Source organism: Neoarius graeffei, chromosome 1 (genome assembly GCF_027579695.1).
Source record: "Neoarius graeffei isolate fNeoGra1 chromosome 1, fNeoGra1.pri, whole genome shotgun sequence".
NCBI lineage: Eukaryota > Metazoa > Chordata > Actinopteri > Siluriformes > Ariidae > Neoarius > Neoarius graeffei.
Window position 1 is genome coordinate 97,373,767 of NC_083569.1, and position 60,948 is coordinate 97,434,714.

General features: G+C 42.2%; 2 protein-coding genes across 3 annotated transcripts; both read left to right on the forward strand.

Annotated features, from left to right (window-relative positions):
• The first annotated feature begins 11,101 nt into the window (after positions 1–11,101).
• On the forward strand, positions 11,102–20,525 carry LOC132874075 (SLAM family member 8-like). Its single transcript, XM_060910001.1, has 5 exons — positions 11,102–11,301; positions 18,533–18,847; positions 19,082–19,339; positions 19,488–19,589; positions 19,698–20,525. The coding sequence occupies exons 1-5, from the start codon at positions 11,238–11,240 to the stop codon at positions 19,739–19,741; spliced, it is 783 nt and encodes a 260-aa protein (XP_060765984.1). The 5' UTR covers positions 11,102–11,237; the 3' UTR covers positions 19,742–20,525.
• Positions 20,526–31,229: 10,704 nt separating this feature from the next.
• LOC132874136 (SLAM family member 7-like) lies at positions 31,230–59,556 on the forward strand. Of its 2 annotated transcripts, none has more exons than XM_060910126.1 (5): positions 31,230–31,373; positions 56,536–56,850; positions 58,290–58,547; positions 58,683–58,784; positions 58,881–59,556. In XM_060910126.1, exons 1-5 carry the CDS (start codon positions 31,310–31,312, stop codon positions 58,922–58,924), a joined length of 783 nt encoding a protein of 260 aa, XP_060766109.1. In that variant the 5' UTR covers positions 31,230–31,309; the 3' UTR covers positions 58,925–59,556. The 2 variants fall into 2 exon arrangements, with proteins under 2 accessions (XP_060766109.1, XP_060766175.1); XM_060910192.1 differs by lacking the exon at positions 31,230–31,373 and adding an exon at positions 51,386–51,776.
• Positions 59,557–60,948: the final 1,392 nt, after the last annotated feature.

Consider the following 60,948-nt stretch of genomic DNA (forward strand, 5'->3'; position numbering starts at 1 on the left):
CCACCTATGTGGCTGCATACCTCAACGATATCATTATTTATAGTAATGACTGGCAGCAGCACTTACAACACCTGAGGGCCGTCCTTAAGTCGCTGAGGCGAGCGGGTCTCACAGCCAACCCAAAGAAGTGTGCGATTGGGCTGGTGGAAGTACGGTATCTGGGCTTCCACTTGGGCAACGGGCAGGTGTGTCCCCAAATTAACAAGACAGCAGCAATTGCGGCCTGCCCGAGGTCCAAGACCAAAAAGGGGTGAGACAGTTCCTGGGGCTGGCTGGCTACTATCATAGGTTTATACCTAATTATTCGGACGTCACCAGCCCGCTGACTGATCTCACTAAAAAGGGGGCACCAGATCCGGTCCAGTGGATGGAGCAATGCCAGCGGGCTTTCTCTGAGGTAAAGGCTGCACTGTGCGGGGGGCCACTATTACACTCCCTTGACTTTTCTCTCCCTTTTATGTTACAGACAGATGTGTCGGACAGAGGGCTGGGGGCCGTGTTGTCCCAGGAGGTGGAGGGGGAGGATCGTCCCATGCTGTACATCAGCAGAAAGCTGTCGGTACGCGAGGGGCGCTACAGCACGATAGAAAAGGAGGGCCTCGCGATCAAGTGGGCGGTCCTCACCCTCCTCTACTACCTGCTGGGACGCCCTTTCACCCTCTGTTCGGACCACGCGCCCCTCCAGTGGCTCCACTGCATGAAGGATGCCAACGCGCGGATCACCCGTTGGTATCTGGCACTCCAACCCTTTAATTTCAAGGTGATCCACAGGCCGGGGGCGCAGATGGTTGTGGCGGACTTTCTCTCCCGTCAAGGGGGGGGGGGGGAGTTGGCTGCAGGCCGGACGGCTGCCCGGCCTGAGTCGGGCAGTGGGGGTATGTGGCAGCGGGGGCATGCTTTGGGGCTGTTTTTCTGCAAAGGGACCAGGACAACTGATCCGTATAAAGGAAAGAATGAATGGGGCCATGTATCGTGAGATTTTGAATGAAAACCTCCTTCCATCAGCAAGGGCATTGAAGATGAAACGTGGCTGGGTCTTTCAGCATGACAATGATCCCAAACACACCGCCCGGGCAACGAAGGAGTGGCTTCGTAAGAAGCATTTCAAGGTCCTGGAGTGGCCTAGCCAGTCTCCAGATCTCAACCCCATAGAAAATCTTTGGAGAGAGTTGAAAGTCCGTGTTGCCCAGCGACAGCCCCAAAACATCACTGCTCTAGAGGAGATCTGCATGGAGGAACGGGCCAAAATACCAGCAACAGTGTGTGAAAACCTTGTGAAGACTTACAGAAAACATTTGACCTCTGTCATTGCCAACAAAGGGTATATAACAAAGTATTGAGATAAACTTTTGTTATTGACCAAATACTTATTTTCCACCATAATTTGCAAATAACTTCTTTAAAAATCAGACAATGTGATTTTCTGGATTTTTTTTTCTCATTTTGTCTCTCATAGTTGAGGTATACCTATGATGAAAATTACAGGCCTCTCTCATCTTTTTAAGTGGGAGAACTTGCACAATTGGTGACTGACTAAATAATTTTTTTTGCCCCACTGTAAGTCAAGGAGCAATCTGGCAAATGTTCTGAAATGCACAAGATACAGAGCTTGAATTTATTTATTTTTTTTTTTCTCTGTGCTATGATGAGGTCTCAATCCTGACTGATATATTTCATGGATGTTATTCCTATGTAAATATGAGCATAACTGCTGTGCCACAGCTTTTTCAAGGATCTTGGAGATAAAGGGCCTTCTTTGATATTGGCCGATAATTGGACAGCTGAAAGGATCAAGGTCAGATTTTTTAATCAGGGGTTTGATAACTGCTAGTTTAAAGGATTTGGGTACATAGCCAATCCTAAGAGAAGAATTTATTATTTTTAGAAGTGGTTCAATTACTTCAGGTATTATCTGTTTGAATAGACATGGAGGTGAGGGATCTAGGACACAAGTTGAGGATTTTGATGCGGAGATTCATGAAAGTAATTCAATTTCTCTAAGGGGACTAAAGCATTCAAATTGCTGATCTGATACACTTATATTGTTAACTACAGGGTCACTTACATTGTCTGACCTTAAATTAGTAGTTTGAATTTTTTGTCAGATATTTTCAATTTTGTCATTCAAAAAATTCATAAAGTCATTGCTACTACAGTGGTGCTTGAAAGTTTATGAACCCTTTTGAATTTTCTAAATTTCTGCATAAATATGACCTAAAACATCATCAGATTTTCACACAAGTCCTAAAAGTAGATAAAGGGAACCCAGTTAAACAAATGAGATAAAAAATATTATACTTGGTCATTTATTTATTGATGAAAATGATCCAATATTACATATCCACGAGTAGCAAAAGTAGTTGAACCTTTGCTTTCAGTATCTGGTGTGTCCCCCTTGTGCAACTAAATAACTGCAACTAAACATTTCCGGTAACTGTTGATCAGTCCTGCACACCAGCTTGGAGGAATTTTAGCCGATTCCTCCAAAAAGAACAGCTTCAATTCAGGGATGTTGGTGGGTTTCCTCACATGAACTGCTTGCCTCAGGTCCTTCCACAACATTTCGATTGGATTAAGGTCAGGACTTTGCCTTGACCCGCCTTCTCTTGAGATTCAGTTCATGGACAGATGTCTTGATATTTTCCTTTAGAATTTGCTGGTATAATTCAGAATTCATTGTTCCATCAATGATGACAAGCCATCCTGGCCCAGATGCAGCAAAACAGGCCCAAACCATGATACTACCACCACCATGTTTCACAGATGGGATTCTTATGCTGGAATGCAGTGTTTTCCTTTCTCCAAACATAACACTTCTCAGTTAAACCAAAAAGTTCTGTTTTGGTCTCATCCAGCCTCAAAGCATTTTTTCAATAGCCTTCTGTCTTGTCCACGTGATCTTTAGCAAACTGCAGATGAGCAGCAATGTTCTTTTTGGAGAGCAGTGGCTTTCTCCTTGCAACCCTGCCATGCACACCATTGTTGTTCAGTGTTCTCCTGATGGTGGACTCATGAACATTAACACTAGCCAATGGTAGAGAGGCTTTCAGTTGCTTAGAAGTTAGCCTGTGGTCTTTTGTGACCTGGCCGAATATTACACTCCTTGCTCTTTGAGTGATCTTTGTTGGTTGACCACTCCTGGGGAGGGTAACAATGGTCTTGAATTTCCTCCATTTGTACACAATCTGTCTGACTGTGGATTGGTGGAGTCCAAACTCTTTAGAGATGGTTTTGTAACCTTTTCCAGCCTGATGAGCATCAACAACGCTTTTTCTGAGGTCCTCAGAAATCTCCTTTGTTCGTGCTATGATACACCTCCACAAGCATGTGTTGTGAAGATCATACTTTGATAAATCCCTGTTCTTTCAATAAAATATGGTGCCCACTCACACCTGATTGCCATCCAATTGATTGAAAACACCTGACTCTAGTTTCACCTTCAAATTAAATGCTAATCCTAGAGGTTCACATACTTTTGTCACTCAAAGATACATAATATTGGATCATTTTCCTGAATAAATAAATGAGCAATAAAAATATTTTTGTCTCGTTTGTTTAACTGGGTTCTCTTTATCTACTTTTAGGACTTGTTTGAAAATCTGATTATGTTTTAGGTCATATTTATGCAGAAATATAGAAAATTCTAAAGGGTTCACAAACTTTCAAGCACCACTGTACATACTGCAGGTGTGCATGTGTCTATAGTGGACTTATTCCTGGTTAACTTTGCTACAGTATTAAATAGGAATCTTGGATTATTTTTGTTATCTTCTATTAGGGAGGAGAGATATGTTGATCTAGCAGCACTAAGAGCTTTTCTATACTTCAGGAAGCTCTCCTTCCAAGCTAATTTGAACGCTACCAATTTTGTTTGACGCCATTTATGTTCCAATTTTCGAGTGGTCTGTTTTAAAGTGCGAGTGTCATCATTATGCCAGGGTGCTATTTTTTTTTTTCTCTCTGATCATTTTCCTTTTAAGAGGAGCTACATTATCTAAAGTATAGCGGACTGTTGACTCTAAGCATTCAGTTGCCTCATCAAGTTCTTTGGAGGCTGACAGTGACCCAGTCAAAGTTGATAACTCTGGGAGATCATTTATAAAGCTCTGTGTAGTAGTTGATGTGAATGTACATTTAATACAGTAGCGTGGTGTGGTGCATATATTATTACTCAGACATATTTTGAATGAGATGAGATAATGATCTGAGATAACTTCAGACTGTGGAAGTATGACTATATATTCTACGCTTCACCTGAATATTAGTATTAGATCAAGAGTGTGACCACCATTATGGGTTGGTCCTGTGACACTCTGATTAACCCCTACTGAATCTAAAATGGGCACAAATGCTGTTTTCAAAGGGTCTTCTGGTTTAGTGAAGTGAATATTAAAAGCTCCGACAACTAAAGCTTTGTCTCAGGAAATAACCAGGTCTGAGAGAAAATCTGCAAATACAGAAAGAAACTCAGAATATGGCCCCGGGGGCCTGTAAATAATAAGTTATGGAATTAACCGGGTAGACTTGTTTTTAAAGGCTACATACATTATATTAGTATGACGAACTTCACATGTATTAAATTTATAACCAGGTTTGTGTGTTACACCTAGATAATCATTATAAATAACCGCGACGCCTCCTCCTCTGCCAGTTAGACGAGGCTGGTGTATATAGCTGTATCCAGGAGGACTAGCTTCATTTAATGCTATATATTCATTTGGCTTCATCCATGTTTCAGTTAAACAAAGCACATTAAACTCCCAATCAGTAATAAGTTCATTAACCATTCGCACTTTAGACGTAAGAGATCTAATATTTAATAGCCCCACCTTTAGATCAAAGGTGCTGGCAGCGGTTGTACAGTTAGTATGACCTAATTTTATATTGATTAGATTACTGGAACAAACTCTCTGAGTATTTCTCCTTTTTTGTTTAGCTCGGGGAACAGCAGACAGTCGGTTTAGCCTGTTCGTCTGCTCCCTGGCCTTGGCTCTGGATTGTCAGAAGTTAACTAGACCTGTTCTGAGACTATGACCTATGCTGCAAGAAATGAGAGCAACACCTTCCCAAGTGGGATGGATACTGTCCTGCCGTAACAGTCCAGCAGTGCCCTCAAAATTAGCCCAATTATCTATAAAGCCCACACTGTTTTCAGAGCACCACCTGGACAACCAGCAATTCAGCGACCATAACCTGCTGTAAGCTATATTGCCACACCGCATTGGGATGGGGCCAGACCATACTACAGCATCGGACATCGCCATCGCTAATTTAAACACCTCTACAAAGTTACTCTTAGTAGCCTCAGACTGATGAAGGCATATAACATTCGCTCCAACATGGATAACTATCTTTGAGAACCTGTGCTTGCCTAGCACCCTGCTATGTCCGGTGCCCTGGCTCCCGGTATACACCTGACTAAAGCTGCTGGTGCCCCTAACGGCCTAGCTAATTTCATGTGCCATATGATAGCGTACCCTATAACGAGAGCTCTTTCAGGTTTCTCAGCAGGTACATCACTAAGGAGAGCAAACCTGTTTGACACATGAAGCGGAGAGGAGTGGTGCTCCCATGGGCAAGCCTCAGCGGTAGCTTTGGCTCTACGCTTATGCTGCCAAGTTGTCACCCATTTGCCCCACTGTAAGAGCTCTAATGCCAGAGTTGGGGGATTACTAACTCCACCTAGGGCATCCAGACTTTCCCCTACAGAAACTACATTGTTCTCATTCTCACTGGCCCTCTCTAAAGCCTGGATACGCACTTCTAAAACTGCAATCTTCTCCATCAGAGAGCTAACTAATCTGCACTTATCACAAATAAAGCTGTCGCTAGCGACAGAGGAAGAATGACTAAACATCCTGCACTCAGCACACTGAACAAGCTGAAGGTGTGCCATGATGAAAAGATTCACGTACCTTAATCGAAGATCTGTTGATATTAAAGCAGATCCAATGTGGATGGCCTCTGCTTGTGGTCTTTACACAGGAGGAGAAAAAAAGAAAGCTTCAGGTCTTGATGTTCTTTTGGAAAAAAAAAACAGAAAAAGGAAAGTGAAAGTGAAAGTACAATAAAAAATGAAGAGGATACTGGAAAATTATTTGTAGAAAAAATAAAAAAGATTCGTGATTAATGCCAACACTCGCAGAAAAAAAAAAGACTCGTTGCAAACAACTCGGAAACCAGGAAGTGCGTAGCACAGAATGTGCATGCGCCAACTCAACTCAACTGTGGATTGTCATCCAGGGCTTTTGGTTGGCCCGGGTGGTGATGCTCTTTATGTCGCTGATGTCCTCCATGCATTTGTTGATGTAGGCTGACACAGACATGGCATACTTATCTATGTTGGTATGATCATTATAAGTGGCAGCCTCCTTGAACATGTCCCAGTCCGTGCACTCAAAACAGTCCTACAGTGCCTCAATAGAGATCTTGCAGTCACGTGACCGGAAAGTACACAACCGCCATCTTGTCGGTCAAAAACACAGCTGAATACTGCTGCACTCATGTACAGAATGGATCATTTTCAACCGACGGACTACACGGCTCATTTTTCTAATGAACAGATAACTAGATATATGTCTAAAATAAACGATCTACAGATTTGTGACCCTTATGGCTTACCGGACGTAGTTTTCACGACTGGATTTTGAACTGCCAGCGGAATACCCGGACGTGTATAATTACCTCATTAACTTTCCTTCGTTGTTCAGTGGTGAAGCACTGTGTGCTTATAAATCTCTGGACAGTTATCTTTACAGAAATTCAGGATTTGTCAGCGACTCAGATGTGGCATCTTGTAAACAAGAATCCTCATTGGATGGGTAGGTCACTTAAGTATTGAGTATAGCACTGACCAGCCGATTATAGAATAGAATAAGGTAATTCCAAATCGTCCGTCTTGTTTACATGGATCTGGCGTTGGAGAGGTAGAGGCTTGGCAGTGGAGGTTTGAGTGGCTGTTTTCTGAGCTTAGTCAACAGGCCAGCTCTGCCTGCAGCCTCGCTTTTGCTTCCGCTCCCGGCACCGCCTCCTTCGCTTTGCTTCCGATAACAATCCACGGAGACCCCACTGGTCTCGCTATCTCGTCCGGAATGTTTTTTTTTTTTTTTTCCCTCGTCCGGAATGTTGTGCATGCGATGGAAATCGCTACAAACCGTCATTTTCTGCTGGAAACCAATGTCCAGTAAGTCCATACGGTTGTAGTGGATATTGAAGTCTGGTACAGACGAACAACACGCAAAAATACACACAAAAAACCATAAAAAACGTGCACAGGTAGAGAGAGCTTGTAGCCGCAGCCGTTGTAGTAGAATTGTATATAGTAGGGTTTTCCAGAAGAAAAGGTAGAAGTAAACGCAGAAGTAGAACCAGAAGTAGAAGTAGAAGGCGGAATATGGCGTTTGACCGACAAGATGGCGTCTGTCACAATCTGGATCGGCTGTGACGTCACAAGAAAGTGCTCCATAGCCCTCTCAGACCACACCATCACCTGCCTCACTGTAGGTTTTCCTCTGATCAGCAGGGGCTTATATGCAGAGATTAGCATAACAGATAAATGGTCAGAAGAGCCAAGGTGGGGGTGAGGGGCTGCTTTAAATGCATCCTTCATGTTGGTGTAGGCCATGTCTAATGTGTTCGCTCCCCTGGTTGCACAATCCACATGCTGGTGAAAATGAGGGAGAACTGTCTTCATGTTGGCCTGCTTAAAACCCCCAGCCACAATGAAAAAGTCCTCAGTGTGAACGGATTGCAACTCACTGATAGTCCGGTAGAGAACACTCATAGCCTCCTTTGTGTTAGCGCTGGGGGGCACATACACAGTAGTGATGGAAATGAAAGTAAACTCCCTGGGCAGATAGAATGGTCTACAGTTTATAGTCAGAAGCTTAAAAGTAGAGGTGATGCAACACAGTGGTAAATATGCCCTTGTCCTAACTTTTTTGAATGTGTTGCTGACATCAAATTCAAAATAAGTATATATTTTTCATAAAACAATACAATTTCTCAGTTTCAACATTTGATATGTTTTCTTTGTACTATTTTGAATTAAATATTGAGTTTACACGGTTTGCAAATTCTCTCATTCTCTTTTATTTACAGTTTACATAGCATCCCAGCTCTTTTGGAATTGGGGTTGTATTATTTTCATATAATACCACAACACAAAGTGTTTTTGTTCTTTCTTTCTTACTTTACTTCATTCACAGGTCATCATAACAGCCAGCATATTGTAACAGTAGCTGAGGAATGAGCTCTTGGGTCTTTTTTGGTTCCTATTCCAGGCTTTTACATTTTTTAAAATCCAGATTAAAGTTTTTAAGTTTAAGCTTTTTTTATGATCATAATATTTTCATTTACACTCAGATCTCCATGGCACAGTATACTTTCACTGTTCTTTTGTTTGCACTCTTATGGACTCAACGTTGGAGCTTCTCATTCAGATTAGGGGTCACAACCTTGCATGCCCTTATGACTGCTGAGACAACCTCTTTTTTCATCTTTCCACAATCTCGCTGGTTCCTCTTCAGTTCCTTTGTATTTCACAAGATTGTTTTTTTCCTTTCTTTGTATGTTGATAACTGTTGAGAATGGATAAGTGTTTGAATGCATGTAACTGTATTTGTCCAGGAGGAGGTGCTGTTGTGCCAAATATTGCATGGAATTACGTGTGGCTAGTTTATAAAAAAGGGACGTTACCATCCTCTCTCTCTCAGTATTTGACTCTCACGGAGAGCAGCATGTCGTGCACAGTTCAATAAACTATGTCGAGTTTGATGGCTAAAGAGACAAACGTCTGAACGTCTGTTCATTCATTAGAATTATTATTCCGCATTGCAATGTCTCCCATCTCATCTCATTATCTCTAGCCGCTTTATCCTTCTACAGGGTCGCAGGCAAGCTGGAGCCTATCCCAGCTGACTACGGGCGAAAGGCGGGGTACACCCTGGACAAGTCGCCAGGTCATCACAGGGCTGACGTATAGACACAGACAACCATTCACACTCACATTCACACCTACGGTCAATTTAGAGTCACCAGTTAACCTAACCTGCATGTCTTTGGACTGTGGGGGAAACCGGAGCACCCGGAGGAAACCCACGCGGACATGGGGAGAACATGCAAACTCCGCACAGAAAGGCCCTCGCCAGCCCTGGGGCTCGAACCCAGGACCTTCTTGCTGTGAGGCGACAGTGCTAACCACTACACCACCGTGCCACCCATGCATTGCAATGTAGGCAGAAGAAATAAGCCTACCTGTTAACAGGTTATGGGCCCAGGTACCAAGAATGATTCTAAAGTTTGACGGACACATCCGTCAGCAGCTAGCAAGACTGTGCTAGCATAGAAGTAGAGTTAGCCTACCCAAAAAGAGCTAGTTTAGCATCGGGAGTACCGGGAAGCTAAAGATAGGCTGAAAAGGAGCAAAGCTGAGCTACAAACACAAAAAGCCATGGCGAACAGAAACAAGACCGAATGGCCGAAGTTCGATGGGAGAGCAGAGGAGTATGAGCTCTGGGAAGAAAGGATGCTGTGCTGCATGCATGGAGTGGGGCTGAAGCAGACAATCCTCACAGAGCCCGCTGGACCACTGACGGTGGAAGAAAAGGCTAACGACGACAAACTGAATGCGGACGCCTATTGTGCACTGGCGCCGCTACTTGCCAATACGAGCTTGGGACTGATATTCAGAGATACAAAGGACAATGGCCGAGAGAGTCTCAAAGTGTTAAGAGAACACTACATCGGGAAAGGTAGGCCCCGGATTGTATCCCTGTACATACGGTAACAGCCCTGGTAATTGGTGTGTCTTCAGCAGCGTGTGAGAGATCCTTCTCCACATTGTCACGGGTCCTAACCCCTTATCGTCGCACCATGTTACACAAGAGAAAGAGGAATTTGGTGATCTTGGCCTGTGAGAAGTCCATAACAAATAACTTGGACATGGATGAATTTGTGAGAGTTTTTGCAAAGGGAAACAGGAGACTGTTGTTGTAGAGTGGAGTGGAGAGAAAAGACAGTGGAGTGGAGAGGAGTGAGAGAAATAAGAGAGGAGTGGAGAGAAAGGAGATTTTTGAGCTGCTAAGTTGCTAACAAAAAAAAACAAGCCGGAAAAAAGAAAGAAAACAGTTATAAAATGTTCTGCTCTATATCTGTTGTGCTTTATAAATTAGTTTGAGAAGTGATTTTTTTTTTTATTATTTATAAGACTACCTTTCAGTTTTGTAAATACTGACTATAGTGTGTGAAGTCTTATTCTAGGTTCAAATTTATTTGAGAATTAGGCCATCCAGTAAAGATAACTGTTATGTTTGTTAAAATCTGGATGAAGGATATTTTATTTTATTTTTTATTTTTCAGTCCCCCCCCGAGGGATTGCCACCTTATTGTGGTCAGGGGGTTTGCGTGCCTCAGTGACCTTAAGAGCTATACCAGCAGGAGCTTAGTCTTCAGGTGGGACACCCAAGTTGGACAGGTCTGAAGGTAGAGGCCTGACAAAGTGCAATCCACTTCTCCAGGTTGGGGTTGGACACATAGCTAACAACCTAATTCCATGAAGAAAACACTGTTACTATAAGCACAGAAAAAAAAAGTGCTGGAGCCTGATGTGTATTCATGATGCCCCCTTCGCATTTCTGACTGCCCCCTCATATATGCCTGCCTAGAACCGGCCCTGTACTAGACTCTTGTAGAATTGCAGGAAATGTGGTTCTATCAAGTACTAGTCTGGAACGGTTGAATACCAGAATTTTTTTTATATATGCCGATAAATAATACATTTTGGCTTTGTGATTTTACTTGAAATTTCATGGTTTACAATAGAAGATACTGCCCAGAGCATTGTGTGTAAATGGGATGTGTAATACAGATGAATATGATGACTTATAATGGGCAGAATACTTTTGCAAGGCCCAGAATAAACACATTTTCTTGGGTTTGTGCACATTGATCTGTTTTATTAGCTGTCCATATATTAGCAGAACCACAGTGATGCAGTTCATGAGAAGTGAGAGAGGCTCTAAACTACTTTTGGAAAGTACACTACACATGATATCTTTGTGTGCAGCACTGTGTGGTACTTTTTTGCCTTTAGAGCTGCACACCACAAACATTTAAAGATTCAGTGAGCTCAGACACACAGTGAGTGCGGAAGTGTTTTTGCTGTCTTCAGTTAGTGTTGAGTTCACGGTCTCAGAAGAGCTGCAGCAGGAAAAAAACAATTGTAGGTTAACACAGAAATGCAGAATTTTAATGGATATTGTGTTTCCTTCTCTGGAGTGCTGCTGCTTGGTGTTCTCCAGGGTATGTATTGAGATAAATATGGGACCATTTTAATGAACATCGCAAATTAAGCTCTTTTAATCAATCATTCACAATCAATGAGTTATCTTCTTTGTAGCTTTCTAAGTCGAGAGGCAATCTGGAAAATGTTCTGAAATGCACAAGATACAGAGCTTGAATTAGTGGGGGGTTTCCATTACAAGTGCATATCAAATTAAGCACTTGTAATGTCACTACAATAACAGGACGCCACTGCCGTTCAACTTATTTCTCATGTAACTGTCTCTTATCATTCTCTATCTGCAGAAAAATATGTGGTTAACTTCAGTAAACCTGACATGAGACAATAGATAAAGAGCAGTAGAAAGTAACACCAGTGACCTCAGATAAACAAATAATAATATAAACAAGCTAGGAAATTGTCAATTATGACACTTGAGTGGGGCAGATATAAAACAAATGATTAGACTGATTGGTCAGCAAGTTTCACAACACCTAACAAATCAGCAAATTAAGAGAACAGCCACCAGTGTTTAAAGGCACAGAATTGGAAATAAATTCAGAAATGCTGCTGGCGTCTGAGGTTGAATTTTCAAACCATGATATACTGTACATATCTAACATCAGTCAAATATGTTTATGAGGGATGGCACTGAACTCATAGCTCTTTCAGTTTTCAGTCCAAAAGCAGAAAAAAGGGGTGAAGATTTTGGTCCATAAAGATTAAACAGGACCTTCTCAGAGCAAGAAGGTCCGGGTTCGAGCCCCGTGGCCGGCGAGGGCCTTTCTGTGTGGAGTTTGCATGTTCTCCCCATGTCCGCGTGGGTTTGCTCCGGTTCCCCCCATAGTCCAAAGACATGCAGGTTAGGCTAACTGGTGACTCTAAATTGACCGTAGGTGTGAATGTGAGTGTGAATGGTTGTCTGTGTCTATGTGTCAGCCCTGTGATGACCTGGCGACTTGTCCAGGGTGTACCCCACCTTTCGCCCATAGTCAGCTGGGATAGGCTCCAGCTTGCCTGCGACCCTGTAGAAGGATAAAGCGGCTAGAGATGATGAGATGATGAGATGAAGTTAGCACGGATCGTGGTGAATTTCTGTTCAGCTATTTTCGTGACCACTAGGCGCGTGACGTCATTTAAGTTAAACAAATCTCTTGAGTTGAGTCCACTTCCGTTTACTTACATTGCCGTTCTGCTTGAGTGCAGACGTGCATTCAGGAATTTCCAAAGAAAAACCATGCCTTATTGTTGTGCAGTGAATTGTAACAACAGGACCGGTTCAGGAAGAGGTTTTTCCTTTTTCCGAGAGAGGAGAAGAGGCGGAGAGAGTGGATTGTGCGTGTGAAGTGAGAGGATTGGCAGCTGGGTAAATACGCCGCTCTGTGCTCCGATCACTTCGAGGAGGATTCATTTTTGAAGAATCCCCATCTGTTGGAGAGTTTAGGTGTCAGTGTTGGACAGAGAAGGCTCAAACCTGACGCTGTTCCAACAAAATTCGAGCGCAAAAGCAAGCAGTCAAAGAAGAAATGGACCAGCAATGCTCAAGCAAAAAGGAGAAGATTGGACGTAAACATTTTTACCTTTGCTTGCAATTTTTCAAGTAAAGAATCCTGAGGGATCCTGTACAATCATTGTGTAAATGAGACAAAAGGGATAGTTTGTCATGGCTACCTGCTAGCATGCTAACATGCGATTGACTAACATGATAAATTTCTGTGTGTGTGTGCATGTATGTCCGAATGCAAGTGTTCCTAATGAAGTGGCCACTAAGCTGAAGTTAATTTGTCACCGCTAAAATGATACCTGCGGGCATGCTAACATGCTAATGGTTCACATGCCATTTGCATGCTAAATGTATGTGCGTGTTTATACAGACACACATGTTCCTAATAATGTGGCCATTAAGTTGAAGTTGATTATTCAAAGCTAACATGCTAACTGCTAGCCTGCTAACATGCTCAATGTATGTCTGTGCATGGTTTTACATGTGGTCCTAATAAAGTGGCCACCTGCTGGCATGCTATTGACTAACATGATTAATGTTTGTTTAGAGTAGGCTATAAATAGTATAATGCTTGTATTAATATTAGCAATAAATTATATTAGCAATATAAATGAATCCACGTTCTATTATAGGGATTATGTGTGTGCCCCTGTGCGCATCAGTGGGTAACCCCATTAAATGTCCTGGTATGGGAGAGTTTGCCAAACTAGAGCGTGACATAATATTGCGGATGCGCATACAATTGGTTGGCAAGAACTGTTCACAATGGCTGACAAAGTTGCATCATCGCCTCGTTTTCGTAGCGGTTTATCACAGTACGCAAGTTCGTTGCCAACTGATGCTAAGCAAAGATATGCAGCAAAGCTTCTGTACAACAGTGGCACCAAAGTTTTGCCTGATCCTTACGCAGTTACGGACAAATGGGACCCAAATCCAGGCACCTGGCCTGACCTGACCTTCAGCGATATCTACCTGTATGTGATTGACACGCCTTCAATATACACAAAAGAATCAATGAAAGCCTACAGGTCTCTTGATGCATACAAGTGTTAATTATTCAGTTGTTTTATTGAAATACTCATTTATATTTGCTTTTTGGGGCGGCACAGTGGTGTAGTGGTTAGTGCTGTCGCCTCCCAGCAAGAAGGTCCTGGGTTCGAGCCCCGGGGCCGGCGAGGGCCTTTCTGTGTGGAGTTTGCATGTTCTCCCCGTGTCTGCGTGGGTTTCCTCCGGGTGCTCCGGTTTCCCCCACAGTCCAAAGACATGCAGGTTAGGTTAACTGGTGACTCTAAATTGACCGTAGGTGTGAATGTGAGTGTGAATGGTTGTCTGTGTCTATGTGTCAGCCCTGTGATGACCTGGCAACTTGTCCAGGGTGTACCCCGCCTTTCGCCCGTAGTCAGCTGAGATAGGCTCCAGCTTGCCTGCGACCCTGTAGAAGGATAAAGCAGCTAGAGATAATGAGATGAGATATTTGCTTTTTGCGGGTGACACGGTGGTTTAGTGGTTAGCGCTGTGGTCTCACAGCAAGAAGGTCCGGGTTCAAGCCCCGTGGCCGGTGAGGGCCTTTGTGTGCGGAGTTTGCATGTTCTCCCCGTGTCTGCATGGGTTTCCTCCGGGTGCGCCAGTTTCCCCCCAAAGACATGCAGGTTAGGTTAACTGGTGACTCTAAATTGACCATAGGTGTGAATGTGAGTGTGAATGGATGTCTGTGTCTATGTGTCAGCCCTGTGATGACCTGGCGACTTGTCCAGGGTGTACCCCGCCTTTCGCCCGTAGTCAGCTGGGATAGGCTCCAGCTTGCCTGCGACCCTGTAGAACAGGATGAAGCGGCTAGAGGAGATGAGATTTGCTTTTTGCACCTAATAATAAAAAGACATAACGATAAAATAGGCACAATATAATCTTTGAAACATAAGTTAATGTTGCTTCACACGCACACACCAAAGATATACAGTACAGTACTAAACTTAAGCAAGTTCTACATCTAGAATGCACAAGCAGTGTTTTAAATCCAGGCTATGCTATTTATCTTCAAATACATATCATGAAAAGTTCGACCAATCTTCTAATGTCAAATATTTATACTGCAAAAAGTACATAAATTTGCCACGAGCGCGTTTGCAGAAATTGTACTCATGTGTACTGCATACAAATCAGTATCATGTTTTTACCCAAGTAATCATGTTAGTCAATAGCATGCTAGCAGGTAGCCATTACAAATCACCTTCAAGTTAGTGGCCACTTTATAAGGGACACTTGTGGAAAAACATGCACAGACATACATTGAGCATGTTAGCCATTGTCATGTTAGCAAGCTAGCAGTTGTAGGTGCATTTGGTAATTATTAAGTGATCTCATTCAATCAGTCTCATTAAATTTGAAGGTTAATAATTAAATTGAATCAGTCTCATTTGAATCGTTTAAAGTGAATCATTCAAGTGAATCATTCAAGTGAATCATTTAAAGTGAATCATTGAATCATTCAAAGTAGTGAATCATTCAAAGTAAATCATTCAAAGTGAATCATGCCGTTTATCCTGGTGCTTAATAGTAAAATTAACAGCCAATGGTATTATGGTATATTCCAAATTATGATCACTTATCATATTACATAAATGATATGCACCTTTCTGAATTCTTTGGGAGATTGGGGACTTCGGAAATATTGGAACACAAATAAAACACAGTTTGTTTAATAAATGAATTTATTATAACAAAGATAAAAATGGATAATAACAGTTGGAATCATTATATACAAATATGATATGGTGTGTGTGTGTGTGAGAGAGAGAGAGAGAGAGACCTTGGGTGTGGCTCTTGAGAGGGTTGGCTCTTGTGGCTAACTCCACGTGTTTGTGGGGGAGGAGTTAAGGCCCAAGGACGACCTCGTGGAGTTAAAACAAAGAAAGGTGTGTGAGAGTGTGGGGGAAGGAATACCTCATGATGAAGGCCTGGATTAGCCTTGTGTGGCTAAGCTAAGACAAAGGGGAAGCTAGCTAACGTGGGTTTGTGTGTGCCACGTGTCTGGGTAGGCCTGGATTAGCCTCGTGTAGCTAACTACACGTGGTGAAGGCCTTGTGATCCCTTGAGACAATACAATTAGCCCTAGAGGCTAATGGAACAAAATAATTAGCTTTGGACGCTAATGAGCCAAAAGAAATTAACCATAGGCTAATTTCACTAACTTATAACAGTACTGAATCCACTGAAACCTTGATAAGATCAAAATGTGTGATAAGGAGATTGAGGATATTGGTAGGGAATAAGAGACAGAGAGAAGCATGCACAGCCTATCTAATTGAGAAATTAAAAACAAAACAGATCAATTCAACACACTGCGTGTTTAACAGTGTAACAGATAAACCTGGGTTTAAATTCACACTATTTCAATAAAAGCAAATTCCTAAGACTAGCTTTAATTATGCCCAAAATATACCTAGTCTTACTTCCAAATCCCACTTCTATGCGAGATTGAGAAGATGTCCTGAGACTTGAGTTTTCCACCGTTGGGAAGATCTTCCATGAAGCACAGGGGATTACGTGGAGAGAATTCACAGGAGCTCGTAGACTTCTGTAGAAACAAAGAATTCTTGGTCCGACGCTTCGTAGTTCGGGGAAGAAAATCTTTGTAGAACAATGTGCACAGAACTTTGGTCAGAAGGAATCCGGTCGCTTCTAACTTTTAATTAAAACTGCGTTTGGGCGGCAGTCGTGATGTCACTTCTAATACGAATAAACCGGCTGTAACTCAGGTTGAGTTTAAAGATCACGCGACTCTGGAGTTTACCTTGGCCAAGGGTAAGAAAGAAATCGCGCAAAATCGTGGATCTTGCAAGAAAGAGGTGGTTTTAACTTTACTCGTCGAGCGAGCTTTCTCTTTATATCTGCAGACCGCTGGTCCCGACGGAAAGAGGAAGAGCGGAGCATTCCTCTTTCTCTTATGCCTTCAGAGAGGACGTGGTGGTGATCCCGCCCCGGCGTGACGCAGGTCAACACGGAAGTGGGCTGATGGGAAATGTAGTTTCTAAAAGGGACTGTACCTACACAGTTAGTATGTTAGCTGTGACTAATCAACTTCAACTTAATGGCCACATTATTAGGAACACCTGTGTCTGTATAAACACGCACATACATTTAGCATGCAAATGGCATGTGAACCATTAGCATGTTAGCATGCCCGCAGGTATCACCAAATCAGCTGTTCGTGCGTTTTTACTCATCTTTTGGTTGATATCTAAGCAATGTCATAGCACAACAAATTATTTCTGATAAGGAAATTTTATCTAATATAATATTAAACTGCAAAACAAAATAATAAAAAAATCATGTGTCTTACCAGATATAAAGTGTCGAAAGCAAACACGGTCGTTGTCAGTAGGTTCCCACTTGTCACGCTTAATTGCTGCGATCCAAAGCTTTCGGCGAGCTGCAGGTTTCTTTGGTCTGCGGTAAAAGCTCTTGGGATCATTCTTATCAAATCTGTATGTGCAGCCGATAACACAACACTACCATAATTAATTAATGACCCGATAACTCCGATTGGCCATTTATAAATAGCCTCTTGCCAACCAAAACAACATGTGACCATTTGGTGACGTCATGCCGAACTTTCCTATATGTTATTATTGAATTGTTGAAAATTAGCACTGTATGTTTCTCTCCAGGAAAAAAAAAGTATATTTAGAAAGTGATTAAATAAATGAACCTCCTAAACGTGTGCTCGGTTCGCAAGTAAACACAGAGCTGCTCCCAGTCTGTTTGGCTTAAATGACGTCACGACGACGGCCCCCTGGCAGTGAAAGTGCGCATAAGTGAGATGTAAACAATCCTTCAGAAATTGGGCAAAACAGTATATTTTAAGCATTTTATTCAATTTTCGTGTGCAAATTAGACACCAGGAAGATTTAATTCACTTTTTGGGTCATTCATCTAGACAATGAAGTTGATATTCTACATTTCTACATAGGGTGGCACGGTTGCCTCATAGCAAGAAGGTTCTGGGTTCGAACCCAGCGGCCGGCGAGGGCCTTTCTGTGTAGAGTTTGCATGTTCTCTGCGTGGGTTTCCTCCGGGTGCTCCGGTTTCCCCCACAGTTCAAAGACATGCGGTTAGGTTAATATGGGACGGCCTTGGGCTGAGGTGCCCTTGATCGAGGCGCCTAACTCCCAACTGCTCCCCGGGGGCTGTTAGCATGGCTGCCCACTGCTTTGGGTATGTGTGTGTGCTCATTGCTCACGTGTGTGCATGTGTGGTCGCTGCTTCAGATGGGTTAAATGCAGAGAGGAAATTTCACAAGTGTGTGATGAATAAGGTTGTGCTTTCTTTTTTTTCACCTATGACTGTTGCCTATGACCTTTAATGGAGATAATAAATAGAAAATTATGAAATCTACTGTTTTGTTTTGTGACTGCTGCTCTCTTTCACTCTCCTCTGAAGCATTAACAGTGAAAATATCAGCCATGTGAACATCAGACAACCAATGTATGGAAAGGTTAAATTAAAATGCACTGTTATGTTTAACTGTTTACTGCAGAATCACTTAAAAATCCACCATCCAGGTGAGTTTTAGTGATTGGCACAGTTCCTGACTGCACAGCTCGTAATATTACTCTGCCTCCTATTCTGCTTGAAGTGGAAATAGGAAATTATGATCAGGGAAAAATCAATATCAAATAAGCCTAACACCAGTAGATAGAAAGGTTTCTGATGTGTACTGCTGTTCATTATGTTTTCCTCTGCTGCAGGTGTGTGTGTTGTTTTGGCCGACACAGTGATGGTGCTCAAAGCTGGGAGCTCCCTGGATCTTCCATTAAAATATCCAGTAGAATCAGGGTTATTAGTTCAGTGGACCTTCAATAAGAGCACTTTTGCTGAATACAGTACAGACCAAAATTACACATTTCTGGAATCACAGTTCACTGGACGGTTAAAGGGGGATGATGATAAAGTTGGAGTAACTGTACAAGATCTTCAACCTCAAGACTCTGGAACCTTTGTAGTGGCTGCAAATAGCATTAATACACAGTATCCAACACAGACATTTAAAGTTTATATTCAGAGTGAGTATGATTTAATTTTATAAATGTAATGAGAATAATTTTAAACATGTAAAGATTAATTACATAAACATATTAATTGTTTCAACTCTCCTAGTCCATATATTTTAAATAAGTGGTTTTAGTCTGACCATCGCAAATTTATAGCTTTGTGAATGTGTTGTTACAGTAAAACATTGCAGTTGCAGTTTCATGGGTTCCTTATTTGTGTGTGTGTGTGTGTGTGTGTATGCATAGGTCCTATAACAGCTGTGCAGATTGAGGAGTCTCAAACATGGCTGACGTCCAACAACAGTTGTGATGTTGTTGTGAAGTGTGCAGCACCCGGAGCTGAGAGGGTCTCCTACTCATGGAGCGGCTATCAGACTGCAAGTGGAGCTCAGCTGCAGTTCAGTCTCTCACCAGCAGAAGGAGCTGTTACACTGAACTGTACTGCAGCTAACAGCATCAGCTACAGTTCTGCTTCAGAGACACTGAGCTGTAGCACCAACACAGGTACAATTACACTTTTCCTTCTGGGGAATGAACACCATCGTCTTCAACAAAACTTTAACCACACAAGTTTTCCAAAAATATCTTCTTACTGAATCTTGTGTGTGTGTGTGTGTGTGTGTGTGTGTGTTCAATTGTGCATGTACTGTAGGAGCTCCATTGTCAGTGCTCAAACTGATCAGTAGTCTTGTGGCGGCCTCTCCCTATCTGCTGGTGACGATCATTCTGGGTGTAAAATGTTACAGAGCACACGGTAAATAAAATAATAATACGAATAAACAGTCTGCAAATAAATTGTCAACAATAAAAACATGAGCTGAATCCTTATTTATTTATTTATTTATTTATTCATTCATTCCAGGTCATCATAACAGCCAGTATGCTGTAACTGTAATTGAGGAATAAGCGCTTGGTTCTTTGTGGTTCTTAATTCACAGCTTAACAGTTTAGAGAAGGTGCAAAAATAAAAATTAAAAATTAAAAAGACTTTGCTTAAAATATCTTGCATTGTTTTATTTTTGTAAATAATGTTTTCATTTACACTCAGATCTCAGTGACACAGTATATTTACCTGTTCTTATGTTTGCACATTTCTGGATTGACTGCTCTTATGATTGCTGGGGAAACTCAGTTTTCACTCTTTCTTCAAGCTCTCTGGTTCGTCTTCCAGTCCCTTGTATTTCAAAAGATCCTAGTCTTTCTTCCTTGGTCATTTGATTGCCACGCTTAGCACATCTATCACAACATTCTGCTCCATTTATATTCTCAGTGTCTGTTTGTTTTGCTGTACTGGTTATCTGTCTGTATCTGTCGATCACACAGGATTTTTGTTGACTTCTAATGCTTTGTGTGATTCCACTTGTGAGGAAATACGACTGTCCAAACCATATTCATGTTCATCTGTCCCTGTACACAAGCCTGGCCATGTTTACTGCAGCTAATATCATAAAGTGCTGTAAAAGACGACATGTTTGTGTCATCTGATCAAGGATCTGTGAACAAAGGAGGATTTTAACATCAGAGTCTCTTTACATTTAAATAAACTGCTCCATTTGCCCTTTATCTGTTTCTGGACTTTTGTGAATGGATAGTTTCTGACTGTATTTTTATATACTGGACTCTTGTATTTATTAATAAACCTCCTGGACATGGATCCTCACACATTTCCTGAGTCTTACAACTTATTACATTTAGCAGATACCAGTTTACATCAAGTTTTTGTTTATAATTATCAAAGAAAATCAGTATTAGCTTTTCTGGGAAAGAAAAAAAAAAACATGACATATAATGAAATAGTTAAACCTCTACTGAAATGAGTGTATATGATCTGGAATCTGTATATTGCACTTAAAATGAATTGCAGTGTCAGCTGTAATTCAAATCACAGTTTACTGTATATTAATGTGTTTGTTATTATACATTATTGTTTTGTCTTTAATAATCACTTGTACAGGAACCTTAAAGCCACACACCCCATACAAACTAATTAAAAAACACTTTGAACGCTTTGTTTTGAATGTGTTTTTTCTCCAGTGTCAGTATGGATATATACAGTGTATTGTCTGATCCTGAAAAGCTACACTACACATCGCAGAACCTGGTACAAACAGTCTCCTTATCCAAAAAAAGCCCAGTTGTGTTTCCATGTCGTGCAGAGACTATAATAAGAGCAAACCTCCAACAATCTTCTCTATATTCTACCAGGGATCCTATACTGAATGTCCTGTATCACCACACTCTGGTATTGCAGTAGCAACATCTTGTAACACAAGACCCAATAACAGATGTGAAAACAGCTGAGAATATAGAGTTATATGCTGCTTATTATGTCAATTTGCACTGCAGATCACACCAAGCCATTTTCTAGACTGCTTATCTGTCAGGATGACGTTAAGTGAAAGGCAGGGTACACTCTGGTCACGTCTTCAATCTGTCATGGAGCAAATACAGAAATGAACAACCATTCACACCTACAGGCAATTTCAAGTAAGCAGTTGACCTAATCAGTGGGAGGAAATTCATGCAGGCATGAAGAGAACATGCAAACTCCACAGAGAAAGGCCCTTTCAGCTGCAAAGTTCAAACCCGGACATTTCTTCCTGTGAGGGGACAGTGCTAACCAACATGGCCTGGAGGGTAGAGAAGCAGCCTTGGGCTCAAATGGTCACCAGTTTGATTCCTGGGGCTGGCAGGAAAAATGTGAGGGAAGTTTGGTAAATGAACAGCACTTTCCCCTCGCTCTGTATCATGGCTGAAGTGCCCTCGAGCAAGGCACCTGATCCCTGGGCACTGTAGCATAGCTGCCCACTGCACTGCTCATTGCTCACTTGTGTGTTCACTGCTGGGTTAAATGCAGAGAAGGAATTTCACTGTGCTTTAGTATATGTGACAAATGAAGGCTTCTTCTTCTTCTTCTTCTTCACCATGCCACCCATAAATTTACACACTTTGTATCTTTTGCATTGTCTTTACATCGTGCCACGTGCAAGGGGTGCAACACAGTACCTGTATATGTATTTGTATCTGTTTGGTGTTCCAAATAGCTATAACCTGTATCTGTATTCCAATATAAACTGAAAGTGAGCATGGTCACTTTATCAGTTCATAAGAAGTGAGAGAAGCTCTGAACCTCTTTCTGAAAATACATTTCCCATTATATCTTTGTGGGCGGAAAGGTGGTGTAGTGGTTAGCCCTGTCGCCTCACAGCAAGAAGGTCCGTGTTCGAGCCCCGTGGCCGGTGAGGGCCTTTCTGTGTGGAGTTTGCATGTTCTCCCCGTGTCCGTGTGGGTTTCCTCCGGGTGCTCTGGTTTCCCCCACAGTCCAAAGACATGCAGGTTAGGTTAACTGGTGACTCTAAAGTGAGTGAGAATGGTTGTCTGTGTCTCTGTGTCAGCCCTGTGATGACCTGGCAACTTGTCCAGGGTGTACCCCGCCTTTCGCCCGTAGTCAGCTGGGATAGGCTCCAGCTTGCCTGCGACCCTGTACAACAGGATAAAGCGGCTAGAGATAATGAGATGAGATTATATCTTTGTGTGCAGCACTGTGTGGTACTTTTTTGCTTTTAGTGCTGCACAATGCAAACATTTATAGATTCAGTGAGTTCAGACACAGTGTGGAAGTGTTTTTGCTCTCTTCAGTTAGTGTTTAGTTCCCAGTCTCAGGAGAGCTGCAGCAGGGAAAAAAAAAAACAGTTGTCGGTTAACACAGAAATGCATAATTTTAATGGATATTGTGTTTCCTTCTCTGGAGTACTGCTATTTGGTGTTCCCCATGGTATGTACTGAGATAAATATGGGATCTTTTTAATGAACATTGCAAATTAAGCTCTTTTAATCCTTCACAGTAAATGAGTTATCTTTTTGTAGCTTTGTATGTCAAGGAGCAATCTGGCCAATGTTCTGAAATGCACAAGATACAGAGCTTGAATTAGTAAATGACATTAGAAAATGTCATGTTGTGGAGTAGTGGTTAGCACTATTGCCTCACAGTAAGAAGGTTCTGGGTTCGAGCCCAGTGGCCATGGGAGGCCTTTCTAGGTATTGTGGAGTTTGCATGTTCTCCCTGTGTCTGTGTGTGGTGCTCTGGTTTCCCCAACAGTCCAAAGACATGCAGGTTAGGTTAATTGGCGGCTCTAAATTGACTGTAGGTGTGAATGGTTGTCTGTCTCTATGTGTCAGCCCTGTGATGATCTGGTGACTTGTCCAGGGTGTACCCTGCCTCTCGCCCATAGTCAGCTGGGATGGGTTCCAGCTTGCCTGTGACCTTGCACAGGATAAGTGGTTATGGATAATGGGTGGATGTCATGCTGTAAAGATATCTGGGTATATTTCAAAACTAATATCATAAAGTGCTGTACGACATGTTTGTGTCATCTGATCAAGGATCTGTGAACAGAGGAGGATTTTAACATCAGAGTCTCTTTACATTTAAATAAACTGCTCCATTTGCCCTTTATCTGTTTCTGGACTTTTGTGAATGATCTCTGGATAGTTTCTGACTGTATTTTTATGTACTGGACTCTTGTATTTATTAATAAACCTCCTGGACATGGATCCTCACACATTTCCTGAGTCTTACAACTTATTACATTTAGCACATCAAGTTTTTGTTTTTGTTTATAATTATCAAAGAAAATCAGTGTTAGCTTTTCTGGGAAAGAAAAAAAAAAAACATGACATATAATGAAATAGTTAAACCTCTACTGAAATGAGTGTATATGTTCTGGAATCTCCATATTGCACTTAAAATGAATTGAAGTGTCAGCTGTAATTCAAATCACAGTTTACTGTATATTAATGTGTTTGTTATAATACATTATTGTTTTGTCTTTAATAATCACTTGTACAGGAACCTTAAAGCCACACACCCCATACAAACTAATTAAAAAAGTGTTTCATTGTGGATGTGGCAAAATTTTCCAAGGAGATTTTCTAAGGAGTTTATGTTGCATTTTTGAACGCTTTGTTTTGAATGTGTTTTTTCTCCAGTGTCAGTATGGATATACAGTATACAGTGTATTGTCTGATCCTGAAAAGCTACCGTACACTACACATCGCAGAACCTGGTACAAAAAGTCTCCTTATCCAAAAAAAGCCCAGTTGTGTTTCCATGTCGTGCAGAGACTATAATAAGAGCAAACCTCCAACAATCTTCTCTATATTCTACCAGGGATCCTATACTGAATGTCCTGTATCACCACACTCTGGTATTGATTGCAGGAGCAACATCTTGTAACACAACACCCAATAACAGATGTGAAAACAGCTGAGAATATGGAGTTATATGCTGCTTATTATGTCAATTTGAACTGCAAATCACACCAAGCCATTTTCTATACTGCTTATCTGTCAGGGTGACGTTAAGTGAGAGGCAGAGTACACTCTGGTCAGGTCTTCAATCTGTCATTATAGAAATGAACAACCATTCACACCTACAGGCAATTTCAAGTAAGCAGTTGACCTAATCTGTGGGAGGAAATTCATGCAGGCATGAAGAGAACATGCAAACTCCACAGAGAAAGGCCCTTTCAGCTGCAAAGTTCAAACCCAGACATTTCTTCCTGTGAGGGGACAGTGCTAACCAACATGGCCTGGAGGGTAGAGAAGCAGCCTTGGGCTCAAATGCTCACCAGTTTGATTCCTGGGGCTGGCAGGAAAAATGTGAGGGAAGTTTGGTAAATGAACAGCACTTTCCCCTCGCTCTGTATCATGGCTGAAGTGCCCTTGAGCAAGGCACCTGATCCCTGGGCACTGTAGCATAGCTGCCCACTGCACTGCTCATTGCTCACTTGTGCGTTCACTGCTTCAGATGGGTTAAATGCAGAGAAGGAATTTCACTGTGCTTTAGTACAACCCTGATTCCAAAAAAGTTGGTATAAAGTACAAATTGTAAATAAAAATGGAATGCAATGATGTGGAAGTTTCAAAATTCCATATTTTATTCAGAATAGAACATAGATGACATATCAAATGTTTAAACTGAGAAAATGTATCATTTAAAGAGAAAAATTAGGTGATTTTAAATTTCATGACAACAACACATCTCAAAAAAGTTGGGACAAGGCCATGTTTACCACTGTGAGACATCCCCTTTTCTCTTTACAACAGTCTGTAAACGTCTGGGGACTGAGGAGACAAGTTGCTCAAGTTTAGGGATAGGAATGTTAACCCATTCTTGTCTCATGTAGGATTCTAGTTGCTCAACTGTCTTAGGTTTTTTTTGTTGTATCTTCCGTTTTATGATGTGCTAAATGTTTTCTATGGGTGAAAGATCTGGACTGCAGGCTGGCCAGTTCAGTACCCGGACCCTTCTTCTACGCAGCCATGATGCTGTAATTGATGCAGTATGTGGTTTGGCATTGTCATGTTGGAAAATGCAAGGTCTTCCCTGAAAGAGACGTCATCTGGATGGGAGCATATGTTGCTCTAGAACCTGGATATCAAGGGCACAGATAGAGGGTGGGATTCGTCCCACCCAGATTTAAATTCACCTCGTTCGGTCCCCCCCACTTATAGGGAGGAAAAAACGTCTATGCTGTCTTTCTTTGCATAAGGCAAACCTCACGGAAAAATCAAAAGACTAATTACCATTCGGTTTATTGAGGTGGACAGCAGTACATACATAGTTGCAACAACTCACATAAAACAAAACAAAGACTGATATTTGGTTGGTTGAGCTGTGCAGACTGCACAGGTTGCGAGCTCAAGCTTGGTTGCTATGGTTACCCACAACAAGTTTGACAGACATATCGGGGACAGCTCCTAGTTCAAGACGGCAACACGGCATGATGAAAGGTGCCAAACCGGAAAGGCAGAAAATGATTGCATCGTTTTTTCAAAAAACAATGACTGTAAGTAAACTGTGCCTTACTTTATCATATCACCTTGCAATTTTTTGATAGTCTGTTCAAAGTCATGTCGTAGTGAAAGTAAAATCGTACGGAGTAGAGATGCCTTTCTGGTAGCCTCCTTCTTTCGGTGGTAGCCTGTAGATACAGGGCTCAGAAGGCAGTTTTAATGTTTAATCTGGCGTTCCCTGCTATAATTTCAGCGAGCATATTGTTTCATAAGGAAACTTTGCGGAGAGTTGTTGACTGACTGCCACTCACACAACACACAGGCATAGTTAGAAAGTCAGGATGCACTGGTTTACACTTTACACACACACACGTAGACATCGCCCAACAATATATTCAGGGCAAGGATCGGAGGAGAGAGATTTTTGGATCCTTCACATAATCTGTTTCTGCATTTGAGGCCATTTATTGAAAACTCATGTAGACTACTTATTTACAATTTTATTCATGTATATATATAGGCTATGTTGTTTATGTGTTTGTAAGGCACATCAAGTAAGAAGTGACTTTTAATTATATTTTGTGTTTTTTTTTTTTACACCCTGCTCTTTCTGTTTTCTTAAAGAATCAGTGTGCTGAAAGTCAGTTAATGTTTAAATTAAACAGTTTTTGCATACGGCATATGGCATGCTTGGGGAGTGATTGGAATCAGTATCAGAATCAATAAGCTTTATTTCTTTCAATGATGGGTAATTAAGTTTGACAGTCCAAGTCTCAATACATAGGATACACAGAACTAGATGCTATAGATAAATACAAAGGGTAGACAAAACAGTCAGCAGTCATCCAGAAAACACACACACACACACACACACACACACACACACACACATATTCAACCCACATGACATCCTGTCGTGTCAGTGATAAATAGCACATGAGAGCACCAGACATCACAGGTGTGCTCTATTCCTACTCTTTATTTATTAGTAAGCCTAAGCTAATGGTTGCAGGGATGAAGGAGTGATGTTTTTTTTGTCTTAGCTGAATAATGTCGCCGCCCTGAGGGCATCAGAGTATATTCCTTGCACAACACATGTTGGGGGTGGGGGTGGGGTTGGGGTTGGTTTGCTGGCAGCTTTGTCCCCCCCAGTTCAAAAAATGTATCTGCGCCCCTGCTGGATATACCTTTCAGCATTGATGGTGTCTTTCCAGATGTGTAAGCTGCCCATGCCACACACACTAATGCAACCCCATAACATCAGAGATGCAGGCTTCTGAACTGAGCACTGATAACAACTTGGGTCGCCCTTCTCCTCTTTAGTCCGAATGACACGGCATCCCTGATTTCCATAAAGAACTTCACATTTTGATTCGTCTGACCACAGAACAGTTTTCCACTTTGCCACAGTCCATTTTAAATGAGCCTTGGCCCAGAGAAGACGTCTGCGCTTCTGGATCGTGTTTAGATACGGCTTCTTCTTTGAACTATAGAGTTTTAGATGGCAACGGCAGATGGCACGGTGAATTGTGTTCACAGATAATGTTCTCTGGAAATATTCCTGAGCCCATTTTGTGATTTCCAATGCAGAAGCATGCCTGTATGTGATGCAGTGCCGGAAGATCACGGGCCCGAAGGGCCCGAAGATCACGGGCACCCAGTATGGTTTTCCGGCCTTGACCCTTACGCACAGAGATTCTTCCAGATTCTCTGAATCTTTTGATGATATTATGCACTGTAGATGATGATATGTTCAAACTCTTTGCAATTTTACACTGTCGAACTCCTTTCTGATATTGCTCTACTATTTCTCGGTGCAGAATTAGGGGGCTTGGTGATCCTCTTCCCGTCTTTACTTCTGAGAGCCGCTGCCACTCCAAGATGCTCTTTTTATACCCAGTCATGTTAATGACCTATTGCCAATTGACCTAATGAGTTGTAATTTGGTCCTCTAGCTGTTCCTTTTTTGTACCTTTAACTTTTCCAGCCTCTGATTGCCCCTGTCCCAACTTTTTTGAGATGTGTTGCTGTCATGAAATTTCAAATGAGCCAATATTTGGCATGAAATTTCAAAATGTCTCACGTTTGACATTTGATATGTTGTCTATGTTCTACTGTGAATACAATATCAGTTTTTGAGATTTGTAAATTATTGCATTCCATTTTTGGGGGGGGTAGCTACCCAAAGCGTGCATTTGGTACAACAGCATTAAGATCATTCAATCCTGCCTGGTACCACACACGACCATGGCTAGAGTATTCTGTTGTGTGAGACGCCTGCTTCTGTTTCCCCTGTCGGAAGTATGGCAGCACTGTTCATGAGAGGGAGGTTGTTTTTACCCAGAGGTGGAAAAACTGGATTGACAAAGTAAAAGTCCTGCTTAGGTTTTCCTTCTGCCTGTGCTCTCAACACAGGTGATTTCACCAATTAGGTCATCAACCTGGTTTAGGGGATGTGGTAATTAGGATCAGTTGGTTCATTGAATTGGCTGGAGCAAAAATGTGGCAGGGTTTTTACTTTCTGCACCCGGGTTTTTCCACCTCTGTTTTTAGCTTAACTGGTTTTAACAACTGGAAAGCAGCACTTGATCAAGACAAGGGGCTACAGAGGCATATGTCCAGCCACAACCATGTGCATGCTTCAACCATCTGGAATCAGCACAAAAGCAGAGAGGCTACAGGGGGAACTGTTGACTCCCTGTTGGTTGGTAAAACACAACTTGAAAAAAAAACATTACTATGTCAATAGTGTGGGCAGTGCTGTTAAGTTTCTCTGTGTGAATGAGTTGGGGCTCCGTGGGACTGCAGAAACTTTGAGGCATGATGCAGCTGGTAATGACGACATTGCTTCAGGTCTCTTTCTAAAACTGATGGAGTATACCTTAGAGAAGGATGAGAAGCTAGCAAGCATTGCTAAGGGTATCCCAAAGAATGCAAAATACACATCTAAGGATATCCAAAATGAAATTATTGAAACACCGGCAGACATGGTGCTTGGAGAGGTAAGGAAAAAATTATGTGATGGGACCAGGGACAGGTGCAATGTGGAAAATTTGTCTGTGATGATTTGCTTTGTCAGCAATTCCATGCCAGAGGAGCATCTTATTGGGTTGCTTGACTTGAATCAACTTGATGCAGAGTACATCACCTCTGAGATATTGACACACCTTTCTGATGCTGGCTACAGTGCTGACAACATACTTAGCCAGTGTGATGATGGGGTTTCTGTGATGAGTGGGGTAAGAGGTGGTGTACAAGCTCTGCTCCAAAAGAAGCTTGCTAGATATGTCCCATATATCCACTGCTACAACCACCAACTGCACCCAGGAGTTGTGCATGCCATGCAAAGTGAACCATGTGCAAAAAGATTTTTTGACCTCTCTAGTTCACTCTACAAGTTTTTTCAGCACCACCATGTGTCTGAGAAATATGATGCACCTAATCTTAAAAGACTGCTTGAAATCCGATGGACAAGCCACTATGAGGTGACAAGGTGCATTGTTGAAAATCAAGACCATATTCTCAGTATTCTATCTGAGATGACAGAGGATGCTGATGCTGCAGTTGACCTGTGCACCGAGACATCAGGCCTGCTATGTCAAATTAAGAGGCATCACTTCTTTGAGACTGGAAAGTTTCAAATGCGGGTGCTTGGTGTCTTGAAACCAGCAAATGCAATTCTACAGTGCTTCTGAGGTTGTTGGTGCATCACTGGAGTCCCTAAAAAACATCCGTGAAGATGAGTATTGGGCAGAGTTATCTCAGACGGCTGCTGGAGATGATTCACATCCTCCAAAGGGAAGGAGAACAATGAGCAAACACCTTGGTCAAAGTGTTGTGCTCTCAACTGTGGGCCATACAGACTCTGATGATCTTACTCTTAATTCCCATCAATCTCTGAAAAGATCTCTGCTTAACATCCTTGACAGGGCCATTTCAGAAATGGAGACTAGATTTTCACAGAGGAATGCTGACCTGATGAAAGCCATATCTAGTCTTGCACCCAGATCTAGTGCATTTCTAGATTCAACCCAGTTGCACCCTCTGGCTGTGCTGGCTGGCACGGTGGCAGACAACGCAAGTCTGAAAAATGAAATCCTTGTGGCAAAACAGATGTTGCTCAAGAAATGTCCAAATGAAACAGACCTGTCCACTGTGTGTAAACACCTGCAGGAGTACAAGGAAGCCTTTCCTGAGTTGCATGAATTGTATGTAACAGCCCTGGTAATTGGTGTGTCTTCAGCAGTGTGTGAGAGTTCCTTCTCCACATTGTCACGGGTCCTAACCCCTTATCGTCGCACCATGTTACACAAGAGAAAGAGGAATTTGGTGATCTTGGCCCATGAGAAGTCCATAACAAATAACTTGGACATGGATGAATTTGTGAGAGTTTTTACAAAGGGAAACAGGAGACTGTTGTTGTAGAGTGGAGTGGAGAGAAAAGACATTGGAGTGGAGAGGAGTGGAGAGAAATAAGAGAGGAGTGGAGAGAAAGGAGATTTTTGAGCTGTTAAGTTACTAACAAAAAAAACCAAGCTGGTAAAAAAGAAAGAAAACAGTTATAAAATGTTCTGCTCTATATCTGTTGTGTTTTATAAATTAGTTTGAGAAGTGATTTTTTTATTATTTGTAAGACTACGGTATCTTTCAGTTTTGTAAATACTGACTATAGTGTGTGAAATCTTATTCTAGGTTCAAATTTATTTGAGAATTAGGCCATCCATTTAAGATAAATGTTATGTTGGTTGTTAAAATCTGGATGAAGGATATTTTATTTTATTTTTTATTTTTCAGATTCCCCCCTCCGAGGGATTGCCACCTTATTGTGGTCAGGGGGTTTGCGTGCCTCAGTGACCTTAAGAGCTATACCAGCAGGAGCTTAGTCTTCAGGTGGGACACCCAAGTTGGACAGGTCTGAAGGTAGAGGCATGATAAAGTGCAATCCACTTCTCCAGGTTGGGGTTGGACACATAGCTAACAACCTAATTCCATGAAGAAAACACTGTTACTATAAGCACAGAAAAAAAAGTGCTGGAGCCTGATGTGTATGCATGATGCCCCCTTCACATTTCTGACTGCCCCCTCATATATGCCTGCCTAGAACCGGCCCTGTACTAGACTCTTGTAGAATTGCAGGAAATGTGGTTCTATAAAGTACTAGTCTGAAACGGTTGAATACTAGCATTTTTTTATATATATATGCTGATAAATAATACATTTTGGCTTTGTGATTTTACTTGAAGATCATGGTTTACAATAGAAGATACTGCCCAGAGCATTGTGTGTAAATGGGATGTGTAATACAGATGAATATGATGACTTATAATGGGCAGAATACTTTTGCAAGTCCCAGAATAAACACATTTTCTTGGGTTTGTGCACATTGATCTGTTTTATTAGCTGTACATATATTAGGAGAACCACAGTGATGCAGTTCATGAGAAGTGAGAGAGGCTCTAAACTACTTTTGGAAAGTACACTACACATGATATCTTTGTGTGCAGCACTGTGTGGTACCTTTTTGCCTTTAGAGCTGCACACCACAAACATTTAAAGATTCAGTGACCTCAGACACACAATGAGTGCGGAAGTGTTTTTGCTGTCTTCAGTTAGTGTTGAGTTTACGGTCTCAGAAGAGCTGCAGCAGGAAAAAAACAATTGTAGGTTAACACAGAAATGCAGAATTTTAATGGATATTGTGTTTCCTTCTCTGGAGTGCTGCTGCTTGGTGTTCTCCAGGGTATGTATTGAGATAAATATGGGATCATTTTAATGAACATCGCAAATTAAGCTCTTTTAATCAATCATTCACAATCAATGAGTTATCTTCTTTGTAGCTTTCTAAGTCGAGAGGCAATCTGGAAAATGTTCTGAAATGCAAAAGATATAGAGCTTGAATTAGTGGGGGTTTTTTTCCATTACAAGTGCATATCAAATTATGCACTTGTAATGTCACTACAATAACAGGACGCCACTGCTGCTCAACTTATTTCTCATGTGACTGTCTCTTATCATTCTCTATCTGCAGAAAAATATGTGGTTAACTTCAGTAAACCTGACATGAGACAATAGATAAAGAGCAGTAGAAAGGAACACCAGTGACCTCAGATAAACAAATAATAATATAAACAAGCTAGGAAATTGCCAATTGTGACACTTGAGTGGGGCAGATATAAAACAAATGATTAGACTGATTGGTCAGCAAGTCTCACAACACCTAACAACATCAGCAAATTAAGAGAACAGCCACCAGTGTTTAAAGGCACAGAATTGGAAATAAATTCAGAAATGCTGCTGGCGTCTGAGGTTGAATTTTCAAACCATGATATACTGTACATATCTAACATCAGTCAAATATATTTATGAGGGATGGCACTGAACTCATAGCTCTTTCAGTTTTCAGCCCAAAAGCAGAAAAAAGGGGTGAAGATTTTGGTCCATAAAGATTAAACAGGACCTTCTCACAGCAAGAAGGTCCGGGTTCGAGCCCCGTGGCCGGCGAGGGCCTTTCTGTGCGGAGTTTGCATGTTCTCCCCGTGTCCGCGTGGGTTTCCTCTGGGTGCTCTGGTTTTCCCACAGTCCAAAGACATGCAGGTTAGGCTAACTGGTGACTCTAAATTGACCGTAGGTGTGAATGTGAGTGTGAATGGTTGTCTGTGTCAGCCCTGTGATAACCTGGCGACTTGTCCAGGGTGTACCCCGCCTTTCGCCCATAGTCAGCTGGGATAGGCTCCAGCTTGCCTGCGACCCTGTAGAACAGTATAAAGCGATTAGAGATAATGAGAATGAGATGAGATTAAATAGGCCTTATGCACTCCAGTGTCACATTTAACACTTTACAGATAATGTTAAAGCTCATAGGCAACAGTTTTAATTTTATGCACATTTGAAACTTTATATGTTAAAAAAAAAACCTCTGTAATTTTCTTCTGGTCCCAAGAAGTATTGTTAATAAGAAATAATTAAAATAAGTTAGCACGGATCGTGGTGAATTTCTGTTCGGCTATTTTCGTGACCACTCGGCGCGTGACGTCATTTAAGTCAAACAAATCACTTGAGTTGAGTACACTTCCGTTTACTTACATTGCCGTTCGGCTTGAGTGCAGACGTGCATTCAGGAATTTCCAAAGAAAAAACATGCCTTATTGTTGTGCAGTGAATTGTAACAACGGGACTGGTTTAGGAAGAAGTTTTTACCTTTTTCCGAGAGAGGAGAAGAGGCGGAGAGAGTGGATTGTGCGTGTGAAGTGAGAGGATTGGCAGCTGGGTAAATACGCCGCTCTGTGCTCCAATCACTTCGAGGAGGATTCATTTTTGAAGAATCCCCATCTGTTGGAGAGTTTAGGTGTCAGTGTTAGACAGAGAAGGCTCAAACCTGATGCTGTTCTAACAAAATTCGAGCACAAAAGCAAGCAGTCAAAGAAGAAATGGACCAGCAATGCTCAAGCAAAAAGGAGAAGATTGGATGTAAACATTTTTACCTTTGCTTGCAATTTTTCAAGTAAAGAATCCTGAGGTATCCTGTACAATCACTGTGTAAATGAGACAAAAGGGATAGTCTGTCATGGCTACCTGCTAGCATGCTAACATGCTATTGACTAACATGATAAATATCTGTGTGTGTGTGTGTGTGTGTGTGTGTGTGTGTATGTCCGAGCACAAGTGTTCCTAATGAAGTGGCCACTAAGCTTAAGTTAATTTGTCACCGCTAAAATGATACCTGCAGGTATGCTAACATGCTAATGGTTCACATGCCATTTGCATGCTAAATGTATGTGCGCGTTTATACAGACACACGTGCTCCTAATAATGTGGCCATTAAGAATCCACGTTCTGTTATAGGGATTATGTGTGTGCCCCTGTGCGCATCAGTGGGTAACCCCATTAAATGTCCTGGTATGGGAGAGTTCACCAAACTAGAGCGTGACGTAATATTGCGCATGCGCGTACAATTGGTTGGCAAGAACTGTTCACAATGGCCGACAAAGTTGCATCATCGCCTAGTTTTCGTAGCGGTTTATCGCAGTATGCAAGTTCGTTGCCAACTGATGCTAAGCAAAGATATGCAGCAAAGCTTCTGTACAACAGTGGCACCAAAGTTTTGCCTGATCCTTACACAGTTACGGACAAATGGGACCCAAATCCAGGCACCTGGCCTGACCTGACCTTCGGCGATATCTGCCTGTATGTGATTGGCACGCCTTCAGTATACACAAAAGAATCAATGAAAGCCTACATGTCTCTTGATGCATATGTAACCCCTCATAAAACCTGCATTGTGAAGTGCTTGAATGACGAGGAGACGTGGGAGAGTGCAGCAAACTTTATTTACCCTGGGATGCACAAAATAACACGGGTGGTCAGCAGGGCAGCGCAGGCTTGCATACACAAAAGAAAGCACTCGCTCACTGTCCAGGATTGTGAGAGAGTATATGAATAAAATCAAATAAAACAGAAAAGAGCCTAACAAGGAATTGATTATGTACCTGGGATGCACAAAATAACACGGGAGGTCAGCAGGGCAGCGCAGTGCAGGCTTGCATACACAAAAGAAAGCTAGCGTGGGGAGAGATAACGAATTAGCTGTACGCACGTGTGCTCTGTAAACTCCGACATAACATGCTCAAATTGACATTAAAAATAATATAACATACACTGACAATGACTACAAGTGTTCAGACACAATATACATCAATGAGTGTTGATTTAGAATGTTAACACGAGCATGAATATTTAATTACGTTCGGAGCGCTGTTTACATAGAACTTACCACTTGCTCACGCTCCAGGAACTGTGAGAGAGAGCCAAGCAGTTCTGCCTCTAGAGGTTGGTATTCACGTGAAAAGCTGGGTGCAAGTGGGATCAATATATATACTGTTACATTCTCCCCCTCTTAATTCCACTTGCACACAAAAAACACAACAAAACCAATGCTCCTGCATCAGACATCCCAGCAACAAACATCCATGGCAAGTAGAATACCCAGATACAAGGATAACACACTTCAGAACATTATTACACATTATACACATCACAAAGATCTTGAATTGAAATAGGCATATCATCCTGAGATACACCTCCGTCAACCAAAGGTTGTTCATCTAAGAACTCGTGAGGGTGACACAAACCCTACAAAGATGACCTACGAAGTGCCATTTACACTTCACACATTCAATTCAGTATCAGCATGCACAATAACATGCCACATCAACATCATAATACCAAGAAGCCACTTAAAAATGAAAGAGATGAAAAGTAGGAAAATAGTAGAAGAGAAAGACTCTACATTAACCAACTTTTGTAACACTAAGAACTGAACTTGCCCACTTCTGAAGTCTACTGGCTGGTGAGGCAAGTGTTTTCTGAGCAGACAGATTGTAAATTGGTCTATTCACTGGTCGAATAATCCGACCCACTCTAGACCTACGTGTAGGAGTGTCAGGCACGTGTTGAGCTTCTGTAGGCACAGGGGAATGTAGGGGCATGGTGTGTCTGTGTGGTACAGTGGTGCCCAGACTAACACTGTCAACTGCACTGGCACCCGCATCAGAATCACAGGTCTCCTGGTCTGGCACTGCACTGGCAATTTCAGCACTGTCGGTCAGAGAGTTATTGTCCGCTGTCAGCTCAGCCATACCAGGGGTTTCTGAATGTGAAATACGGTCAGGGCTCTCGAAGCCAGGCTCTTCAAAAGGACTGTGAGATACCCATTCATTTGTTAGGACAGTTTTGTCTACGCACTCTGAGTGCTGGTTGGAGGAAAACATGGTGTTGTCATCACACTCAACACTACAGGAGGAATCCAAAGATACACTCTCACTCTCTGCTTCAGTCATGACAGGGAGAAAATTCACACACAGGAGCATGTTACGATGAACGACTTTAGTCTGTCCAGTTACTGGGTTGAGAATTTTGAAAATATGAGTCTTTGGATCAGTGTCAGTTACAGTGTAAACAATGTTTTCCCACCTGTCTGCCAACTTCTTTCGGCCTCTCTCACCCTTGTTAGCAAGCAGCACTCTGTCACCACACACAATCTGGCCACCCTTCACCCGCCGTTTGTAGACTTGAGCTTGGTGTTTCTGCTCTCTACTGGCGTTCTCCTCAACAAGGAGCATGGCCTCACGGAGGTCTTTGTGGAGGGATTCTACAAACTTGGGGTAAGCAACTTCACCATCTTCCCTCAGTACAGACTTAAACAAGACATCCACTGGTAGGCGAGGGACACGGCCAAACATGAGGTAAAATGGGGGGAAGCCAGTTGTTTCATGGACAGTACAATTATACATAAAAGCCAGTGTATGCAACATTTGCGGCCAAGACTGTTTCTCTCTAGGCGGGAGTGCTCTGATCATGTTGCCTAGTGTGTGGTTGAACCGCTCAGCAAGGCCATTGCCCATGGGGTGATAAGCAATTGTGTGTGACCTCTTCACCCCGAGATCTGAAGCAGGGCAGCTATCAATTCACTTTCGAAGTTCAACCCTTGGTCCGAGTGAATGCGTTCAGGAAAGCCATAGAAACAGAAAAAATTGTCCCACAGCTTCCAAGCCACCTGTCTTGCTGTCTGGTCTGAGCAGCGGAATGCATGGGCCAGTTTTGTATAGTGATCTGTCACCACTAAGACATCAACAGGTCTGTTCTTCAAATCCTCTGCTGTCCAAAAATCAATGCAGACTAACTGAAGTGGCGCTGTTGTCTTGACACTCTCGAGAGGAGCACGACCCTCTGGCTCTGGCGTTTTGCTCACCACGCATCTGGTGCAGCACTTCACATGGTCCCCAACATCCCTCTCCATGCTGGCCCAGTAAAACCTCTGCTTGACCAGGTGCAGTGTCCGAAGTTGACCCTGGTGTCCAGCATCCTCATGGCAGCCTCGGAGGACATCAGACCAGAGGGACTGGGGAACTACATATTGAAATTTCTTTCTGCCAGTAACTGGGTCTTTAGCCACTCTGTATAAGATCTCATCCATTATAGACAACTTCTGCCACTGCTTAAGAAGTCTCAGTGTGGTCCATGTCTCTTGAGCGCGTTCACGCCTGGAGGGTCGCCGTCTCTGACCAACATAAAAAATGACACGGGCAAGGTCAGCATCACCACGCTGTCTGTCTACAAGCTCACGTGCAGAAAAGGACGGCAGTGCACTCTGACCAATGTCAGTGAGACTCTGAATGTGGTGGGCTAAGGGAACGGCTCTCACTCTGGCAGCAGTTTCCCAGTCCGTGTGGCTACTCATAACTATGGCAACGTCTACAGCAGACATTGATGAAACAGCAGGGTGGTCGTCATGTGACCTCCCAGACACGCCAAAGAGTTGAGTTGCTGGACAGGCTGTAGACTGACGGAACACGTCCTGTAATTCAGGGCCAGGCAAATTTTCTGAGATGGACAGAAGGGCAGAGTAAGGCTCATTAATTAGTCTGTGACTCACTTTAGTTGCAGCAAAAGGGATTCGACTCAGTGCATCTGCAACAACATTTTTACTACCAGGGACATATTTCACATCAAAATCATAGGCTGCAAGCTTGGCCACCCAGCATTGTTCACAAGAGTCCAGCCTGGGCTTAGTCAGGATATGTGTCAGCGGATTGTTATCCGTCCAAGCAGTGAATTTGTGTCCCTTCAGCCAGTGACTAAATTTCTCACAGACCGCCCACTTCAAAGCAAAAAACTCGAGACGGTGGGCAGGATACTTGCTCTGGGCTTTACTTAAAGTCTTGCTTGCAAAGGCTATAGCCCGGTCTTCTCCAGGCAAAACTTGTGATAAAACAGCACCCAGACCATCGGTAGAGGCATCAGTAGCCAAAATAAAAGGTCTGGAAAAGTCAGGGTGTGCCAACACCACATTAGCAAGAAGTGCATCTTTAAGCTTATGCAGGGCCTGCTCGCAGTCAGGGGTCCAATCAGCTGCTGTCAATTGCCTTGACACGGGAACCTTCTTTGTCCTGCCATCTCTGTGTGCTCTCACCTGTTTACGCCCAGCTGTGAGGTGAAAAAGTGGCTTGGCTATGGTGGAGCAGTTCTCAATGAAATGCTGATACGACATCACCAGTCCTAAAAAGGACTGAATCTTCTTGACGTCAGGAGTCAGCCCATCAGCTTTCATTAGATCTGCTCTGACAACATTCGTGATGGCCTCCACTTTGGATGGGTCAGTGGAAATCCCTTGACTGTCAATGACGTGACCAAGGAACCTTACAGAGCGTCGGAGGAAAAAACATTTCTTAGGTGAGAGTTTCAGGTTGTGTGCATGCAGCCTCTGAAAAATCATCTCAAGTCTTTTTAGCGCCTCATCTTCAGTTGGGGCAAATGTCAAGAGATCATCAAGATAGCATAGCAAACTCATGAAATTCTGATCGCCAAAAATCTTCATCATCATTCTCATGAAACTGGCTGGGCTATTGCAGAGGCCTTGTGGGAGCCTGTTATACTCATGTAGGCCAACAGGAGAAGAGAAAGCTGTGTACTTTTTGTCATGGAGGGGAATGTTATAAAATCCTGAGGTTAAGTCCATTGTGCTAAAAAACACATTGCCACCTAGTGCAGCGAGGCAGTCTTCTTGGTGGGGCAGCGGGTGCGCATCTTTGACTGTACGCACATTCAGCCACAGAAAGTCTGTACACAGCCTCAAATCTCCATTTTTCTTCCATACTAGGCCGAGTGGGGATGCAAATTCACTCGAGGACTTTCTAATTATCCCCCTCTCTTCCATCTCGTTAAGAACAACTCTGAGTTTCTGATAGTCAGCAGGGGGAACTCATCTGTATGGCAGCCGGAATGGCTTGTTATCTACTAAATGGATGCGGTGAACAAAATCCTTAACTTTGCCGCAGTCTAAGCTGTGCTTGGAAAAGATGTCTGAATATGCCACTGTGAGCTTACATAACTCATGTTTCCCACTCTCAGACACTTCACAAGAGTCAATGTCTAAATCTGTCAGGCTGTCTGCAACGTTGGCACCTGGCGTTTGTGTGTTGCTCTTAGTCCACTGGCTATTAGCTGTATGGTGAAGGGGCTCACAGTCTAACATGTCTTCCAAAGCCAGACAGGGATGCACATCGGCTATTTTGGCATTTCTCCAAAGAACAACAGGCTTGCCAGTTGGATTCATTATTTTCATGGGAACCCACCCATCCCCCCACAATGGCGTAACTACATGTCCCACTAAAATGTTTCTTGGGACTGCATGAGATGTGGTGGGCTCAACCATAACTGTGCAGCCTGGAGGGCCGCGTGAGTTCTCTGGCAGTTTACCCCAGACAAGATGTTCATGGCCTGGTAGAAGAGTAACAGCTTGGCGGAGCTTTACTGTACCCACTTTGTCAGGCATGTCATCCCCTGTCCACTGGTGAACACCGGCGAGCATGGCAACAAAGTCGTCTTGGGCCCCTCTGCCATCTGAACTACAGTGGGTAGAAACAACTTTCCAATACATGTCACTGTCTTTGAGTTTGTGGGACAAAAATTTAATCACATTTGTGCCAATGATCAACTCGTCAATCTGTCCAGGCACTACTAGAGTGGGCACGATAACAGTATATCCATAAAGTTCAAGCCGAAGGTCACAGACTCTCTTCGGATAGACAAGCTTTCCACCGCAGCCCACCAAGACAATGTCAGTGTTAGACTTTGCATCATGTTCCAATGAACCGGTCCCTGTTAATTTTCTCTCAACATCCTCATTAATCGTGCATGCCATAGATCCAGTATCAAGCATAGCTCTCACAGTGGTTGCTCCATTTATAACTACAGGGGTACAAAACAGACTGTCATTTGTGTGTAAACGTGATGTGTTTTGCATGACGACTGTGGCAGTGTTTGGGAATGATTGCTTAACTGACTCAAATATGGCTTTTAAATCAGAAGAATGATTGAGGGATGCATTAGAAACGCCCACACCTCCCCTCTCAAAATGCAGGCTATCTAGTTTGACTGAGGGGAGAATGGAGGCACATTGGCTGGGGCTGGTTGAGAAGCTGATGGGCAGGACTGTTTTGTGTGACCAGGCTTGTGACAGCCAAAACACAGGCAGTGGGTTCTACAGTGCTCAGCTGTGGTGTGATATCCCTCACCACAAACACGACATTTGCTGCGGCCCATTCTGCCACATGCAGTACTTCGGGGTTTAGCAGCATGGAGGGCATTGAGACTTTCCAGGACTTTACTAAGCATATCAGCCATTTTATCCACACTTGCCTGTGCAGTGAGCCCAGAGTCATCAGAACTGTGTGGCTGCCCTACCCTCTGCTTGCAGGACTGTAGCGCACACTCTGTCTCGATCAGACCGTAGCCCTGTTCACTATTATGGGAGAGTACAGTATTCTGCTGCAGACAGTTGACTTCTCTGCGCCTGGTCTTGACCTCACTCTGATGCTCATCAATCCTGTCCTGAACCTCTTTAGCTGTCCACTGTTCAACAAGCTTACTCTTGAACACCATGGCGAGAGACTGATCAGGGCAGTGGCGCACAAACATCATTGCTACTTCTTTGTTAATGTCTCCCATACTCTTACCCTGGTGCCACAGACACTCGTCGGCTACATCAGCTGCCTTGTTAAGATGGACCCAGTAGTCAAGAGCCCCCTCCCGTTGTTTGGGCAAGGTACTGTAAAAGTCTGCAAGTGGCATGCATGAGTATGAGACATCACTGAAGTGTTGTTTTAGAATGGCATAAATGATTTCAGGTTGCTGGACTGCATTGCGAGAGGGGTCACTCCTCAGGGCTATCTTGACCACATCTTTAGCTCTGCCCATCAGTTTACTTAGTATCTCATCTGCTCTGTCTGCAACAGCGACTTTTTTCTTTTTCAGAAATTTTTCCATGAGGCCTGCCCATTCACTCACAGTACACTTATCAGTGGCATCCCCACGGAAAGTGGGTGGGTCCTTAACTTCTGACTTAAAGTGCTGATGACACGTTTTTGACATCTTTGGCGATGTTTTATAACATAAAAAGTAATTCCCGATGATCCATATATTAATTCACAAAGGCGCCTATTTTACAAGTTATGATAAAAAACGCGGCTATTTGGGCAAATTTGATGGGGCTGCAGCACCCAGGAGACAAAAGAGGAGGAGGAGCTATATTACGTCAGCGAAAGAACCTTCCTCCTAACTTACCAGTTTGTTGTTGATGCGGCAGGTGTTCAGTTTATCATTATTAGTATTTATACATTATTATATATATATATATATATATATATATATATATATATATATATATATATATATATATATATATATATATATGTAGTTATTATGCCTTCGCGTTGTGTTGCCAGCTTTTGCTCCAAAACCCACAAGGATGGCGTAAGTTTATTCAAGTTTCCCAGAGATCCCGAGCTGCATGCGAAGTGGGTGAGGCAAGTCAGGCGCACTCGTGACAAGTGGGAGCTCTCACCAACATCCGTCCTGTGCTCTGAATACTTCGATTTGGATTGTTTTGACACCCTTCCCAGCTTAAAGGAATCTCTTGGGTGTTCAGTTCAGCACAAACGTGTGTTGCTGCCATCAGCAGTGCCTACAGTATTCCGGAGGGGGTCTACTAGTAGCTACGCCGGATCCAGCAGTTGCCTGGGACAAGGCGACTCCTCCAAAGACAGTCCTCCTGTCAGAACATGTGTTGAGAAACGACATAAGATAAAAGTACGTAGAGCTATAGAGTGCTCCGACATGATGCTAAAAATAGTAACCATGCGGTCTGCGCGGCCATCTTGGAAGTGACTCGCTCCAGAGCGCTCATAGAGTACACATCATAGAGTACACATTCATGATAATCATAAATGTAATCATAAAGTCGGCGTGATATCAGTCATGTATTTGCTTGTGAAAGCTTGTGGCTTTCATGTAACTGCCGCCTAGCAACGAGAGGCAAAGGGTAAAGAGGGTAGGCTATCATAGATTCTATTCGGAAGAGATCAACACATGATTGCTTAAAAATTAGGTATTTTAACAATTTGCATCTGTTTTGTGATTATCGTGACACTTGTGTGTTATATAGAACTGTATGTCTTATCAGCACATCGAGGATCTTCCACCGGAGGCTTTAGCAAGTACTCGTAGCAACACTACACTTTACCCTTTGCCATGCGTTGTTAGGGAACGGTAGCAAGTACCCCGATGACCGACTTCAAGAATATGTAGAAAAAATTTAGAAATTATACTTTCCAAAAGTCATTTGAGCTTAGTGTATTGCATTTCCATTTATATTGTAGGTTCTTGCTGATGTTTTTGCGGAGTATGATGCAGCTGCTGAATCAGAAGCTGCAGAGTTTGTATGTACTAGTTGTGAACATTCACATTATTATCAATCTCATTTATTTAAAATCAGATAAAATCATGCCATCATGATCACTGCTTAAAGTACCAGTATTTGGTTGTTGAAGAGCTAGCACTAGAGAGTTCACCGGCGTTTTCATGCGCCATTTCCATTGAGTAGAACAGCCAATGAACTGCAGCGTGTTCTTCCGCTGACGTCACAACATGGCCGTGAGCCACGGACCCAGTTTTCTTGCGTTGTGCAATTAAAAGTTGGATATTCGCGTAACAACAGCTTATTTTCACGTAATTATAACAGAAATCTAACATGTTTGCTATGTTGTATAGTTTATTTAAGAAATTGCATAGAGTCATGTTCGTGTCATCAGCACTTTAAGCACCACATTAAGCTGAGACATATCCACTGTAGCAGTCTGGGTCTGGGGGCTACCTCTGTCATCTGCGTGTTGTGTGTGTGCTTGTGAGTCATTGTGTCTATCAGACAGCAGATGGGCAGTGACCGTGTCACCTATGTGTTTACCTAACTCAGTGATCATAAGACCTAAGTGCTTGAGTGTATTCTCTGTTTCAGAGGGGGGACTGATAGGAGTGGAGGTGAGGGGAGCCTGGGCATTACTAGGAATAGGAAACAAAATACTACCCCCACACGCACCATCACTATGCATCTTATCAGTGCCCACTAGATCTATGGGGCCAGGCGGCGCAGCTAACTGCTCAGGACAACTGGTCTGTGCCCTCCCACGTCCTATGTCAAGAGGCACGTACACTAGGGTGACCATATTTTGATTTGGGAAAACCAGGACACCTTAGTGCGGGGGGGGGGGGGGGGTAGTGTTAGTAACAATATCAAACTACAAACTTACCTCACTCTGTTGAGGTGTCCCATTCTGTGGTGTTAGTACTGACCAGGGCTTTGAACCGGTTCAAGGAACGAAAACGAAAACCGGGAACTTTGTCTATTTCACATGGAACAGAAACGAAACCAGAAACTTTATTATTTTTTATGTTCCGGAACAGAAACGCTTATTAAAAATAATGGTAACCGGTTAATACTGGTTTTTATTTCGTTCCTCAAAGTTTCTGTAGCCTACAAATAAAAAAGTCATTCTTCTCCTGCGCAAGTTTCTATGACCCACTGGGGTTCACTTCCTGTGTGACGTTCGCTGACTGAATGGAGAGAGCAGGAAGGTGGACTGCTATCACGTCTCCATTACTGAGTGTCTGAGCAAAGAAGAGCCTGAACGATGCAACCTCCCTATTGGCTGTTTGTAAAAATGTATCAATTGTTGCCCTTCCCACGGGAATCATCGCGGGTTCGAGAGACGAGACCTGACGAGTTAGTTCGTTGGTAGCAGAACAAAATGTCTGGACACAAATCGGGTTTTCAGAAAAGGAAAGAAAATAAACGAAGGGTTGAAAATACAAAAAAGGAGGCAGAAAATGCAAAACGAGTTTTAAGGTAGGACAAATGGTTTCTTTTCTGAGGCAGCCTGCCGTGGCTGCAGGCTTTCAGTTGTGTCATTGAATGGTTACTTTTCTGAGGCAGCCCGCCGTGGCTGCCTGCAGGCTTATTTATTATAGCCCATTTAGTTAAAATAGTTGATATAAAATGTTTATAGTTATAGTTATGTGATGGTTGTCCTGATTTAGACTGGTGTTTTGTTTTTTTTTTGGGGGGGGGGGGATTGCGCAATGTTGCACCCGGGTCCAGATTAGGGCAGAACCGGCCCTGGCTACATTTCAGGTGTAGTTTGTTTTATGTATGTATGTACTTGCATAGATGTGTACTTGGTCTTCCAATATGGCGCCTAACAAAATCTCGCGGCGCGGTGACGTCATGCGGTAGCCCTCTATAGGGCCTGACTAGCCTTTGGTAACACACTAAATGAATTATCTTTCATTTTTGGCACTTTTTCTGTTTGTGTAGATGGGAAGACATACTGAGAATCCAAATCGCCAACATTTGAAATAATAATTGTTTTGAATTATTTCTTGTCTTATTTAATGAAGGTTGTAATAGAATTAGCCTACATTTGGCTTAAGCTGGATGAGACAGAGACATAATTTTATAGCCATTTGTTAAACAGCTGACAGGGAACGTAATTAACCGTTCCGGGAACGAAATTTTTTTGTTCTAACCGGTTCGGGAACGTCTATTTAATGGTGGAACCCAAAACTGGAAACGTTAAAATTCCGTTTCTGTTCGGAACGAACCAATAGGAAAAAAATTCTGGTTCAAAGCCCTGGTACTGACTGGAGTAATCACTTTGATTGGAAGAAGAAGGGTGGTGTGCAGACCAAATTAACTGAGGTGAAAGATACACCAAATGAGACAGCAACCACCATCGCAAACTACCTAATGGAAACATTGGTAAAAAAAACTATTTGTCTTCCAAATGCAGAACAAAACACTCATTGGTGTGGGTTGCCCAGTATACATACTGAACAATTGTGTCCATCACGGGGCAGACACACTTGATGTGGACCTTGAAAATATCATCTTTAAAATATACCAGTACTTCCACATTTACACCGTGTGTACTGAGTCCCTCAAAGAGTACTGTGATTTTGCTGACATTGAGTACAGGAGGATGCTTTCACACAGCAAGACAAGGTGGCTCTCTCTGTTCCCAGGCATAGAGAGGATGCTACAGATGTTCCCTGCTTTAAAAGCATTCTTTATGTCTCAGCAAAAGCCACCCATGGTGATCAAGGTGTTTTTTGAAAACCCATTTAGTGAGATATATTTATGGCACATCCACTCACTTAACAAACATACAAATAAAATATTTAAAGTTGGTTTATTAAAAATGCTTTTCATAAAAGTCAACAACAATAACTCCAATAACAAATGATATTTAAAATGTATTTATTCAAAAATGCTTTACAATTTCTGTAATGAATGAATGACACAATGAAAGAAATAATGTCTCATCTAAACCACACTCACTCATATTAACAATAAAAGTTAACAATAACTCTCAACTCCCAATAACAAACATACTGATACTCAGTTAGCCTCAATTTCAGTAATGAAAGAAATAATGTCTGATCTGTAGGCTATTGGAAAAGATAAATTAACAAATGAGCTAATTAACAAAAATACCTCTTGTATATTTACTTTAAAAATAACTCAAAAATGTAAAAAAAAAACCTAACAAAAAATATCAATAGTCTAGCTTTAGTTTCCTGCTTAATCCTCATCTTCCTCTTCGTCTGGTTTTTCCTCCTCTTTGTCTGGTTTTTCTTCCTCATCCTCCTTGTTTGCCCATTGATATTTTGCTGTAGAGCTGATCTTTCTCAGCAGTTTTTTGTTGCTCAACAAATAAGCATGAAAGTCTTTGCAAGACATATCTTTGAAATTGTATTGCACAAATAGAATCCCTTTCAATGATTCAACAGAGAGCTGGTTCCTCTCCTTTGTCCACTGGCTCTGCATCAGTGAAAAAACTCTCACCACATTTGCATTGTGAGAAGGAAGTGCAAAGACAAACTGTGCAATCTTCAGCAGTTCTGAGTAGCATGCAATGTTTTTGGCCTTCTCAAAGTATTTGGTCCACTTCTGGTGTGCCTGCAGGCCCATGAACTCATCGTCACTGCAGCTTTCAATGAATTTCTTCAGATTGGCAACCTGGTCAAAACATTTAACGCCATCAATTGGCACCCCCTTCTCTCCAAGGTACTTGATGCAGGCCTCCACATCATTCCACTTTGGTGGCTCACTCATGTCCATCCACATGAATGGTGAGAACTCTTCCATGGGAGTCATCCACTTCTCCAGATACTCTAAACATGAACTGTACATGCCAAGCGCATCAGCCATGAACTTGTCACAGCCCCCTTCAAGTCCATCTCTGCGATTTTCGGCCAGCAGTCCCTTAACTTTGAGGGACATGAAATTGTTGTTCTTCCGTTCAAGAAGAATGTTGTGGATGCTGCTCAATATTTTCTTAACCTCCATGATGGAGTTATTCTCCCTTTCCATTTCTTGAATGTGATTGTGGAAGACGGACATGAGTGAGTGCATGTGCCACAAGTATATCTCACTAAATGGGTTTTCAAAAAACGCCTTGATCACCATGGGTGGCTTTTGCTGAGACATAAAGAATGCTTTTAAAGCAGGGAACATCTGTAGCATCCTCTTATGCCTGGGAACAGAGAGAGCCACCTTGTCTTGCTGTGTGAAAGCATCCTCCTGTACTCAATGTCAGCAAAATCACAGTACTCTTTGAGGGACTCAGTACGCACGGTGTAAATGTGGAAGTACTGGTATATTTTAAAAATGATATTTTCAAGGTCCACATCAAGTGTGTCTGCCCCGTGATGGACACAATTGTTCAGTATCTGCACTGGGCAACCCACGCCAATCAGTGTTTTGTTTTGCAGCAATCTTTTCAAATTCGCAAATACATTGTTTCCCCCTTCGTCACGCCGGGTTCCACCAAAATTAGTGTTACAATTGTCCCCAGTAAATGTGATGCATTTGGAAGACAAATTGTTCTTTGCCAATGTTTCCATTAGGTAGTTTGCGATGGTGGTTGCTGTCTCATTTGGTGTATCTTTCACTTCAATTAATTTGGTCTGCACACCACCCTCCTTCCAATCAAAGTATTGGATAATTATGGGGAAGATTTTTACTGCACCGTGATTACTCCCGTCAGTACTAACACCACAGAATGGGATATCTTTGAGCGCTTCATGCGCCAATTCGACAGAGTGAGGTGCCAGAACACCGTTAACAATTGCCTCCGTCTTAGTACGGTCACAACTGAACTTTTTGGCCGTGTCAGAATCGGGGAGGGTCTTTTTCAACAATGAACTTGTGCAGTCCATAGACCGATAACTGTTATGATGTTTCACTGTGTGAAATGACCAGGCACCCTCCGCTGCATTCACGGCATCCTCATCCTCTGGTTTCACAAAGTACTCTGTTATTGACTTTGAGGTACTCTCGCCTCGAACAGCTTTTTTGTGTTTCTCGGTGTCCAGGTGGAATTTTAGATCCCTGGCACCTCCACTGGACACTGAGACATATGTACCTGCTTTGCACACTGTGCACAAAGCTTCCCACTTGTCTCGACCCAGTCTGAAAGCGGGGAACTTCTTTTGTAAGTCGTCTGTAAATGTGCATTTGCGCTTCGGCATGTTGCTGGCGTACTGACAGCCACGCTGTCTTCTGATTATAAAAAGCTGACCGCACTGACGCGGCTCAGGGATTACGTCACACGCAGCGCAGTGCCCTAGTGCCGGGCAATTTAATGGTCCAATGGAAGGTAATAAAAAACAGGACATTTCCCCACTTTCTAAAAAGAAACCCGGACGCCCCGGACAGGACGTGAAAAACGGACATGTCCGGGGAAAACCGGACATTTGGTCACCCTAACGTACACCCTCCCTGCCCGCGTAAGATCACTAGCCCACCCACCACCTACTCTGCCACTATTGTCCATACTACAAACTGAGCAAGAGAGAAGAGAAGAAGAGAAGAAATGAACAAATGGAAGTGGCTTAAAATACAAAAGATACACACAAAAAGACCAACAGTTCGTTCAAACTATCCTACTATATAATGACGCGTTGTCATCGGTTACTTTTACACTCGCGTCATGCAAAAGTGAGCAGCTAATCTGCACCTTTACGTGTCTAGTCAAAACTACCGTTGTGTTGTGCAAACCAGCTCGCATCCGCGATCCTGCTGACAAAATTCACTGCGTTGTCCCACGACGAACAGCAAACGCTGAAGAGATGAAGTCTCGGGTCATGGCACCATTGTAACCCCTCATAAAACCTGCGTTGTGAAGTGCTTGAAGGACAAGGAGACGTGGGACAGTGCAGCAAACTTTATTTACCCTGGGATGCACAAAATAACACGGGAGGTCAGCAGGGCAGCGCAGGCTTGCATACACAAAAGAAAGCACTCGTTCACTCTCCAGGAACTGTGAGAGAGCATATGAATAAAATCAAATAAAACAGAAAAGAGCCTAACAAGGAATTGATTATGTACCTGGGATGCACAAAATAACACGGGAGGTCAGCAGGGCAGCGCAGGCTTGCATACACAAAAGAAAGCTAGCGTGGGGAGAGATAACGAATTAGCTGTACGCACGTGTGCTCTGTAAACTCTGACATAACATGCTCAAATTGACATTAAAAATAATATAACATACACTGACAATGGCTACAAGTGTTCAGACACAATCTACATCAATGAGTGTCGATTTAGAATGTTAACACGAGCAAGAATATTTAATTACGTTCGGAGCGCTGTTTACATAGAACTTACCACTCGCTCACTCTCCAGGAACTGTGAGAGAGAGCCAAGCGGTTCTGCCTCTAGAGGTCGGTATTCACGTGAAAAGCTGGGTGCAAGTGGGATCAATATATATACTGTTACACATACAAGTGTTAATTATTCAGTTGTTTTATTGAAATACTCATTTATATTTGCTTTTTGCGCCTAATAATAAAAAGACAAAGATAAAATAGGCCCAATATAATCTTTGAAACATAAGTTAATGTTGTTGCTTCACATGCACACACCAAAGATATACAGTACAGTACTAAACTTAAGCAAGTTCTACATTTAGAATGCACAAGCAGTGTTTTAAATCCAGGCTATGCTATTTATCTTCAAATACATATCATGAAAAGTTCAACCAATCTTCTAATGTCAAATATTTATACTGCAAAAAGTACATAAATTTGCCGCGAGTGCGTTTGCGGAACTCGTACTCATGTGTACTGCATACAAATCAGTATCATGTTTTTACCCAAGTAATCATGTTAGTCAATAGCATGCTAGCAGGTAGCCATTGCAAATCAACTTCAACTTAGTGGCCACTTTATTAGGGACACTTGTGTAAAAACATGCACAGACATACACTGAACATGTTTGCCATTGTCATGTTAGCAGGCTAGCAGTTAGTATGTTAGCTGTGACTAATCAACTTCAACTTAATGGCCACATTATTAGGAACACGTGTCTGTATCATAGACACATAAACATAGATGCCGCACTGAGCTGGTGGCCCCGTTGCTGGGATATGTCAGAGTGTCCGCCATATTTGATGTGGCAAATCTTCCCCGTAAACCAATGCAAGTAAATGGACTGAACTTCATAAAGCCCCTTTCTACAATAATATTTAACTCGATGCCTTTTATTCACCCATTAAAGGTCCCATGGCATGGTGGTTTGTTGATGCTTTAAACGGGCTCGTGGAGGTTTCCGGATGTTATATCCGCAGGCTTTCTCGAAATGAACCCTCGGCATGTAGATATAGCCTCCTGGGAGAAAGCCCCATTTCAGCGCTTTTCCCAGTGCGTCGTTTTGCGAATGAGAAGCAGGAGGCGGGGAAGGGTAGAGGGTGGGGGCGGGTCTTATCATTAATATTCATAACATGTAAACGTGTTACCTCTGATTGGCTAACAGCACTGTGACGCTACCTCCAGTGGGTCAGAACAAGCGGATGTGGGTGTCTTACTATGGCGACAGAGAAGGAACAAACCGCGAAGGGAAAAATACCACGCGCTGACGTCATTAAGGTGCGACACGAGGAAATAAAATAAATTCAACAAATGTTTGGGTTTTTACTGAACAAACATCACACATCACACATCACATTATCTCTAGCCGCTTTATCCTTCTACAGGGTCGCAGGCAAGCTGGAGCCTATCCCAGCTGACTACGGGCGAAAGGCGGGGTACACCCTGGACAAGTCGCCAGGTCATCACAGGGCTGACACATAGACACAGACAACCATTCACACTCACATTCACACCTACGGTCAATTTAGAGTCACCAGTTAACCTAACCTGCATGTCTTTGGACTGTGGGGGAAACCGGAGCACCCGGAGGAAACCCACGCGGACACGGGGAGAACATGCAAACTCCGCACAGAAAGGCCCTCGCCGGCCCCGGGGCTCGAACCCAGGACCTTCTTGCTGTGAGGCGACAGCGCTAACCACTACACCACCGTGCCGCCCACTGAACAAACAAACAAATAAAATGAACGAGTGACTTAAAAAAAGAATGTGGGTGTCTTTGTAAAAACTGTTTTGATTGGCTATTATAACAGAGCATGCTGCATGCTTTTTGGTTTTGTAGCGCAGAGTACCTGGCTAACTGCAGGAAGCGGTTAGCTGCGCAGCTAATGTAGCCATTGCAAGGCTAACGTGGCACCGATTTTAAAACACGGCAAAACATAAGCTCATAAGTTACAGTAAATTTCCAGACTAAACTCAGTTTAACAGAGCATGCTGCATGCTTTTTGGTTTTGTAGCGCAGAGTACCTGGCTAACTGCAGGAAGTGGTTAGCTGCACAGCTAATGTAGCCATTGCAAGGCTAACGTAGCACCGATTTTAAAACACGGCAAAACGACTTAACAGTTATACACTTACTTGTTCGCTGTTTGTGGCTGATGCGGCAGGGATGCTTGGTACGGACCCAGGCTTCAGTGACAGTTGATGTGCAAAACCTGCCCTGTACTGTCCCAAGTTGTGGAAACATTCCTCAGGAAAATGCTTCCGACAAACATACACCGTCTTAGGTAGACTCCACGGCGTATTATTGAAGTAAATAAAATTAAGCCACTGCGTCTTCAGGGGCTCTCCCGTCGGCAGTAAAAACAGACTCTTTTCTGTGTTGTCACATCCATGTACAGCGCAATTTCCATGTTTCGCTCGCTTAGGTGATGCCATGTTGTTGTGTCCTCCCTCTATGGTCTCCTCACTACAACTGGGCGGGGCAATCCATACAGTGGGTGGGAATCCAGAGGGGGGACGTGGGGATCATCTCCCTTGCTGACGTAGTAAAGGGAAGAGTTTATCAATGCGCCGTTTTGATGCGCCATTCTCAAATGTTGGGCATAGTTTGGTTTACACATTATGAAATTTCTAGCCACTGGGGTGACTTAAGAAGGTCAGAGGAACTCATTTTAACGTTAAAAAACCTCAGAAAGTGAAAATTTCATGCCATGGGACCTTTAAGACACACACGTATATATTTGGGAAACAAACAGGCATCAAAACAACACATATACCTTTTAATGTGATGGTTATAAATAGTGTGCGAAATACCCTGTACACTGCAAACTAGCGACAGATACACGATAGATAGCTCAGGTAAGCTAATCAGTCAGCATACCGTAGCAAACTACCAAAACCTGAGGCCACAATAATCAACCTACAAGACTGAATATGATAAACGATGGAAATAGTGGAAAAACTGGAAATAGTGAATGAAAATAAAAATTTACTGTTTTCTTAATTGAGTCACCACACAGACCTACTCTCGTTGAATAAAGTGAGCTGAATGACCGCCAAACTGATTTCGGCCAGGTTCTAACGTCATACCAAAACAAAATACATCACTGATTCCTTCACATTCAGAAAGGTTAAAAACATTCATCATACGTTCAAAAACGTTCATCATAGTGTGGCACTGTATTATCTAATTCTCACTACTTATAACTCTACACCTACCCGGTGGAGATGAGCTGGGAAACTGAAGACTGAAGGAACAGCTCCCTCTCTGATCCTGACTGTCTGACCTGTTCTGTCAAAATCCTTCATATTAGCCACAAAGTCAGAAAAATCTGTTCGTAAAATTACGTTATAATGACCAAATACAATGAAAAGTATTTTTCCAGTCTCACCTGTGAAAGGTAATCCCATGTGATCTCGTTTGGACGGTAAACCTGTTGGTACAGTTAAACGCAGCACATTAATGAGGCATCTTTATTCTCGGCTACTGTCTAGACGCTATACCAGAGACGGTTGAAGAATCTCCACTTTGCCACATCCAATATGGCGGCGAGGATGACGTATGATTCTACGCAGAATGCGACGTCTATGTTTATGTCTATGGTCTGTATAAACACGCACATACATTTAGCATGCAAATGGCATGTGAACCATTAGCATATTAGCATACTTGCCAACTTTTCAAAATTCTCATGGGGGAGAAAAGTGCGTGAACGACATTTTCAATTGGACGAGGGTCTGATGCGCGGTTGAAAGGATAAAAACAATGAATCCCAATTAATTGCAAACCATTTGAGATTTATACAATTAAAGAGTTTTTGAATTGTTGATATTGTTCTATCAGTTACTATAGGTTATGGGATTCATGTATCAGGCACGAGATAGCTCAGAGTGAAAAATCTGAAATAATACTCTTCTCTTGAATTTTAATATAATAACAATGAAAGGGAAGTCTTAAATCAGATTTTGAGCTGAAAAATCTCATGCCTGAATATTGTACACATACAGAGACCCACAGAAAATAACACAAGTGATGCTTTAGAAGAATGTTTATCATTTCTTAAAATAGTCACAGTGAATGAAATTATTATTGGATTGCATCAAATGTGTTTTCCTTCTGTAAGCTCATGTAAAAATACAGAGAACTATAATATCATATATAAATTAAATTTTAATAAGATTTAACCAAAATAGTAACAACTCAATTAAACAAATACTGCACTGTCTTAGTACTACTAAAATGCATCTCTCTCACCAAACACTTTCCAACAGAATTTTTAAAAAGCACTAGAAATCCTATCCAAATCCTATCAGAATGCACCAAAGGAATTTGCTCATTTGCAAACTTTGACTGAAAGTTTTCAAACAAAATGTAAAAATGGCACTATGAATACTACCATACTATCAAAATATACTCCACAAAGAAATTCACTCGAACGCAAAATTTTAGTACGACCAAAATACACTCACTAGTAATCTTTCACTTAAAACCTCAAAACTCTATCAAAATCAATCACTTTCCAGATAATTCACTTGTAAACTTTCACTTAAAACTTTCAAACATAAATTCAAAATAGCACTAAGACACGACCACACTATTCAAATACACTCACCAAACAAATTCTCTGTCATGCAACATTTCACTAAACGCTTTAGAAGTTGTACAGTTTGTTTCTGAAATGGTCTGGAAGACTAGTTTAATTTCACACTCAATTGTCCATTATATTCTGATTTAAGGTATCTTTACCTTAAAATGTGTAACTGGCTGGTCAAACATTTGCTTATCCATGGAAATTCATTCTCCCATGCAACCTGGGATTTGCATTCATATTTTTGCCATTTGGTTTAGTGGCCATGATGAATGACTGCTTGTAAAAAATGTCGGACAGCCTGGGTGAATCCTACAGTATGTTATGGAAGTGACTGTCGTTCTGTTCGTTGATTGGTTAAAAATCAGTTGACATCAGCAGTGTTTCTCATACGATTCTGATTGGACATAATCGGGAGAATTTTTAACTTGGTGGTAGGGATTTCCCAAAACCGGGAGATTATCCAGTTTTTAACAAATACGATCGGGAGGCGGGAGACAGAGGCTAAAATCTGGAGCCTCCCGCTGAAATCAGGAGGGTTGGCAAGTATGCATTAGCATGTTAGCATGCCCGCAGGTATCACCAAATTAGCTGTTCGTGCGTTTTTACTCATCTTTTGGTTGATATCTAAGCAATGTCATAGCACAACAAATTATTTCTGATGAGGAAATTTTAACTAATGTCATAATATTAAACTGTAAAACAAAATAATAAAAAATAATGTGCCTTACCAGATACAGTGGTGCTTGAAAGTTTGTGAACCCCTTAGAATTTTCTATATTTCTGCATAAATATGATCTAAAACATCATCAGATTTTCACATAAGTCCTAAAAGTAGATAAAGAGAACCCAGTTAAACAAATGAGACAAAAAATTATACTTGGTCATTTATTTATTGAGGAAAATGATCCAATATTGCATATCTGTGAGTGGCAAAAGTATGTGAACCTCTAGGATTAGCAGTTAATTTGAAGGTGAAATTAGAGTCAGGTGTTTTCAATCAATGGGATGACAATCAGGTGTGAGTGGGCACCCTGCTTTATTTTAAGAACAGGGATCTATCAAAGTCTGATCTTCACAACACATGTTTGTGGAAGTGTATCATGGCATGCACAAAGGATATTTCTGAGGACCTCAGAAAAAGCATTGTTGATGTTCATCAGGCTGGAAAAGGTTATAAAACCATCTCTAAAGAGTTTGGACTCCACCAATCCACAGTCAGACAGATTATGTACAAATGGAGGAAATTCAAGATCATTGTTACCCTCCCCAGGAGTGGTCAACCAACAAAGATCACTCCAAGAGCAAGGTGTGTAATAGTCGGCAAGGTCACAAAGGACCCCAGGGTAACTTCTAAGCAACTGAAGGCCTCTCTCACATTGGGTAATGTTAATGTTCATGAATCCACCATCAGGAGAACACTGAACAACAATGGTGTGCATGGCATGGTTGCAAGGAGAAAGCCACTGCTCTCCAAAAAGAACATTGCTGCTCATCTGCAGTTTGCTAAAGATCATGTGGACAAGCCAGAAGGCTATTGGAAAAATGTTTTGTGGATGGATGAGACCGAAATAGAACTTTTTGGTTTAAATGAGAAGTGTTATGTTTGGAGAAAGGAAAACAATGCATTCCAGCATAAGAACCTTATCCCATCTGTGAAACGTGGTGGTGGTAGTATCATGGTTTGGGCCTGTTTTGCTGCATCTGGGCCAGGACGGCTTGCCATCATTGATGGAACAATGAATTCTGAATTATACCCGGAAATTCTAAAGGAAAATGTCAGGACATCTGTCCATGAACTGAATCTCAAGAGAAAGTGGGTCAGGCAGCAAGACAACGACCCTAAGCACACAAGTCGTTCTACCAAAGAATGGTTAAAGAAGAAGAAAGTTAATGTTTTGGAATGGCCAAGTCAAAGTCCTGACCTTAATCCAATCAAAATGTTGTGGAAGGACCTGAAGCGAGCAGCTCATGTGAGGAAACCCACCATCATCCCAGAGATGAAGCTGTTCTGTACGGAGGAATGGGCTAAAATTCCTCCAAGCTGGTGTGCAGGACTGATCAACAGTTACCGGAAACGTTTAGTTGCAGTTATTGCTGCACAAGGGGGTCACACCAGATACTGAAAGCAAAGTTTCATATACTTTTGTCACTCACAGGTATGTAATATTGGATCATTTTCCTCAATCAATAAATGACCAAGTATAATATTTTTGTCTCATTTGTTTAACTGGGTTCTTTTTATCTACTTTTAGGACTTGTGTGAAAATCTGATGATGTTTTAGGTCATATTTATGCAGAAATATAGAAAATTCTAAAGGGTTCACAAACTTTCAAGCACCACTGTATAAAGTGTCGAAAGCATACATGGTCGTTGTCAGTAGGTTCCCACTTGTCACGCTTAATTGCTGCGATCCAAAGCTTTCGGCGAGCTTCAGGTTTCTTTGGTATGCAGTAAAAGCTCTTGGGATCATTCTTATCAAATCTGTATGTACAGCTGATAACACAACACTACCATAATTAATTAATGACCTGATAACTCCAATCGGCCATTTATAAATAGCCTCTTGCCAACCAAAACATCACGTGACCATTTGGTGACGTCACGCCAAACTCTCCAATATTTTATTATTGAATTGTTGAAAATTAGCCCTGTATGTTTCTCTCCAGCAAAAAAAAGGATATTTAGAAAGTGGTTCAATAAATAAACCTCCTATACTTGTGTTCGGTTCGCAAGTAAACACAGAGCTGCTCCTGGTCTGTTTGGCTTAAATGACGTCACGACGACAGCCCCCTGGCAGTGAAAGTGAGCATAAGTGAGATGTAAACAATCCTTCAGAAATTGGGCAAAACAGTATATTTTAAGCATTTTATTCAATATTAGGGTGCAATTAGACACCAGGAAGATTTAATTCACTTTTTGGGTCGCTCTTCTAGACAATAAAGTTGATATTCTACATTTCTACATGGGATGGCATGGTGGTGTAGTGGTTGGCATGGTTGCCTCACAGCAAGAAGGTTCTGGGTTCGAACCCAGCGGCCGGCGAGGGCCTTTCTGTGTAGAGTTTGCATGTTCTCTGCGTGGGTTTCCTCCGGGTGCTCTGGTTTCCCCCACAGTTCAAAGACATGCGGTTAGGTTAATATGGGACGGCCTTGGGCTGAGGTGCCCTTGATTGAGGCACCTAACTCCCAACTGCTCCCCGGGGGCTGTTAGCATGGCTGCCCACTGCTCTGGGTATGTGTGTCTGCTCATTGCTCATGTGTGTGCATGTGTGGTCGCTGCTTCAGATGGGTTAAATGCAGAGAGGAAATTTCACAAGTGTGTGATGAATAAGGTTGTGCTTTCTTTTTTTTCTTTTCACCTCCGACCATTGCCTATGACCTTTAATGGAGATAATAAATAGAAAATTATGAAATCTACTGTTTTGTTTTGTGACTGCTGCTCTCTTTCACTCTCCTCTGAAGCATTAACAGTGAAAATATCAGCCATGTGAACATCAGACAACCAATGTATGGAAAGGTTAAATTAAAATGCACTGTTATGTTTAACTGTTTACTGCAGAATCACTTAAAAATCCACCATCCAGGTGAGTTTTAGTGATTGGCACAGTTCCTGACTGCACAGCTCGTAATATTACTCTGCCTCCTATTCTGCTTGAAGTGGAAATAGGAAATTATGATCAGGGAAAAATCAATATCAAATAAGCCTAACACAAGTAGATAGAAAGGTTTCTGATGTGTACTGCTGTTCATTATGTTTTCCTCTGCTGCAGGTGTGTGTGTTGTTTTGGCCGACACAGTGATGGTGCTCAAAGCTGGGAGCTCCCTGGATCTTCCATTAAAATCTCCAGTAGAATCAGGGTTATTAGTTCAGTGGGCCTTCAATAAGAGCACTTTTGCTGAATACAGTACAGACCAAAATTATACATTTCTGGAATCACAGTTCACTGGACGGTTAAAGGGGGATGATGATAAAGTTGGAGTAACTGTACAAGATCTTCAACCTCAAGACTCTGGAACCTTTGTAGTGACTGGAGATAGCATTAAAACACAGCTTCCAGCACAGATATTTAAAGTTTATATTCAGAGTGAGTATGATTAATTTTATAAATGTAATGAGAATCATTTTAAACTTCTCATCTCATCTCATTATCTCTAGCCGCTTTATCCTGTTCTACAGGGTCGCAGGCAAGCTGGAGCCTATCCCAGCTGACTACGGGCGAAAGGCGGGGTACACCCCGGACAAGTCGCCAGGTCATCACAGGGCTGACACATAGACACAGACAACCATTCACACTCACATTCACACCTATGGTCAATTTAGAGTCACCAGTTAACCTAACCTGCATGTCTTTGGACTGTGGGGGAAACCGGAGCACCCGGAGGAAACCCATGCGGACACAGGGAGAACATGTAAACTCCACACAGAAAGGCCCTCACCGGCCACGGGGCTCGAACCCGGACCTTCTTGCTGTGAGGCGACAGCGCTAACCACTACACCACCGTGCCACCCCATTTTAAACTTATAAAGATTAATTACATAAACATATTAATTGTTAATTGTTTCAACTTGTCCATATATTTTAAATAAGTGGTTTTAGTTTGAGCATCACAAACTTACAGCTTTGTGAATGTGTTGTGACAGTAAAACATTGCAGTTTCATGGGTTCCTTATTTGTGTGTGTGTGTGTGTGTGTGTGTGTGTGTGCTGGGTGCGATTTGCTGGTGGGGATCATCCCCCCCTCTGGTTTTTATCTCTGCTGAAAAAAAATCCTCGGGGACAACCCCGTCAATAAAACAAACAAACCAAAAAAAAAGTTGACATGACAGGCATGTTGTGACACAGTTTTCTATGGTCTACATTGCACTCACTTTCAAAATGACCCGAAGTGGCAGCTTTGATGTTCACGAACGTCCCCAGCAAATAGATACATTGTAGATAATAACAATATCTTTGCGTTCTATGCAGGGATGCAAACAGCCCGCTTTTTGGTGGATGCCGCCTTTTTCACGGCCGATTTTTTTTTTTTGGGGGGGGCGTTGGAGTGTCTGATTATAATTTCAAAGTAAATTCTGTATTAAAATTACTAAATAAGCAAATCCGTTACAGTCCATGAAACAGGAAGTATAAGGATGAGAAAAAAACAGTTTAAATCGGAAAGCTGCGCACAATGTGAACTGCGCCATCAGAGCAAACCGTTCATTTAATATTCATGTATTTTAGTGATTTTCGAGTCACTGTCCATTTAATCCAGAGGGAGAGAAACATCACAGCAACGCGGCAAGCAATGCGAACTTTGTTGTGTTAGTGTTCGTGTATTTAGTCAGAGAGATAGGAAGATGAATTTACTATCTCTGGTTTAGTGTTCGTTTTCATTTAGTGTTATTCATTTGATATCATCGGATGTTCTTGAGCTGTTAGCCTATTGTTACCTTAATTTTGTGACGTTTCATGATTAAAAAAAAAAAACATCCCCCCTTCTGGTTTTTTGACAAATCGCACCGTGTGTGTGTGTATTATGCATAGGTCCTATAACAGCTGTGCAGATTGAGAAGACTCAAACATGGCTGACATCCAACAACAGTTGTGAAGTTGTTGTGAAGTGTGCAGCACCCGGAGCTGAGAGGGTCTCCTACTCATGGAGCGGCTATCAGACTGCAAGTGGAGCTCAGCTGCAGTTCAGTCTCTCACCAGCAGAAGGAGCTGTTACACTGAACTGTACTGCAGCTAACAGCATCAGCTACAGTTCTGCTTCAGAGACACTGAGCTGTAGCACCAACACAGGTACAATTACACTTTTCCTTCTGGGGAATGAACACCATCGTCTTCAACAAAACTTTAACCACACAAGTTTTCCAAAAACGTCTGCTTACTGAATCTTGTGTGTGTGTGTGTCTGTGTGTTCAATTGTGCATGTAGGAGCTCCATTGTCAGTGCTCAAACTGATCAGTAGTCTTGTGGCGGCCTCTCCCTATCTGCTGGTGACGATCATTCTGGGAGTAAAATGTTACAGAGCACACGGTAAATAAAATAATAATACGAATAAACAGTCTGCAAATAAATTATCAACAATAAAAACATGAGCTGAATCTTCATTGTTTCATTCATTCATTCCAGGTCATCATAACAGCCAGGATGCTGTAACTGTAATTGAGGAATAAGTGCTTGGCTCTTTGTGGTTCAGCATATTTTCCTGTTCTTATGTTTGCACATTTCTGGATTGAGTGCTCTTATGATTGCTGGGGAAACTCAGTTTTCACTCTTTCTTCAAGCTCTCTGGTTCGTCTTCCAGTCCCTTGTATTTGAAAAGATCCTAGTCTTTCTTCCTTGGTCATTTGATTGCCACACTTATCACATCTATCACAATATTCTGCTCCATTTATATTCTCAGTGTCTGTTTGTTTTACTGTACTGGTTATCTGCCTGTATCTGGAGATCACACAGGATTTTTGTTGACTTCTGCTGCTCTGTGTGATTCCACTTGTGAGGAAATACGACTGTCCAAACCATATTCATGTTCATCTGTCCCTGTACACAAGCCTAGCCATGTTTACTGCAGCTAATATCATAAAGTGCTGTAAAAGACGACATGTTTGTGTCATCTGATCAAGGATCTGTGAACAGAGGAGGATTTGAACATTAGAGTCTCTTTACATTTAAATAAACTGCTCCATTTGCCCTTTATCTGTTTTTGCACTTTTGTGAATGATGTCTGGATAGTTTCTGACTGTATTTTTATCTACTGGACTCTTGTATTTATTAATAAACCTCCTGGACATGGATCCTCACACATTTCCTGAGTCTTACAACTTATTATACATTTAGCAGATACCAGTTTACATCAAGTTTTTGTTTATAATTATTGAAGAAAAGCAGTATTGGCTTTTCTGGGAAAGAAAAAAAAACACAACATATAATGAAACAGTTAGACCTCTATTGAAATGAGTGTATATGTTCTGGAATCTCTATATTGCACTTAGAATGAATTGGAGTGTCAGCTGTAATTCAAATCACAGTTTACTGTATATTAATGTGTTTGTTATTATACATTATTGTTTTGTCTTTAATAATCACTTGTACAGGAATCTTAAAGCCACACACCCCATACAAACTAATTAAAAAAGTGTTTCATTGTGGATGTGGCAAAATTTTCCAAGGAGATTTTCTAAGGAGTTTATGTTGCATTTTTGAATGCTTTGTTTTGAATGTGTTTTTTCTCCAGTGTCAGTATGGATATATACAGTGTATTGTCTGATCCTGAAAAGCTACACTACACATCGCAGAACCTGGTACAAACAGTCTCCTTATCAAAAAAAAGCCCAGTTGTGTTTCCATGTCGTGCAGAGACTATAATAAGAGCAAACCTCCAACAATCTTCTCTAGGGATCCTATATTGAGTGTCCTGTATCACCACACTCTGGTATTGCAGGAGCAACATCTTGTAACACAAGATCCAATAACAGATGTGAAAACAGCTGAGAATATGGAGTTATATGCTGCTTATTATGTCAATTTGCACTGCAAATCACACCAAGCCATTTTATATACTGCTTATCTGTCAGGGTGACGTTAAGTGAGAGGCAGGGTAAACTCTGGTCAGGTCTTTAATCTGTCATGGAGCAATAGAAATGAACGACCATTCACACCTAAAGGCAATTTCAAGTAAGCAGTTGACCTAATCAGTGGGAGGAAATTCATGCAGGCATGAAGAGAACATGCAAACTCCATAGAGAAAGGCCCTTTCTGCTGCAAAGTTCAAACCCAGACATTTCTTCCTGTGAGGGGACAGTGCTAGCCAACATGGCCTGGAGGGTAGAGAAGCACCCTTGGGCTCAAATGGTCACCAGTTTGATTCCTGGGGCTGGCAGGAAAAATGTGAGGGAAGTTTGGTAAATGAACAGCACTTTCCTCTCCCTCTGTATCATGGCTGAAGTGCCCTTGACCAAGGCATCTGATCCCTGGGCACTGTAGCATAGCTGCCCACTGCACTGCTCATTGCTCACTTGTGTGTTCACTGCTTCAGATGGGTTAAATGCAGAGAAGGAATTTCACTGTGCTTTAGTACAACCCCGATTCCAAAAAAGTTGGGACAAAGTACAAATTGTAAATAAAAACGGAATGCAGTGATGTGGAAGTTTCAAAATTCCATATTTTATTCAGAATAGAACATAGATGGCATATCAAA

What these genes read in the sequence shown, in the direction of transcription:
- LOC132874075 (XM_060910001.1), top strand. Translation starts at nt 11,238, where the DNA reads ATGCAGAATTTTAATGGATATTGTGTTTCCTTCTCTGGAGTGCTGCTG. An exon ending in GAGCTGTAGCACCAACACAG is followed by an intron (nt 19,340 to 19,487) that starts GTACAATTACAC and finishes CATGTACTGTAG; the next exon opens with GAGCTCCATTGTCAGTGCTC. An exon ending in AAAATGTTACAGAGCACACG is followed by an intron (nt 19,590 to 19,697) that starts GTAAATAAAATA and finishes CATTCATTCCAG; the next exon opens with GTCATCATAACAGCCAGTAT.
- LOC132874136 (XM_060910126.1), top strand. Translation starts at nt 31,310, where the DNA reads ATGCAGAATTTTAATGGATATTGTGTTTCCTTCTCTGGAGTGCTGCTG. An exon ending in GAGCTGTAGCACCAACACAG is followed by an intron (nt 58,548 to 58,682) that starts GTACAATTACAC and finishes TTGTGCATGTAG; the next exon opens with GAGCTCCATTGTCAGTGCTC. An exon ending in AAAATGTTACAGAGCACACG is followed by an intron (nt 58,785 to 58,880) that starts GTAAATAAAATA and finishes CATTCATTCCAG; the next exon opens with GTCATCATAACAGCCAGGAT.